Genomic DNA, 72,089 nt, shown 5'->3' with positions numbered 1-72,089 from the left:
AAGAACATGTATAATGCTTTTTAAAAACAAATTATTTTGTTACTGTGCAGTTCATAAGTGACAATCGTAATCTAGCACTGTGACCCATAAACTGTCAAGGAGCTGCTTGCAAACTGCAAGGTAAAAGTTAGTGACATGTTTTTCCCATTATCCTGATGCTGCTAAAAAGGTTTATTTGGGTGGAAATACATTTTTATTGTTAAAGTCAATGCTAACCACTGTGTTATGTTCTGAATCCTGAGTTTGTTCTTTTCCAGACCACGCACTATTTAAAAATGCCTAACAGTATGAATGACGCAAATTCTACACCTTGTAGTCCTCTTTGCCATATATGACTTTTTCTATACACTGATTTGCATGATTCGCTGTCTCTATATGTGTGTGATGTAAAGTGCTTGACATTCTACAATGGTATGAAAGATGCTTTAAAAAATGTAATACATGTGACAGAAAGGCTATGGAGAGATGAGAAGGACTGTTGGAGGGTGATAGTGGGGGTTTCATTGAAGAGCCCCAAAAAAGATTGTCGTATTCTGGTGCATAGTAAGGACTTATTTTACTATTCTTTAAAGCTAATACAATTCCATATGTAATGACAGCTGTGTTGTAGACTGGGCCATTGTTTCCTAAATGTTTTTTTTTGGGGGGGGGAGCATCCCAAAGCCCCCTTTGTAGTGGCCAGGCTCACTCAGTGCACTTGGTCTGCACCACATGGGGCCTGGTCTGAAAACATTTGCCAGGGCTGCTTTGGGTTTCCAGTCCGGCCCTGGCAGGAGCAGGAGCCTCGTACTGCGAAATAAAACCAACTATTTAAAAGTTAGTCACGGAGCTGCAGCACAAAACTTCCAATTAATTTTCTACATTTTTTGCAAATTCTTTCAATATAAAATACAACAGAAATAGCAGGGAGTGTCGTTAGCCTCCTTATCTTAACGACATGCTCCGCCACTTCAGAAACCCAGGGCTGCACTTATATTTTCAAGAATATGGTGCAGCCCTGTGTTTCCCCTGCGCTCGTTCTACACTTAAGTTTGTGGGGCCAACGCAGGCACCCTTGCACCATGGTGCAAGGAAGTCTGCGTGCAGGGGAAGAATGTTTATGAACAGTAAGGTCCGCCCTCCTGCACATAAACAATTTTGAAATGCCGTTTTGTCACTTCTATATGTGCTGCTTAATGCAGCACACATGGAAGTTACAAAATGTCAATTTTTAAAAAGATTGTTGTGTGCAGGAAGGGTCACCTTCCTGAACATAAACAATCGAAGGCGTTTCGCAAAAACAAGGAGAATTAAAGCATTCTCCTTGTTTCGCCAAGTTAAGACCAGGTTTTCCCTGGCCTTAATTCCTATTTAAGCTGCCCTTGTTAATAGGGGGGCAGTGTCAAAATCAATGGGTGTTGCGGTGGATCGCCCACCGCAACACCCACTGCCCATCCCTTTCAAGCTAAGCATAGGGTGAAAGGGGGTGTTATTTACAAGCCAGCATTAAGCCATGTTAAGTGGCTAAATGCTGCCTTGTAAATAAAGCGGAGCGCCTGACGCCATGGGAACGTCCCAAAAAGTGATTTTCTCATGGTGATAGGGGCTTGTAAATATGCCCCTAAAATACTTACTAATTCGAGCATATGTTTTGTGTGCACACGTGTTTATTTGGGGGAATTACTGTTTTAATGTTTGAATTTTAAATCCTACAAATTGCTTTGAGGTCCCCGGCTTCCAGTGGTGACTCAATGAAACCACTGGTCGACATGAGTCAAACGTTTGGGAACCACTGTTCTAGAGAAATTAGCGCTGCTCCAACCTCCAAAAACACTGAAAAACGTACAGTTGATTCTAGATTTCCTGAATTTCGGAAGAACTTACATTCTAAACTGTCCAGAAAGGGTTAAACCTCTCTACGAATTAATCAAACCTGATTTCAAAACAGTTAATTGGACTCAAAAACACACGGAAATTTTGCGTTCATTGCAAACAGACATGTTAGCAACAACACATTTACAAACACGCATCAACGTACGCAACTTAGTGATCCAAATCATTCCAGGACAAAGCGGATTCACCTACTTAACCTTTAATGAAGGAGAAAAAATACCAATAGCTTACAAATCACATTTGTACACACAAGCAGAAATGAAATCACTTCAACAGAAAACATTCTGACAGAGGTTCTAACTGCAGTAGCAAAAGAGAGTGCCCTCGCGCAGGGTAAGTGCATAATGGTCGTTACTCCTGTACCTTCCTTAGAGGCAGTGACGAAAGTGAGCATTCCGAATGCTAAAGCTTTACATCCGGGATGGATACAATGGGTTAATTCTCTTGCTGCAACAGTTGAATACATTTTTGACCCTTATTTGAAAACACAAGCTTTTCTACAATATGAACAAGAATGTCCTCTGCCTACTGAGATTCTGCCTCTAGAGCAGTATGAATGTATAATTTATACTGACGGATCAACCCAACCCGCTACGGGGGTAAACAAGCTTATAGTGCTGGGTGCGCGATCGTTAAAGGTCGCTGGCAAGATGGCAAATTCCGACCTATGGTCACTAAAACACAATCTCTAGGAGATTGTAAAGCTCAGAGAGCTGAACAAAAAGCATTCAAGATTGCACTTGAAAATACTGATCGCAAATTCCCCACACTCACAGTGTGCGATTTGTGTTATTGTGTTCAATCTTACAATGAATACTTGCAAAACTGGATTCAAAACGGTTACAAAAGATGCAAAAGGTGGCACAATCAAGCATAAGTTGCTTTGGGAACAAGTAGTTCAGTTACGATAAGAACTACAAAAGGCTCACGTGGTTCATACAATGAGTCTTCAACGTGATGGCGTTCACGTTGCAGGGAATTGATGAAGCCGCAAAGGCAGCTGTGCAAACGGCTTCCGTAGCTGCATCACTCGTTCAAAAATGAAAATAGACGGCGAAATAATGCTAGCTGTCAATGCTTCAAGCAAAGACAGTGGTAAAACATTACCAAAAGGCTTTCCACTCAAATACTCATGCATAACTGATGTGAATAATGTTCCGTTTGCTCGAATCCCTGGAGTGGGGAATAGAGTAATTCCAAACATGGAACATAGATTAGGACTAATTTTAGCAGCACATGAAGGGCTTGCCTCGGCACACGCAGGTGTTTCGGCTACAGTGTCATTATTAAAACAGAGATACTGGTGGCCGCGCATGAGGAACCAGACCAGAATCTATGTTTTGGAATGTGAAATCTTCCAAAAGATGAAAGTGTCTACAGTGAAACATCTTACGCAGACGCCCCTATTAATTTTAGACAAATCATTAGCTTGCGTCTACCTGGATCACTGCGGTCCCTTGCAGAGGAATGGTAACTTTAAATATATCATGGTCACAGTGGATTCGTGCTCAAGATTCATTGGGATGTGGCCTCAGCGCTCGGCTGACGCTCGAACTGTTATAAAAGATTTGCGAGTCTTTATCGGCACATACGCAGTCGGCACGCTACATTCTGACCAGGGCCCTGCGTTTAGCTCTCGAGCTTACAAGGAGGCCATGGCCAAATTGGGCGTTGCATTGCGGTACTCTAGTCCTTTCCATCCTGAGGGAAATTCGGTAGTGGAGAGAAAAAAACGGGGCATAAAGCAATCTATAAAAGCTAGGGTATTAGGCTCGGTGATCGGTGGGTCAAACATCTAATAAGTGTGCAACGTAGTCTTAATAATCTGCCAAGAAGTTCTCTAGGGGGTATCACTCCATATGAAATCCTTTTTGTAACAAGAATGATTATTTCAGATCTCGATTGTCAGACTTCAGTGGTACAACAAAAACCCTTTGATATCAAAGTCTGTGTGGCTGTTTTGCAGGACTTAAATGAAATAAGAAAAAGCCAAAGTAACATGTTCCTGAAGCCAACGACCACTGAAGAAAAACCAACCGTCCCAGCAAGACCTGTCTGGATTCCAAAGATTGGAGATCTGGTCAGAGAAAAGATCGCAGACAAGAAGGAATTTGGGCTTTCTTACAGACAACCAGTACCTGTCCTAGCAATCCACGGATCAAGAACAGTATTACTGCCGACCCTTGCTGGTAAAAAGGAGAACAGGTTCATGCCCATCGACCTGGTCAAACCACATAATGTGGCTGATCATAAGCAGTAGGCCAAGTGGACTCCAAAGATATAGCAGATGCCCTAATCTGGCTACTATCCAAGAGGTTCAAACTAAGAGACTCATCACCTTTGAAGAATCTGCAGTGCGAAAAGAAGAACTATGCAACAAAGCCATGGAACTTATACCTCTTGAAACCCAAATAACAGTTTGTCAAGAAACGCCTGTCTAAAATGAAATAGCATCATAGCATCTGACTATACAAATGTAACAAGTGATCAACGATCCTGATGCAATCCCTACAATTGACTGAACTGCCTCTGGCTATTTCAATAACTTTGATACGTTTATCGAGGATACCAGCGAACCTGAAACAATGCCAGTAAAAAGAACTTTAAAAAAACAAGCAACAGAACTTTTTCATCACCTGGAAATGACTTCTCTGGTTTCACCTTGGATTGAACTTTGGATTGTGTTGGGTGTATTTTTTCTTCTACTTTGGATGACTCTTGTAATAACTTTGGGAATGCTGATAAATGGAAGATATGTTAAAAAGGACACAGCAAGTAAGAACATCAACTTACTCCTCAAGCCACACAAATCATCTTATCGTGAACAAAGAGACTGTCATTAGTGAACATCACAGCCATTCCTATACTTGGTGGTATAGTTTGGGACAGAACTGATTATGACATTTTCGGTCTGGCAGAGCTGTTGAAGATTCCACACCAGTTCAAGATTTCCTTGAATGACTTTGCTTCATCTAGTACCTTTTTTGATGATTGGGACTTCGAGACTATTAATAATATGATGTCAGACTTAGAAATGTCTGCTGTATTTACAAATCATGAATAATTAGAAGGTTCATCAGATTATGAACAAATGTATTGTTATAATCATTATGGCCATCATTTCTTGCACAGATCTGCAAATCCTAGAAATGTACTTAGGTATAACCAATGGGAACACTGTCCTACGAAAGAATAGCTCAAAAACATTTTATGGCAAATTTCCATAATTTTCAGGTTTTAATGTTTCAAATCCAGAATCATTTTACTTTGAAAATGTTAATAGGACAGGAATGAAAAGTATGTTGACAAATACCAAGCAAATTTATTCTGCTGCCTTTTATGCTCAAATGTCTTCGTTAGGTTTCGGCTTTTGGAAAGACAATATTGAGACAAAAACTGTCTGGGGCACAAAAGACTGGCAGGTGCAGGGGTTAGAAGCTTTATTTAGAGCCTGTATCATCCCAGAGCAAATAATGTTTTTGAATGACACTGTCCAACAGACATCTTGTCTTGGGCTAGCCAAGATCAAGGAGTTAAACAAACCGTCCATACCTACACCTACACCTGATATCAATAACACTTCAGATTGGGAGGTCGACGTACATACTATTTTTCTTCACAACAGAACAGAACCAGATTAGAAAAAATGGTTAATCTGGCCCACAGACACAAACCACTGTCAAGATAGATTCCTGAAGGAGAAACAAGGGTTCACATTCACTAGGTCAGGTCCAAGATATGTTCAAAGACAGCATCCAGGAATAGTAACAACATACAGTGGAAGGAAACTGTGTCTTGAATGGCTACACAAGTCTACACTAAAGGAAGTAAAACAACACTTATCTTTACTTAAAGATGGCGCTGATCTGAAGGACTCTTACAAGGACCTACTAATCCGCGTCATAAACGTTTTACATACGCCAGTATCTATGCTGCCTATAATGAGGCATGGAAGATTACGCAAGCAGAGACCGCAGAACGAATACGAGAAATTGGTCGTATTCATTTAGAGAAATCTCTCTCTGTAGTTGACAATGGGTTAACGACTCTGTCGTCCAGGATATATTTTTTACACAGCATAGTATCCTCTGCCATGGACATAATGGAACAGCACTTGGTCATGTTGCAACATGGTCAGTCGCAATTACGTTCTATAATGCTATTAGGCTGGACGTTATAAAACCTTTGATCAGGCTATGTGCCTTGGCATTTAATCAACACTACGTCACTGTTTTCAGAATTCAATCTCACTGATAAACATATCAAACTAGCACAGAGGGGAGCAGACTATACGGTGCTGAGCACTGAAAAAACGGGAAAGATTGCCATTTACAGTCGCTGAAAAAACAGCCATTGAATGGATAATACACGGTACAATCACTCTGCCTGTTACAATTTTCCATTTTCAGTATTGCTTAAAACATATACCAGCAGGCATATATGAAAAATTGGGTAAAGAATACATCAAGACATCCTGGGAATTACCATACACACAAATGTTGGAGTGGGGGGAAAGAAGTGTTTCTTAGTGGTAAAAATTGTGAAAACGCACTAAGCAGTTCTCTCCTTTGTCAGGGTATTAATTTACACAGACCTGCGATGGTTCCTCTAACAATTTATCCTGCCACCTGCAAGGTTCACCAGCTGCAGTGATTGATCCAATTTTTAGGCAACTTTCTAATGGGAGTTACATTATGTTGAACGATCGCAGCTCCTGTGGCATGTTGCCAAGTTTAGCCTATCTGGTAACTGGGTCAGCCAGACAGACCAGGAGTCGCCTTTATGGCTTTCACTGAACATCTCTTCTATACAAATTGATATTTTAAGCAGAATAAAAGCCGTTCTTTTACAGAAAACTGTGCCACTGAACTCGGCCAAGGAGACCTATGATCTGCAAGTCGCAAGGCTTCTGCAGAGATACACACCCTATTAACTACAAATTGCCCTGTACATTTCTCAGAAATGTTAAGTCGTATTTTAAACATGTCTGATACGAGCAGTATTGTACATGTATTTAGGACAGTTTTTTCGGGACTGTTAGTACCTTTTGAAGCAGTCCTAGGCATATTTCCAAACTTTGTGCACTCTGTGTTTGGCGGACTGCCTCTCGTTTTGGGACTCGCTGCAGGGATACTATTTTTGCTCCTACTGCTCCGATACGGCAAGCCAAGTCACCAGCGATACCCAGTGCACAGTGGAGAATACTCTACTGGCGATGAAGTGTCGTGAGCGCATAGTCCAAATTTTGGGATTAACTCGATTAAGAGAATTTAATAACACATGGTTTATGTCATTCAGACCAATCTGGCAAGATTGCATCTTACATGTTCTACAATGCCTGCTATGTGGAGAGAATGCGTGCTAGACATCTGTCTGACACTTGCATCAGTCATGCCAACGGATGTTGATACCTTGCTTGGACCAGTGACAGCTTATTCACTCTGTTGTTCCCAGTGGCTACCAACTCTGATTACATCATTCATTGAGGTCTCACAGACGCAAAATGCTGACATTGAGGTACAAGAGGAAACAGTCACACAGGTACCTTCCAATTCGAACATTGGTAATGCGACCAACGCTGACGGGTATGCTTCACATCTATGTGCGATTAATCTTCTTAATGAGGTAATCCAACTTTCACCTACAATGGTAGAATAATTCTTTACAGACTCAGAAGATTTAATGTTTTCTCCAAACAATAACACTGACTTTTGATTTGGCACGCAGTTTTCTGAGAGACTCTGAATTTGACCTTCATTTTTTCAAAACAAAGTTTCTAACTTTGGAATTCTATTTTTTCTATGAACAAACTTTTGTTTTTCCAAATTTGTATTTTTTCATTTTTTGGCATAAAATAATCTGCTTAAAGTAGAACTATTCATAGAGAACTAGAATTCTTTGAAAACTTCCAAGATACAATATTTGACCTTGCCCACAATCAACCAGTTTATATAATCTGCCATGAAATGGTCGACTTTTTCTTCTGTAATTAAGAGCCATTTCATAAATGTATTTTTCATGATTCATTCAGATAGCATTTTCAAATGTCATCTATATGCTTTGAATGAAATATTGCTCTTAACGTGTACAGCACAAATGCTTTTCGTGTACAACCAGTACCAATGCATTTTTTATGTATTTTGGGTGGGTTTTAACACATGATGTTTAAATATGTTTTAATGTGTTTAGAACTTAGTAATGTCGTACATAAGAAAGTGGAGTGGGTGTTGTGTGGCGTTTTAAGCTCTGAGTGAATTTTCGCGATTCATATCCTTATAAAGGTACAATTCACATTGCCCTTATATAGGCATAGAAATCAAGCCCTTATTTAGGCATAGCCCATGCTACCCAAATACAGGCATGGCTACTTCTACCCGTACCAAACATCACAACGATTTCTTGGAAAACCAGCTCAGGCAGTTAGGGAACTTCCCCTTGCTTAAATATTGATTTGTCCAATAACTCAGTTACTTTACAAAGAACAACTATTCCCTAGGGGTTCTATCCTGATGTTCGACTTTATGTCAAACTATGGCATTCCTAAACACCTTCAAGGTATAAATATACCTTCACCTACTTTCGCAAGATATGGTGGTTCGGAGCAGTTCGAAGACCTACTTGCCCGAAGCAGCTTGCTAAAGCAAGTGCAGAAGGAAGCCGACTCTCCAGCGGACGTACTGATGAGGAAGCTGCCTTTCTCCAGCCGAGAATCCAGCTCCAGTGTTTCCAGCTACCTGTGCAGGGTGTTGGGAAATTGAATCCCGAGACAGAGATACCAGACCTCCTTCATTCTAACCAAGGTATGGAGCTGATTAGAACCTGGAGAAACCTTTGGTAGATTCTTGGCGAAAACTAAACCTATGCTACACAATACTTACTTCTTCCCGCGTACCAGACTTAGGTTAGGTACATAGGGGTAGGCATATTTTAGAAGCACCAGTATTTTAGTCAATGTTATTTATGTATGTATGTATTTTTATGTGGCTTAGAAACCATACAATGCTGTACGCATTATACTTTGCAGTCTGCATAACGATTGTAGCAGTTCACCTCTCATGCATGAGAAAGAAGACTGTTCAATAAACCCTTTTATTGAAAACGCCTGTCTCACTATTTCTCAGCAACTCTGTAGTAACGAAGCATGCATGACTGACTGAGTGAAATACTTATCCATTGTTTCTGCGACTCCGAGAGATATATTCTTATTCTTGGGAAACAAAGTTCTCATGTTTATACAGTTGTCAGAAACTAATCCTTTCATGTGTATTCGGGAAAGTTTCTAGTGACCTTTAAGTTAACTGGCACACACAAAATTAAGTTTATTATATTCAATAGAGACCTAGTTGACCCCAGTCCTATGTCTAATCTATAGGATATATTATTCCAATGCGCAGAGCCTATTGGGAATATAGGAACTACACTACACCCTGATGGCAGGTGCGCCCTGGTTGTGGTGGTTGTGGGAGCAACAGAGCCCGGGCCTTGTAAGTGCAACTCAGCCTGTTGCGGTGTGCCTCCCTGGACCCTGGCTGCTGTAGTGGTAAGAATCAGCTGACCCTGGCCCTGACAGAGGGGCCGGCACTCATGACAGATGCGCCGGAGAGGCGCTCCCCTTAAGTTTGCTGGCGCTGGGTGTCAGCAGCCTCGGGTCATGGTCTACAAGATGAGAGGGGGCCCCACCTATACTGGTCCTCATGCCAGGGGCATCGGTCACAGCAGCAAACTGCAGGGGGAAAAGAGGAAGCTAGAAACAAGTGTACAGTAATAAAAAATTCCAGAAAAACATAATCATAATTATACGAAAAACTTTGTATTATTGTAAGTTAATGACCATAACTATATTTAGTTGTTTTTTATCAAAAGTTTATTTTTAATTTTGTTTATTGTATCTAAGTATTAAAACATTATTTTCAATTTATGATAAATAGCTAAAATCATTAATGCATAAAAAGACAATACAATTGGTTTATGCAAATGATTAGACAATTTGTTTCAATGCACTTTTATGTACAGAAGAAAGTTCCAGATAGTTAATGGACAAATGAAAGGCTGGCGGTAGATGGAAGCTTAATTCACTGCAGCAGGCCACTTTAATGGAGCAGAAGACTGAGAGCTGCATGTGACAGGTAGGACGGAGAACTACCTGTAGAGAGACTGGTGATTCTTCTCTAACCCCCCTATAGGCCAATACACCGGCCCACATTAACGCTTGGGGCCAGCATGGCAAGTGGCCTTTGTGGCCTGCACGGGGAACTTTACTTACAGAACAGTCCTTTGGTGATTCCCTCCGGTGAGGGCCGAAGAAGGAGGACACTGGAGATGGGTGATGGTGTGGGCCTTGACCACCAGCCCTGTCATGGAAAAAGCTCTTTAAGACAGCCCCCACACTTCTTTCTAGACTCAATCCTCTGGGAGTCTGACGGCCGACAGGGGCTCCGGATCTTGGCAGTGCCAGCGGTAGGCCCTGCAACCTTTGCTGCGGGGGCTGCGGCCAACACCCCGGGAGGATTTACTTTGGAGCTGCTGTGAGGAGAGACAGGTCAGAGGGTTGGGATATCCTTCCATCATGGGCTGACTGAGGTCCCCTGCCACAACCCAGTTGTCGACCCAGCGCGCTGTAAGGGGAAGACGAGATGGCCCCTTCTATATCTGACAAGCTGGAAAGAGTCTTAGCAGCCACTGAACAATCGTGGGTCACTATGGAAGCTAGATTTGGCTCCTTAGCTACTGCCCTCAATCCCCTGCACGATGACCACCGCAAGCTTATTGATAAAGTCACAGTCGGCAAAAAGGGCACTGTTTTTTCTGTCCTCGCAAAGGACAAAAACAATGCAATTTGAGATCTACAAAGCCAGGTTGCACATCTGCAAAGTAGAGCACATGATCTAGAGGGGGCCTTCTGAAGAAGTAACATCAGCATACTGAGTCCGCGGTAGGGGATTGAGGGCTCCTAACCCCTGCCTACCTAGAAGACTGGATCAAGACCTTCACGCCAAGCATGAGTTCACCTCCTTCTTCTCCATGGAGAGAGCGCACCGTGTTCTGGACAGATGCCCCCCCTGGTGCTTCCCACCCCTCCCAATGCTTGCAAAGTAACTCCACTATAAAGACAAGGATGTAATACTATGTGCCACGCAGCGGGCAACCAATGTAATGTTGTTCCCTGATTGCACTGCAATGTCCAACGCCAGAGGCCCTCCTTCCTGGAGGTCAAGAGAGAAACTACAACAACAGGGAGTTTGGCACGCCTTACGATTCTCACCAGGCTCAAGATCATCGACAATAATACCACACTGTTCTTCACAGATGCCGAAGAGGCCTGGGACTGGCAGGAACATCATGGAGGCGAATCCGCAACTAAATGTATCAGCCTCCCGCTTAACACTCGAAACACCCAAAGCACCCAGCGAAACAGAAAGTGAGGCAGAGCACGACCGGCCTTTCAAGGATTCTCCTCAATCTCGAACAAAATATTGTGGACTGCAAAAAAAGCCCTGCAAGCAGCAGCCAGCCTTAGCCCCACACCAGCAGCTGCTGAGGATGAGTGCATTCACCTCGGTAAATGACACTCTACCATCTGACGACTTCTGCATGGGGTTGTTGACCTCCCCCCTTTGGTGACCCTGAAGACGGCAGACACTCTCATCTGACCCTCTTGCTGTTACCAACAATGCCACAGAACTGGCAGCTGCCCTCGTTCATGCGTTCATGGCATCCTCTGCATGGTCCCCCTTTGTTGGTGGCATGAATGGACCATTATATTAAGAGGCACCTGAGCTGCATCTCTTGGTAACTTTTGCCAGCCTTGCCCCACAAGATTCCCTAGAGAAAGACGAATATGCTTCATTTGGGTGTACGGCCAGTTGCGATATTCTCCCTGTATTGAAATGTGTGTTCACCCAAGTTTTTAACAATCCCTACTATTGTCTTACTCCACACCACAGATATCCGGGTGGGCGGATACTATTACTCACTTTTTGCGCAGGTTGAGCCTACACTTCACTCATGCACTACACCTACACAGTTTACTCCTACATGAAGTGACAGCGAACACAGATAGTCTTTCTACAAGAGACCAACATCGATGCAGAAGAGTCTAACCACTTGTGAGATGTTAGAAAGGCATAGTATGCACCACAATGTACTCCCCTTTCAAGAAACCAACAGGATGATAGACAAAGAGGGCCTCTACGCTATTCTCAAGGGCTCCTTGGATGAACTCCCGTTCCTCCTTGATGGCAGCCATAACCCTAACACTGACCAGGGGACCTTCTGGGAAACTCTCTTCAAAGTCCTTGCCCCTGCCATAACAATGCCCTGGATGCTCAGTGGAGACTTCATTTGTGTGTTAGACATCACACTAGATAGATCCCATCCCCCACTGCATCGCTCCTCCTCAGCATACAGGCTGATCGTTTTCGCACATGGGTCAACCACTCGGCGCTCACAGCTGCATTGTTCTCCCGTCACCCCACAGTGCATCTCCACTCTTTCCAAAGACCTAGAGAAGGCCGAACACACTCTCTCGGCTCTTGGTCAGGCCACGGATGAAAACCTCTTGCTTGCGCCGCAACTGGTGGATGCAAAGACCACATACCCATCTTACCTGTTGAGCCCGCAATGCTATAACTTCACCGCCCATACACCAGTGCCCACCGAGAGGGGGACAGGCCCGGCAGGCTCCTGGCATGGCTAGTCCACCAGGATTCGGTGGCCTGAATCAGTCACCTGGAAGTATGCCCCGAAGAAGGAGGCCCCAAACTTCCTCAGTCTGGCAGCAGTAGTAGTTTGGCCAAGGCCACTCGCCAATGCCTTGATCTTCAGCTAAGCATGCAAAGGAAGGCGTTAAGCTGCTTGAAAAGGGCGCAAGGTGGTATGACTGGGAGATTTGCAAAATAGTATAAAAGGCAAAGCAAAACAATCTTCTTCGAAAGGGCAACCTTGTGAGTATGTTACGTTATGTTAATGGATACTTGGTATAGAACAACGACTCAAACCTGGAGGGGCATCTCAGCTCTAAAACAATAGTCCAGCCGGTGAAGTTGTTTCTTTTAAAGCTATCCTGGTGAGTTCTGGTAACTTCATGGTTTGATTTGAAACAACTAAAGTGTCAAGGGTCAATAGAAAGGCAGGCTTGGAATAAGTTCCAATCCTCGTTTACATCGCTCATTAGATATTGTTACCTTTTGGTAAATATGGTGAGTGTGAGAAAAAGGGTTGTTGGTTGACTGGCATGTGAGCCCTGGTAAAGCAACAGCCACAATCCCTTGCTGTATGAACCAAAAAAGTCACAAAAATTAACCTGTGCTTTCCCTGGGTAGCTTGGTGAAAAAAGCAGTCAGGCTAAACTTAGAGGAAACTTTTTAAGTATTTATGAAGCACACAATCCTTAATGAAGGGAAAACACAACACAAGGATAATACCAAACCAATTTAGGAAAATAGAATACATTTTAATTAATTATTTGACACCATATTGGCAAAAGTCCAATTAGTAGAACCGGAGTTATGAATTTATTAAGTTTTTAGTAAAAACGAGCACCTAAAAGATCAAAGCACCAACCACGTGCATTTAGTTGTGAGAGACCGGGTCAAACTGGGTTCCAAATGAGAACAAAGGCTCCCATTGAAGAAAGGGGTGGCTGGGGAAAACCTTGCACCCTGTGGAGGGCACCCATGGTGCATGCCACATTGTGCATGTTCGGAAAGAGGGGTCCCTTGGGTACCCCTATGGGCCCGATCTGGAAGGCCCTGGTTGAAGGGGGGCCTGCAATGGGCCCCTAAAGACCGACTCTGATAGTCTTTTCGGAATCAGAAAAACCAAATCGCAAAGGCTGTCCGAATCGTTCATCGTATTTGCACGCTCGGAAAGCAAGTCCAGAGAGCTGTACGCATCTACTCTGGAAAGGCTCAATCTCTCCGAATATCTTTTGGAACCGATTTGGTCAGCGCTAAGGGTTTCTAGGCATTGTACTTGGTTGTTAGGAACTGGGAACGATTAGGTCAGAAACAAGGGCTCCAGATCGGTTTAGGCAAAGCCAAATCTGACTTGGAACCCTTCTTGACCGAGTTTGGAATCGAGCCCCTAGTGTCTGGAAAGGAAGTTGAAAATCTTAAGCGGGACAAGGCAGAGGGCTGTAGCTGAAGATAATTCAATGAGGCTGCATATTCATTTGGTGAAGAACCTCTGAAATGGGTATGCTGCTGTGGAGAGGAACGTAGCTCGAAAAGCTGCAAAGTTAATCCAACCCGCGATGTACTTCGGGCTTTAAGCGTGCAGGTTGGTTCCAATATTCTGGTTCTCAGAGCTCTTCAAATACAAAAAGAAGAATTGATGGACAAAATGCTAAACAATTCAAACATTTATCCTAGTACAGGGATCTGGGCCTAAATCCATTGTTTATTTGCTCCCCATGCCATTCCAATTAAACCCAGCCATATGCAAATCATTATTGACCCTGCTGACCATGGGAAAAATTCAGCCCAAACTGCACGGTCAGGTCTGCCCTGAACCAGAAAAAAGCATCCTGGGGCCGGTTTCGAGGTATCATCGCCTCATTAGCCAGGCTAGCTTGACTCCAGTGGCATGGAGAGCATTAGACCCACGTCTGGGCACATCCGCCCCACTCGGTGCCAAATGCAAAAGCGCAATTGATTGACAGGATGCTGAACCATGCCAAATATTGACCCCAATACAGAGATCTGCGCCTAAATACGTGGGATTTTTTTGCTCCTCATGCCATTCCTGTTTAAACCCAGCCATATGCAAATCAGTCTGGACCCTGCGCCCCATGGGAACAGTCCAGCCTGAACCTCAATACTAAGTCCTCCCTGGACCAGAAGCAAACATCCTTGGACTGGTTTCCTGGTATCACCCCTCATCAGCCAGGCTAGCTTGACTCCAGTGGCATCGAGAGCACGAGACCCACGTTTGGGCATACCTGCTCCACTCGGCTTGACAAATGCAAAAAGAACGACTTCTAAGGGTCCAGGACTCGTGGGGAACCATTTGGAGGGTCATTACTCAGTCAAGCTGGAGTTAGTTGTGATCCAAGGCGAGGGGAGATTTTTGGATCCCTGAGGCTCAGATCAGGATGCCAGCAAACTAGCCCTTAGGAGATACTCTGGTGGTCCTGGATTCAAGTTGCAAATCTTGTCTTTTTGCTTCAGGCAAAAGGCAACAGGGCAGAAAGGTAACAATTCACCAAGGCAGCAACTGGTCAGCAGTCCAGTAGAGTGGCAATCCTTTTAGCAGCACAGAAGTCCTTCTTCCTGGCAGAGTATCCACAAGTCCAGAAGTGTACTGAAGAGTTGGGGTCTGAGGTCCCCTTATTAAACCTTGGTGCCATCCTTCTGGAAGGTGGGAGAAGCTTCTAGACCGTGGATTGAAGTGTATGAAATTTCACAAATCCCCTGCCCTGGCCCCAAGCTATCTACAGTGACAATTTCATGAATCCCCTGTCCTGGCTACAATCTGTCTACAGTGACAATGTGTAGGTGTTAGGTCCTTTGTGTGAGGGCAGAGCACTCCCTGTTTATTTGGAAGTAGGGCTGTGCTAAGCTCCTACCCCATCATGCCTGCCAGCATATGGCCCATCAAGGCACATCTAAACCCTCTATTGCATGATGGTCTTGGAGAAAGTCACAAAGTCTGTCAGTTGCACCTGGTCATATGACCCAGACAGGCTAGAGGCAAAAAGGGCTTCGGTCATGTTAGACATGGCATCCTTGTCCTGTTTTCCCGTGACTTTTTTCCTTCTTGCCCCTTGTTTTGCTGACTTCATTTTTCTGGCTTCAGGACTCTCAACACTTTACCACTGCGAACCTCTGCTAAAGTGCATGTGCACTGTACTTAAAACATGGTAACATTGGCTTATACACAATTGGCATATTTACTGCACTTATAAGTCCCTAGTAAAGTGCACTGCATGTGCCCCGGGCCTGTAAATTAAATGAACTTTAGTAGCCCTTTAAACATGTCTCAGGCCTGCCACAGCAGAGCGTGTATGTACAGTTTTAAACTGTCATGTCAACCTCATAAGTTAAACGTCTTGCCAGGCCCAAACCTTCCTTTTTAATACATATAAGTCACTTCTAAAGTAGGCCCTAGACAGCTCCAAAGGCAGGGTGCAGTTTAATAAAAAAGTTGGACATGTACTTTTAAGTTTTACATGTCCAGGGAGTGAAAAATTCTTACATTAGGGTTTTCACCACTGCCCTGCCCATCTCACCCATAGGTTAATATTGGGATTTCCTTAGTATACCTTATGAGTATAATTTCCAATTGGGCAGAGATGGAAGCCACACGTTTGGTATCTCCGGGATCATAATTTAAAATCCTAACTGATGGTGATATTAGATTTTAAATTGTCATTCTTAAAATGTTACTTTTAGAAAGGTAGCATGTTCTTACTTTAACCATTTGATACCTTCTGCTTCTAACTACACATCTAGGGTGGGTGACAGCTGGATTTTGTGCTTTCCTTCCAGACAGCAACACACAAATGGAGCTTAGGTTCTGTGTTGCTTTAAAGAATTAAGTCAGAGGCACAACTGCTTCAAAAGCTTCACAAATATGCAGACCATAACTCTCACATTTAATGCAATTCTTATGACCTCAATGTTGAACATGTGAGCTTTAGGGTAGTCTTCCTCCAAAACATTTGCCACTCCTCTATTTTGCGGAATTTATTTTTGATTGTCTTGGGACTCTGTGCACTTTATTACTGCTAACCAATGCTTGTTCTCACTTCTCTAAAACATGGTTGGATTGGCTTACACCCAATTGAGATTTAAATTACATACAAGTCCCTTGTAGAGTGGTATGTAATATCAAGGGTCTGTATGAAATGCTGCCAGTGGGCCTGCAGCACTTTGCCAGGTTGCAAACTCCCTTTTGTTACATATAAGTCACCCCAAAGGTATGGGGAGGGTGCTGTGTTCTTAAAAGGTTTGACATGTACTTTTAAGTTTTACATACCTGGTAAAGAAAAACTCCTAAATTAGTTTTTCACTACTATGAGGCCTAACCCTCCCATAGGAGAACATCAAGGTTTCCTTATTACATATACTACGCTATAACTTACAAATGGAACTAAGTCTTTGGAATTGTAATGAAAACCCCTATTTAACGAGAAAGACCGGTTTTGGATTTCTATTTTGAAAATGTCACTTTTAGAAAGGTGCAAAAATCACAGTTGATGGACAGAATGCAGAACAATGTCATACATTCACCCCAGTACAGAGATCTGGGCCTAAATCCATCGTTTTTTTGTACTCCACACCACCCCAGTTCAGACATGGCCATATGCAAATCAGTCTGACCCTGTGCCTTATGGGAACAGTCCAGCCCGGACTGCCAAGCCATGCCTTCCCTGGACCGGAAACAAGCTTCCGAGGATCGGTTTCTGGCATTCCAGCCGTCTTGCTTGAATCCAGTGGTGTGGAGAGCATGGGACTCACGTCTGAGCATACCCATACCACTCGGGGTGACAAATGCAAAAACCACAGTTGATGGACAGAATGCAGAACAATGTCATAGAAAGGTGGCATTTTTCTGCCCTGTTAGAAATTAGATTTTTGCTTAGCGGAGGTACGCACCCTGTCCAAGCAGGAACCACAATCCTAATCAAGGTAAGTCAGATACACACCCTAAATTAACCTGTGTTCCCCCTTTGGTAGCTTGGCACTGAGCAGTCCAACTTAATGTCAGAGGGAATGTGTGAAGTTTTTGTGCACAACTTAAAACAGTGAAAACACCTCACAAAAATATACCACACCTGGGGTGGTATTATGGAAAGGGCACCATGGGCGCAATGGGCATGTGCACCCACTTGGCACACCCACGTGACACTTTGGTATTACAGAAAAGGCCGCAGACGCTAGTGCGGCCATTTCTGTAATACAAATAGCACTGGTGCACATATAGCACCAGTGCTATCACCAGAGGGTGTACCTTCATTTGCATGAGGGTGTGGCCCCATGCAAATGAGGGAATCCCTTTGCCTCTGCACCCGTGCCATATTATAGACATGAAAGTAGAGGCAAAGAAGCTGTCCGGCGGCACACTGAGAGTGTGCAAGCTTAAAGGTGGCACACTGTCAATGTACTCCTTGATAGCAGCCTTCTGGAGGAGGGGAAGGGTGTCCTGTGGACCCCCCCCCAAATAGCCCCTTGCAGGCAGGTGTTGTCACTCACTGCAGCTGCCTGCACAGATCAGCACAGCAGAGCAGGAGTTTAGAAGAATGACTGTCCTTCCAGCAGTACAGCAAGTTTTCTTTCTGGCAGAGTATCCACAGGTCCATATACTCAGTTGGTGGTGTCAGAGGTCAAGTACTTATACCCGGTAGTGTAGTTCCTACTCATCAGTAGGATCTGCACGCTTATTTGGACAACATAAACTTTGGGTTAGGTGCCCAGACTGATTCAAAGCAACCCCGCAGGATACGTTGGCCTAAAGACCAGCTATCTCACAGTGCCACATAAGCCCCCCTAACCCGAAAACCTCGTTATTCCCTCAGTAAGCTTGCCTCTAGTGTTCTTGTTGCTGTCCGTATCGCTGTTTTTTGTTGCTAGTGCCATGAGACCTCACGGTGATATGTGCCCTCTACAAGAACATTTGACATTGACATTAACACCTTACCAGGGAGTGAATACTTTCTGGCAACCACTGAACATGACAACCCTGACCCCTCAGGGATTGTGGTAACAGATCAGAATATTTAGCTCAGTCACTCATGCTTACTTGTGCTCTGAGAAATATACAGAGAATGCATAGTGAGACGTTTTCAATATGTTTATTGAAGCAACATTATTCTTATATAGAATACATGTGCTCCTTTTATCATTAAACAGAAGCAGATGAAAGTGATTACAAGCACCAAAAGAGTGGTTAGTAGATATAGTTCTACCATAGGGCTAAAACAGTGTATAAATTCAGGCAGTAATCAGGCGTACTCTTACAATGCAAACTACTCTGCGCGTTCCTTAGACTGTGTGTAGGTGTGAAGCCAAGAATCTCCCCAAGGGACAATCCAAACCCAGTACCTGGTGGCACAGAATGAAGGACCCTGTCTTAGTCCCGAACTAGACGCCCCTCACAGAGATGTCAAACTGCTGCATGGTGAAGTCTCACCATGCAGGGACCTTCGGTGTCAGCTGAAATGCTTCCTTGCTAATCTTTTGGGATGCTTATTATTTATAAAATAAAGCATCCTTGTGATAAACGAGCAGATTAGCAGTGTTATGGATATGTAGATAGTGAAAAGCTATTTCCTTACTACGGGTACGGAGGTTACGCCGCCAGGCTTAATACACTTGTCAGAAGTGATCGTGAATGTTGGTGGCGTATCAGAGCCACTTTCATTAACTTGTTTGCTACAGTTGGAAGTTGGGTAGTCTATACGAATGATCATTGTGTCTAACAGGATTGCAGAACCAATTTTGCTTCGAACTGAAATGGACAACTAAAAACACATTGTATTTCCTGGTTATACATCCATGTCATTGCTTTAATCTCTGGGCAAATCTGGGTCTGGAGTCTTGAACTTATTGGCTTTATACATATATCGAGGTGACATATCACTGCCATTGAAAATGTGTTCTCTGTTGGCTTTGACTATATGGACTTTCCGAAATATTGATTATTCTGTACTCTTGTACTGACTTGGATTTGAGTAAACCGGAAACTTCCATCGACAGGCTGTATAACACATGGACAGCAACTGTGCTTAAATACCGTTCCGAATTGGACTTGATTAGGCGCCATCTGATCCGATTGCCTATCGCTTGGAATCCTATGTGGTCCACTCATTAACCCCTTCCATGCTCATGACGAGCTAAGCTCGTCATGCAGCACATTGCTCGTGTGCTGATGACGAGCTGATCTCGTCATGACCACTCCGCAGCCAAGAGGTTATACTATCTGCCCTGACGAAGTTCCTATAACAGGAATGAAACGCTTTGGCTGGTGTCCTATCTTCAAAATAAGAAGAAGAATAAAAGAATATTGATAAAGTTTACATTTGGCTCTTCTGTGACTGCAGTCTTGGTGCTGCCTCCACGCTTCTTGAAGCCCTGTGTATTGAGATAGTGATATTTGTACATTGTGCATAAAAAGGCCTTGTACATAGTGTTGGAGGCATTGTGATAATGTCATGCGAAGCTACATGTATAAACAGACGTAGTTTCAGAGAAACTGATCCAACATTGTTCCGCACATGAATATGTGTAAAAGGTCACAGCAGAAATGTTATTGTGCAAACTTAGGACAATGTGCAAAAATGTCCAGCTTCATTACTTGGGCCTAACCCGGGCACATGACAACCCAGTTAGACCTTTGAAGTGGGAAGACTTCAAAGAGAGGCCTTTCAAATGCACAGAATCCCTGCCCTTCCTGCCCTGGCTTCAAACTCACTACAGAGGAGTATGCAGCCCTTTGTCTGGGGAGAGACCCCAGCCCATTCAGGTGTAAGTGTCAGCTCCTCCCTCACATCCAGCCCAGGATGGCCTATCAGGATGTGGATGGCTTATCAGCAGAGAAACTGCCTGCGAGGGATGCCAGGTATTTGACTGTTTTTGAAGCAATCTGTGAGCAATGTATAGTTGGCGAGAGCCATAGCAGGTTACATGAAATAGAAATTCCTGAGTGGGATCCAATGGCAAGTCAGTAAATAGAGCATCTTGGTAGGTAAGATGAGTGATAGATCTGTAGGTTGTGTATCTGTGTCATGGAGATTGAAGACATACAGAATATATATGCAAGTGGAGTACAAAAACAAAAACTTGATTGGTGGCGTGGGTGCCAGGTTATGAGTGGGGGTGCTGTGAATGTGGCACTTTGTGTATATATGAGTGAATCTGTGGACCCGTTAATCCTTGCCAGAAGCCGTCGGGGAGACCTGAGCCAGTCCGGCTAGTGGGTGCGGGACTGCGAGTCCCAGCAGGCTGAGAATGTGAGTCACCAGCGCTCCTGCGACTCTTCCCGCCCCACCCCTCCCCCTGCTGCTGATAACGGCTCTGGCCCCCGCTTTGCGGGAGCCGCTCGTAGCCGTCCTTGGAGCCTCATTTACCTGCCCAGACCGTGGAGCATCTTGTGAATCTGTGGACCCGTTAATCCTTGCCAGAAGCCGTCGGGGGGCGACCTGAGCCAGTCCGGCTAGTGGGTGCGGGACTGCGAGTCCCAGCAGGCTGAGCACGTGAGTCACCAGCGCACCTGCGACTCTTCCCGCCCCACCCCCTCCCCTGTATATAGACCAATCTACTTCCGCGCATGTGGGACGCACGCGGGACGAAGCCCGGGCCAAGGGCAGGCCCGTTTGTGCCCGTTCGTGTCCGGTCTTGACCGGACCGGGCCCCCTCTCTTGCATTTGTTTCTATCCCCTGCCAGCTTCTCCGGGTTCATATGGCTGGACGTGAAACGAGGAGCAAGTCATTGCTAGCCGGAGGATCTACAGCCGGAGGTATGGAAAAATTTCTCATTAGAGCCAATACCATCATAGACACTAAAATTAATGTCCTTGAAAAACGCCTGTCCAAAGAACTGTTGGCTATCAAGAGATCCTCCCTGGGAACAATAGATAATGCTAAAACTCCTGAAAGGCCCGTCGATACTGTTACCAACGACGTGGCTGGCCAAGCACCCATATCCGAGGCTGACAAACAGGCTTCATTGGACCTGGACATTTTGGTTAATTAAATACTTCCCGAAATTGATTTAGTTCTTGATAATAATGTATCCATTTCTTCTGAACCTGATGATACCATTAATAATACCTTGTCACAGGGGGTTAAAGAAGGGGCTACCTCAAAACGTAAGAGGTCTTACAATAAGAAAGCTGGAAGAAAATCTAAATCTGCAAAGTTACAACATGACTCCATCCCCCACTCCTACTAATTCAACCAAACCCCTGGTTAGTAATTGAAAGATTGGGTGCCCTATTTAAATCGATTCTATTCCCCCTAGAGGCCAAAATGGAGCGGATAGAACTCAGACTGTCAAATATAGAGAAAGCCACAGCTGCTATATTAGTTAATTCCAACAAGCCCAGTAACCCGAGTACCTCGCCAACTACTCTTACTATCTCTGGTCCCCCACTAGTTAAAGAGGCCTTACATCTAACCCGCCCTCCCATAGGCCTTCCCTTAGTCCCTCAGGACTCCAACCAGGTCAATAATGTACCCCCGCAACATATATCTGGGCCGCAACCAAGTAATATTAACACAAATGGGTTAACGGCTGATGATCAAAAAGGTTCCCCAGCCAAAGAACTTAGAGCCCCTAGACCACGTTTGCCAGACCTACCACCTGAAACAAACCGTTTTATGGTAGTTCTAGCAGGAGCCCCTACCTTGGAAGCAGGAGAAACCGAAACCTTTAGCTCCCTAAAAAGCAAAGTTGTTAAGTGGTTCAACTGGAATCGACCTCTCCCGGCCCACCTTCACAACTAAATCATTATGGTAAGGAGGGTGCCTTGGCTGGGAAAGACCGTTAAGACCGGTCAGTTTCAGAGACCCCAGAACTGTCTCACATATTTGTGCGGGTTTTAATAGATCCTTTGACTCCACCATCCAGACCCTCCCAGAGTCCTTTTTCTTTCCACCTAATTTTATGAGCCATGGTAGAGGTAGAGATGACTGAACCAGGGTTGAGCGGAGGGGTAGGCAAAGAAGATACAATGTAAGACCAGTTATGCTGCCCCAGTATGCTCCCTTCTGTGATTTTAATCGGTTCAGTTGTCTAGATGGTCTAGATGGAGTTGACTGACTATCCCCAGCCCATGACTCAAGTTTTTCCCCACCAGTCATTGTTAATGGTTTATTGGCTTAAGAGGTTGTGACAAATGAAACGCCCCCGCAGAGTGCTTGTTAATTACTGCAGCCCCTATGAGGTTGCCCCTGGAGCCAACCTTGGAAGATGATATAGCGGACACCCACCACCCACCAATCTCTTTGGATATATCAGAGGAGCCGCTACAAACCTCAGTGCTCCAAAGTGACCCTGGGTTCGCAGAGCCTGTCTCTTGTCCTCCTGGTTTTAAAATTGCGAGTTGAAATATTGCCGGTTGGCGACAGAGGATGTCGTCCCTGGGCTGGAGGGAATCCATCTCCAGGTTTGACATCCTCTGTCTACAGTCGACCTGGTCTACGACAGATATCCATCTTGACGGCTCTGTGTCATACAATTGTCTAGCTCGAGAATCCACCATGGGTAGGGCAAAAGGTGGGCTCGTAATCTTACTGTCTGTGAACTTCCCAGTATGTGTGAGATCCCATTCTACTGTAGGATCAAATTCACAAATTCTTAGGCTGGAACAAAGAGGGGACCGGGATACCTTGTTAATCAACCACTATAACAATATGTTTGGCCCTACGAGTACCTGTGTTGTAGATGAACTTGAGTTAGCTGTAATGAAAATTTGTAGAGACACCCACAAGCCATGTGATATCATCTGGGGAGGGGATTGTAATATCCGGACTTGTCAACAAAAAGAAATACAGAGTTCCCCGGTTGCAGTCAGCTAAAGGACTGTCATTGGTCTCTCTCTTGTCAGGTCAAAAAGAGAAAAAAGTGAGTGTAGTGAACCCTCTCTCGGAATTTTAGGGGTACCTCACACAAGTCGCCGGTTGGACTACATTTGTAATCCCACCCGGTGATCGTCCAGCGTCATCATCGGTACCCTGCCCCTGCGCCAGGCTGGCAGTGCAATGCCTGTCGGGCAACAATAAATGTTGCTCTTTGGCGGGGATCTTCTATTCCTTCGCCAAAGGGTGTGTGGATGTAAGGGGACTCCGCAAGGAGGTAATATGTGATTGTGCAAAAGTGAGCGTGGGTGAATAAAAAGAGTCAGTGGAGTCCAAAAAATTAGGATTTTAATGGTATGGCTCACTGCTCTATTAAAAATACAAGGGGTATAGAGGCAGAACAATCAAGGTAGTAAGCCTCATTCGACCCTTGGTGAGTGGATGGTCAACATGTTTCTTGCTTTAGAAGCAATTCGTCAGGACCAAGAAGTGCTCATATGATTTGCAAGGGCACCCCCGTGATCAGGGGGCCCAGTATACGACCTGGTAGGTATCGTATGGCAGTCCTTCCTCAGGACCCTTCCCAGAACTACATGGGAAAGAGAAGAGAGAAGTGTGCTGTCAAGGAGAGACCAGAAAGTCATTATGGACAAACGTGGAAACACTCGCGTTTTGTGACTGTTATAATATACAGTAAGTGGGCATGCCTATGGTCTGCCTAGGGAGGTAGCATGCTTAGTGGTATCCAACAAAGTGGCTGGAAAGTTGTCATGCAGCAAAAACCTGGAAACATCAAGGGCTATTACTGTGCTGTAAGCATGCGCGATTGCTAGTGGTAATTGAGACAACATTTGTGGGGAGAAAAACAGTCTATAACAATTCTTTGTGAAGTTTCAGAAAAGAACACTAGATGGAGTCAGTGTATGGATAACTAACCCTTAGCGTGAACTATAACACAAGCCGGAGTACTATGGTGCTGGCGAATTTTAGAGCAACCTTACCCGTATGTTATACTCGGGAGGCTTCCTCGAGCTGACCGGGTGGGGCCAGGACTTGGTGGAGACCACCTGTTAGGAGGAAGTACCCCCGCCATGTTAACGATTGGCGGTCAATGCGTAACCCCATTCATCTGCTTAAAGCTCGGTCCCGCCGCGGCGCTCAGATAGAGGCGCACGCGGAGGCGCAGAATGAAGCATATGTGCCTTACCTCGGAGTTCCTGGCGTAGGGCGTCTAGTCACCTACCCTTCCCACTGCGGACGATACCGCAGGTCAGCCGGTATAACTTGAGCGTCCCGGGCGCACTACTTATGACCAGTGTGTGTGGCCAGTGTGATGGGCGTGGCCCGGGCGTGTTACCAGGCAACGAGAGGTCAATAATGGACATAGAAAATTCACTCGCTCCGTGATCAAGGAGGCGGCGAGGTAGCCGACTAGTGCATGTTGCCAGGCACTGTGATGCCGATAGTAAACAACAAAGACGGCTTCGCGTACTAGCGAGGAGGGAGGGAATCGTAAGTGCCATCTTGAGAGGGGGTGGGAATCGGCAACATGGTGATAGTCATGCTGGGGTGCTAGTAATGTTCCCCCGCGAATCTGTACAAGGGGGCACTGGGTATTAGGATCATTCTGCTTGATGGTTATGGGCAGTGTTCGGCATAGTACGGACAATTCAGTCCATCGGTCAGCTATCTAGTGAGCATCGTCCAGGGCACCGCATCGTTGAGCCCGTTTTCATCTGTGTGTAGACGGTGTACCCATCTCTGCTCCAATCTGAAGAGCGATTGCTGATTCATACCGGGTTGGCATTCTAGAACTGTCCACTGTATGTCCTCAGTGGTATGTTTATGTTCCTTACAATGTTCATAGAGCCCGGTGTGTGTTTTGGAGCATCGAATATTGCTGTTGTGCTCCATTATACGTTGTTTCACCGGGCGCATTGTCATTCCGATATAAAGCATTCTGCATGGGCACACCAAGATATCCGGACTTGTCCCTATTCATATACTAATGTATGTGGGTTTGACGGGGACATCGGGGAGAATCGGGCCCATTTTACCCACACTCCGTATGGTGACTCCCTTAACACCCTCCTGTTGAATTTTGACCTGGTCATCCACCAACCCGCAGCGGATAAAGAGGGTAATATTGCCCCGACGTTCGTCGGGAGGAATTCAGCCTCCGTCATCGACCACTTGCTGATATCGGTACATATTGCCCCACTCTGTACGGTCCCTATCATTGTTGATTTTGGTATTAGTGATCACAATGCCATTACTATGTCGACTTCCATCTGGGGGTCTATGTCCAGTTTTAAACGCAGGATTGTTGATGAGATCACCCCTTGTAGACAAAATGGCATTCGGATTAAATGGTGTGGGAACAATTCTGATAAACTGTTGCAGAAAATAGTGGGAGCAGGTTCCGAAGAGTTACTCCGCTGTCTTGACGATGATGCCGCCCCTTGGTGCATTATTGCCGATTTTGAGAAACTCAGTGATATCATCAAAAGGTCCCTCACTATCACTAAGGGTATATCCAAGAGGGCCGCTATAGGTTGGTTTGACAGAGCCTGCACGAATTTGTTACAAGATCTAAAGAGGACACTGTCTAGCCACCCTAGAGATAGGGATGCTGTTACACTCCTCAGGGCAACATATTAACACAAGTTGACCCGTAGAAAACAAGAGCTGAGGGAGCAAGCTTCGGATAACTTGACCAAAGCGGCAGAGTTGCATGACAGTAAGTTATTTTGGAGTACTGTCAACAGCCCTTTCCTACAAAAGGAGGAATTCCCAGTTTTAACTGCCCAGGTTAGTGAGGATAGCTGGGTTCAATATTGTACAGGAATTTTTGACCCAGTCAGGGAGGAACAGTATAGTTTTTGTGCTGATACTACAGGATTTAAACAACCCCTGGGGATTACACTTCAAGAAGTAGATAATGCCATCCGTAACAGCAAGGGGGGAAGGCTCCTGGACCGGACGGAGTCTCGGTCGACCTGTACAAAACTGACCTGGCACTTTGAGCCCCCTCTTGACCCAGGTGTTTAATGCCTCCGTTAACGATACTACTCCCTCTACCTGGAGCGAATCCATAATCTTGCAGATTTACAAGAAGGGAGATAGAGGAGAGGCCAAGAACTACCGCCCTATCTCCCTTCTGGATTCCTCGTTAAAAATTATGAGCAGGGTCCTACTGTTACGTCTGGAGGACTGGGCCAAAGCCAATAATATCCTTGCGGCCTCCCAATATGGTTTCTGGAAGGGTCTCGGAACTATTGAGCAGTGTATTAATTTAGATCTTATTATAGAGAAATACATCAAAGCTAAACAGGGCTCTTTATTTCTTTGCTTTGCAGACCTCTCTAGTGCCTTCGATCTGGTGGATCATACTCTGTTGTGGTCCTCCTTACTCGAAATGGGAGCCCCGGCAGCGATAATTTATTTCTTGGCTAGACTCTACAGCAAGTTGTCAGCTCAGATCCGCTTTGGGCAAGCGGGGGAATGCACATAGAAGAGCAGGGTTAAATCTGGCATTAGGCAAGGTTGCGTCTTGGCCCCGCTACTTTTCTCCCTTTTTATAAATTCCATGGAGTCCGACCTGAAGAGTGTCCAAGCTGACGCTCCTCAAGTTGAGGGGCAACCAATTCCGATACTGCTTTATGCAGACGATACTGTCTTACTCTCAAGAACTCCTATAGGTCTTCAAAAACTCATTAATCACTTTTATGATTTTATTCAGGGGAAGAAATGAAAAATCAATAATTCTAAAACTTTTATCATGGCTTGCGGGAAAAAGGTGAACCAACTTAAATCTTTCCAGTTCAAGGAACATCGAATTGAGGTTGTGGACAAATTTTGTTATCTGGGTATACCTTTTAGTAACAGTTGGTCTTGGGCCCCGGAGGTACTCAATGTCAAGGTCAAGATGGGCAAGGGATCCTCAGGAGTATTTCGTTTTGCTGCTAAACTAGGCAGTCGTCGCATCCCTGATATGCTGAATGTCTATCGGCACAGGTGTGCTTCAATTGCCCTCTATGGCCAGGAGTGTGGGGACACTGGAACCAAGGGGATCTGTAAGTAACTGAAAACTTATTTCTTAATAGACTTTTCTGCCTCTCTCCCTCGGCATCCACCGAACTGATCCATAAAGAGGTGGGGTTGGAATACCTGACTGACCTAACAGGATTGAGACCCCTTATGGCATGGAGGTCAATCTGGGCCAAAAACGAAACTGGATTTACCAGGCGAATAATTCAAGACTATCTTCGCCTGGACAAAGCGCGCCAGATCCCCTGGTTAAACTATGTTTTAACATCCTTTAAGGAATTTTTTGATCTGGATGTCCACAGTGACCCCTTATGTGCCATTAACATATCTAAACAGGAGGTCAAAAGAGTTTTCTTGGGGCATAAATCTAATAGGCGTAAAGATCAATGTAGCCACTTTTCAACCCATGTTTTCTATTTTTCCAACAAAGAGGAAGGTTATGGCATGCCTAAGTATTTAAAAGTAATCACCAGACAGTCTCATCAGTTTGTTTTTGCAAGGCTGAGATTAGGCATTGTTCATAACCTGGTGGCATTCCCAAGGATGAAAACTTACACTTCAACTCCATGCCCATGTGATGGTACCACCAAACAGAGCACGTTGCACTTTATGCTAATTTGCCCACTGTATATGCACCTTCGTACTTGTTATCTCAAACCTCTTTTTAAGAAATACTCTGTGTTTACAACTGCTAACGCCTTGAGATTACTTTTTGCACTTGCTACCCCAGATATCTGTTTTTTTACTGCAACCTTTATTTTAAAATCAGTGTCCATTAGAAAAAGTCTGGTATTTTGATAATGTGTCCTGTATAACTTAGTTGCTGCTATGTCCATGGTATAGCCCCTATTCGAGTTGTTCCAATTCTTGTAATTTATTGTAATCCTTTTGTCTTGTAACAACTTTTTATGTGTCACTTTTATTCTGTGTGCTTTTATTATTGTTTCTTAGAATAATCGAATACAGCTTATGAACTGAACTGAACTGAGTGCAGAGCTAAAAGGATAGTGTCTATAGATGGGGCATCTAAAGGAGGGATATTTGGTGTAGATCTGAATACTAAAATGTAGTAATGAGTTTGAAAGCAGTATTCCTAGAAAAATAATCTGTGGAAATCTCACCAGCAAGAGAAGTTGGTAGTGAAGATAGCTCAGTGAGGGACTAATGAGCAATGGCAAGCAAGGGGGATATGAGTGAGTTGTACCTTAGAGATCATTGTTTGTGCTTTCAAGAGAAGGGCATGCTGTTATGAAACATATAATGAAAATGTGTACCTTGAAGTATGTGTCTGAGGCATTCATGTTAGTTGGAAATTCACAATGATCCTTATTGTAAAGTGATACGGACCTATTGATAAAGGTACATGTGTCCATGTATATTTATACAAGGGTAAGCCCACTCCTGTGTCTAATTCTATATCTACACTTTTGTGCTTTTCTCTATTTTGTTGTGTAGACTGACACCTAAATGTAGATTTACTTATCTCCAGCCCCTCATTTCAGGAGGTGGCAACATCTAAGACTGAATTGAGGGTAACATTACTATTAGTAACTTTTCACATGCAGTAGGGGATCACTACCGCCATGAAGAGTATCTTACTACAAAAAATATAAGGGACATTTTTAAAGTTGACTATTTTTAGAAAAATATACAAATATTTTAGTAAGAAACTCTGTTATTGGTTGTGGGGGTTGAAACCCCTTCTCGAGCAACAACCACAATCCTTTTCAGGGTGAAGCCCAAAAGTTACTAAATTAACCTGTAGTCAACCCTCTGGTAGCTCGGCACAAAAGCAGTGAGGCTTACCTTAGAGACACTGTTACATATTTATGCAGCACACAAACACAAGAAAAATCCTAAACCAATTTTGAGAAATAGAGTACATTTTCATAACTAAAATGACACAAACGCAAATTAAATCCATTCAGTAAAAGTAAAAGTTATCACTTTTTAAAGGTTTTTAGTGAAAATACCTAAAAACGATCAACTTGTCAATCTGGTCATGCAAGACCTGGGCAAAGTCAAAAGTTAAGGGTAACTGTAATGGGCCACAGTTCAGATACACAAGGTGGATTGGGCTCGTATCAGCTTACCTTCGGAAAGAGAAGAAGTTCTTAGAAAAAGTCTAGGAAAAGGTGTAGTTCAGTGGGGCAAGGCAGCAGGTATGAGGAGGACGTTGCCAGTGAAGGTATCAACGATGGTGGAAAAAAGATCCAAGCAGAAGAAGCTGGATCACCGTCAATTTGGAACCTGTCGCCATCGAGCCAGATGAAATTTTTTACCTTCGGACCCAGACAGCGTTTTAGAAGTCGAAAACGTCTAGCAGGACAAAGCTTCAAGCCATAGCTGAAGAAGGCTCCAATGAGGCCAAATACTGTCGCTCGGAGGCCCCGCTGTACAGGATTTGCTGCTGCCGAGAAAGAATGTAGTGGGAGCTACCATGAAGTCAGGCCGACTGACAATACACAGTGGGCGTGTCAGCTGGCAGGTTGATCTTGGTCTTCTGATGGTTCTTCTGCCACTTTTGCTGGAAATGTTTCTAAGGTCCAAAATTTAAGGTTAGGTAGGGGCAGTACCTCTACTACCACTTCCAAGGGTCCCGGACCTGGGGGCAGCACTTGAGGGATTAGGACTCATTTCAGCAGATGCTAGGTATAGGGTTCAACATCTCTGAAGCTTATATCCTTCCTTGTAGCTTACACAGAAGGCCAATAAACAAGCCCTAGGAGTCACTCTAGTAGCCCTGGGTTCAAGAAAATGTCCCTCTCTCCCTCAAGCTGCAGGGCAGTACTTTTGGTTGCAGCAGGGCATTCCTCTGGTAGCAGCAGGACAGTCTTCAGAGGGACCAGGCAGGCCTCAAGCGGCAGGAGTTTTCTGGAGTGCAAAGCAGTCCTTCTGAAGTATTTTACAGTTCTAGGAGTGCACTGAAGAGGTGGTTTAGGAGAGCCAATATTTATACCTGATGCCAGCCTATGAAGTGGAGCTGACATCCTGGCTACCCCTGCCAAAGCTCCATGAAGTGTGGGGTGACAAAAGAATGGTGGCAGTTTCCTTTATGTGTGTGCTATAGGCAGCCCTTTGAAATGTAAATGGTTAGGGAATAGCTCCATCCCATCCATCCTGGCAGGGGGCCCCATCCTTCCAATATCTAGTCCTCCTTTGTCTCACTAACTGTGAGAAATAATGGTTAGGACAATAAAATGACAACGTTTTAAAAGTGATTTTTTTTAGAATTGTAACTTAAATTCTGTATTCAAAATTAAGGAGGTTTTTAAATTACAATTAATTTGAGTCCACACGTGACACCCCATCTATCCCCATTCAAATGTTAACTCTTAATAAATGTAATATTGTTATCCAATGGTAAAGATAGGCCTTACAGTAGTAACACATTTTTTTGGGGGAGTTTTCACTATCTGGACATGTAAAACCTAGAAACACATGTATTTTTTTTATTAACCTTCAATATAACGCACACTGCCCTGTGGGCTGTTTAGGGCCTACCTCAAGGGCGACATATATTCTAAAAAAGAAAGTTTAGGCCTAGCAAAATGTTTATATTGGCAGGTCTACTTGGCAGTTTTTAAAACTGCACCACAGGCTTCAATGGCAGGCCTGAACCTTTAAAAGGCTACATAAGTAGGTGGCACAAGAAGTGCTGCTGGTTCACTAGCATCATTTAATTCATAGACCCTCAGTACATATAGTACCATATATTAGGGACTTCTAACTAAATTAAATATGCCAATCGGGTGTAAGCTAATAATACCATGCATTAAGAAGATAGCATAAGAACTTTAAGCATTGGTTAGCAGTGGTAAAGAGCAAAGCGTCCTAATGCCAACAAAAACAAAATCCAGAAAACAGGAGGGGTGGATGCAAAAGGTTTGGGGGAACACCACACCAAGGATGACAGGTGTAATAATTTTAATTTAAAATATCAGTGTAAAATAATTGAACATATTTTTTAATAAAATAGAAGTAATACAATTAAATGTTTCAGCACAATAACTCATTAAGTTAAATGTGTAATAAATGATGAACCTACATATCTTTCTTGAAGAATATTTTAAAATAATTTTCACACTAGCATTTTCATTTTTGTTTAAGTTGTATTAAAATATTTTTTTTAGCAATAGTTTAAAAGTTTAATTTGAGTTAATTTTTAAAATAAGGTTATTACTAAAATGTAAAGTAATAAAATTCATGTGTAATAATTATATATAATCAAATAAAAAAACTGTTTATTTTAAAAGTCAAAATAATTGTATTTATTTAACATTATGCCACATTATGTTTTTTTATTAGCTCCCTACCTCCATTATTTTCTGTGAAATATATCGCAGAACTTGTCCACGTGTGGTGCTTGACTTATTCATGGCGGGGTTAGAGTACGTTGACTGTGTTGTAACCTTTAATGCTAGTTTAACTTTGCAGGTGGCTCATTGTCGGAGGGAAGGTCGGAAACAGAAGCGAGGAGGCCGTATGGGTTGAATAGTGTACGTTTATTTAGGTTGTTATGACAGTTGTTAGTGAATGGGGTAGTTAAAAAGGTGATTGTCTTTGGGCAGAAAAAGGACAAAAATGGTTCCAGTGTTCTCTTCGAAGTGTCTTCTTCTGTTATAGTGTCAGGTGGTCCTAGGAGTCCTGGCCCGTCTCTCCCTGGTTGGGTTTCCACTGGGTACCCAGCCACTCGAAAGAAGAGAGAAGAGCACTCACTGTTTAGCCCTATTTTAATGAGGCTTTGATAGTCCGTCACCACACCGTGTATAAATAGGGATGCTATCAAGTGTGAAGGAGGGGTTGCCTTATGAAAGTGATGATTTATCTTTTAGAATTGCTGACAAAGCTAGGGAGCTTAAACCGGGGTCATGTTTATGCTGACGGGAAGATATAAAGGAATGGTTTTAAGAAAGGTGCCAGGGAATAAACCAAACAGTGCCCGCTATACCTCCCTGCCTCCCAACCTCCCAGCCTCCCACCCCTCACTCCCTGCCTTTTGAGCCCGTGGTAACCGCTATGTACCTCTGTCTGCCACAACTCTCCTGAGTTGTGGCGCCTCGTGCGTGTCCCCCGGGATCCACCAGTCTCCAGTCCAGACATCAGGATCCTCGAGCTCCTCCACTGTAGTCTCCTCCTTGTCCTCCCGGGTGACGTCAGTGTACTTGGCTCCTTCTGCAGGGTCCTCGATGATGTCGACGGTGTCCGTTGTGAGGTCGGCGTCTCCTCCCGGCGTTGCATGGCCAGGTTTAGCGAGCACGTCGACTGTGTTTTCTTCCGGCTTTTTCTGCGTCCCTTGACCTTGCTACGATGTTCCCGATTGGCCCGTTCGCTGAGGCCCGCCTCCTGGGAGAATCTGTGGGGCAGGGAAAAGAGGCTTGGTTATTGTGCAAGCCAAGGCGGGAAAGGCGGGAAAGAAAGCCTTTGAAGGGATGGGGGAATTGCCGTCTTCACTTTCATCAGGGTGGTAAGGGATCCACTTTCCTTTGTACTTATTACTCCACCCCTCCTCGAACTCATATGGAAATTAGTTTAACGTCGCACATTATAACCTTTTGTGCCTTTACTTGTATGTCACTCTTTAGGACCACTGTGTAATGATGGGTGCACTTTAGAGGCACTGAAGTTTTTTATTAGCAACAGTGCGTTCTAAAGATAATTGATTACTATTTTAAAAATGAACTTTTTAAATTACTGTGTGGCATCCCTCTCCCTGCGATGGGTATTTTGGCATATGGAGATATTGGTTAATCAAGTTTTTCTTGATTATATATAATCAATTTGTCACAGTTTGGGTGTTGCCATTGCTGAGGCATTTCCTTCAAAGGGGACTAAGTGTGTCACAATACGTCACAATACTTTGTGAGGTGTGGGAGTATGGGGTTGGGTGTATAAATGCCATAGATGATTGATCATAGTATAAATATGTAAGCCGTTCCTTTTCTCTTACACATCGAAATGGATTTTTCTTAGTTATCTGGGGTGGGGCAATAATCCGACCCCACCTCCATAGAGGATTGAGCTGCTGCAATAAGTAATTGAAATAGCATCAAGTGAAAGGACTGTATGTTAGGAATGTACGGAGGAGCACAAATAATAGAAAGGTTTATGTTGTTTAAATAATTATGTGAATTTGTGTATTGTGTAGTGAGATAAGAGGATGTTAATTTGATTGAATATATGTATATTAGGCGATCTCTTTAGATAAGATAAGAGGACGTGGGTGTAATTTTTGGTCATCAGTGCAATGTGTTTTTGAAAGTGATACCCAGGAAATGTTGTTTCAAATGGTCTAAATGCATGCTAGGTTTAGTCAGGTGGAAGCTACACCTATTGTTTAGCTTACTGTCAAATAGGATTAAATCTTGGGAATTATAGATCTTAAACCTTCTCTAACTTGCTAATGTCATATTAGGTATCAAAAACAAATTCAGCCATGATATGTTGAATGCTGATTTGGCCTCTGCGATAGAAAAGATCAATTATCAAGATATTACTTTGATTGATTACTCTCTGTCACTGTTTTGTGTTGCACTATTAATACATGGACCTATTTCTCCCCTGGGTCGCCCATATATATGTTTTGTAGGGTGTTGCTTTAATGTTCAATGGATTGGTCAAAATTATTCTATCGATCCTTTTTGTTTTGTGTTATAGTTTGTAATTTTAGATGTCATTTGGTATATAGCGTATGTCTCATACATGTTTTTATATGTTATTCACAGTCCTGATGAAAACCTGCATAGTCTCAATGAAATGTGTTGGGTGTCATCCTTGGCTGTTTTTATCGAAATTAAATACACAATTTGGAAAAAAAATACGAATATTCATCCATAACAAAGACCTACAAACTTATTTCTTTGGGTGCACCTTCCAGTGTTTTGTTCTTAACTTTGCAAGTGTAGTTTGTGGGTAGAAAGGTAATTACTCTTTTGTGATTGTGTGTTTTAAGTAGCCTGTGTTTTCTTAAACCCCTCCTTTCCCCATACACCTTCCCTTTTTTAGTAGATAGTCCTGTTTTTCCTTCCCACATTTATGAAGTACTAAAACTACATGTGTGGAGAACTTATCATTGAAACGATGGGAGAGATGTAGATTCCTACTTGTAGGTTTGTGAATTGCATTTTATAGTAAGGAATACTACTGAATTTACCACTTGTGCTCATTCTTGTATTACATCATTCCTCAATATGTGAAACACTCCTACCGTACATACAGTTTTACCATCTAAGTCACATAAAACCCCTTTCTTTCTCATTAAAGTCAAATAATAATGCTATTTATTGACTAGAAGAAAAAAATCATATTACATATTAAAAAACGTGTTCACAATGATACAAAGATCTTCATATAATCTAATATTCCAAAACACAACTTTTTGCATATTCATATTCAACACAAAATCATTCAAAAGAAATGCTGTTGACATGGTGTTTCGATGGGTTTAGATATGGTTCACACCACCTTCATCAGGACATATCGTTACAAACAATAACTATAAGAAACAGAAAAACATAGGGCCTGATTAGGATGGCGTGCAAACTCTCACAAACAGGACTACCCAACAGGCTGTTGGTGGTCCTGTAGTAGGGATTACAATGGGATCGCTACCACAGCTGTTGCAATGCCTTTATTATGCAATGCGGTGTGTGCTGCTGGCTGCAGTACCTACGGCAATGCCAAAAAGGGACACTGTACATATCCCTGCATGACGTGGCAGGCATTATGCCTAGGACCAGGAAAGAAGGTGGGATGCTACAGACCCCCAAAGTCCCTTTCTGCCTGTCTGTTCATGGCAGGTTAACTGCCATGAACAGGCGGGCGTAAAAGGACACCATAATCCAACCTGGTAGGCACTGCCACCATTGTAGGGAATATGAAGACCTCCACTGCCTCAGCAGGCTCAAAGAGCCAGTCGGATGTGTGGTGGTCGGTCTTTCCGACCACAAACAAACCAACTGCCATCCTAATGTGGCGGGCGGGAAACTTGCTTAGGATGGCAGTGAGACAGCCATCAACAGGCTGTCATTGGCGGTTTCACCGCCATCCTAATCAAGCCCATAATTACTATTCATTATATTTGATAATTAATCACCCATTCACTGAAATCCATTGGCAATCCATAACTGCTAAATATAGATAGGGTGTCACTATACATGTTTTTACTAAGCACATTCATTCTTTGTGGCGATCATTATTATCCACCCTTTGGATACATATTGTCACTGGGTATCTAACCTTACAAACAATTGTAGACCAGGTGTATCCACCCTAATGATGTTGGTCAGAGTCTTTTTGGCCAGGGTTGGGAGTTGTTTCTTACTTACTGTATGTAGTAAAAGGAATATCTTCCTATTAGTTTTGTGGAGCTTTGTGGGAAATACTGAATATTGTCTAAGTGTGTATTTTACAAGGTATGTTGTATGAGTCTGACACCTAATTAGAGTAGGGCTGGTTATAACATTTAGCTATGAAGGAGGTTATCAAAACATATGGAATATCCTTGTTTCTTTCGCCTTCATTCAGTCTACATTTGATTCTGTCATTACCGCTCAGAAGTACTGGCAGGTAATATCATTGTTGTGAACAAACATACTGTGTTCTAGTCCGTAGATTCCTGATAGAATTCGGTTTGACGAAGTACTGTTTGTATCCTCTATGCACCGTAACACTAATTGCTGCTTTACAGTAATTACACCTCCATTTGTCTTAGTTCCGCACCGTAAAGTACTCAAGAGGTAGATCAGTTACAACAAATCTGAATACCCACTCTCATCTGTCTCAGAGTTAGCCGCTGTTGGAATTACTTCTGTGCCTAGTTTTAGGGCACAAGTCAAGGAGTAATGGCAAGAGCCAACATTCTTCATTCATAACCTTAAACTGCATGTTTCAAACACATATGTGAATATATTTGACTGACCATTCATGTCATACATCTCACCAACCACTACAAGACACATACTTCTAGCTCACTCACCAATGAGAACTGGGCAAAGTAAACCGCATCATCCATTCTAACTTCATCAGTCACAAAGCACATTCAAAATACAGGTATGTTGTCCCGCTCTTGTTTTCGTGAGCCTCTGATGTGACTCATTATATAGTTCACACCTGTTCTTCACTCTCTGCTTGCCATTGAGACTTATGAAAAGGAGGCAGAAGCATCTCTTAAGGCTCTAGTTCCTCAGACTCCAGATCAGCTGATCCCAGCTCTTCACTCACCCGCCGATCCCTGCCCACCTGACATCCTTCGGCTGGCAATACCGATTTTGGAAGACCAAATTTTAGATCTTCTAAACACCTCATTAGCCACTGGAATATTACCATCTATTTTCAAAGAGGCACGCGTCAGACCTTTGATAAAAAAGCCTGGAGCAGATCCAGCCAACCTGAAGAACTATAGGCCAATCTCCCAGCTGCCATTTCTGTCAAAGGTACTAGAACAGCATGTGCTAAAATCATTATCATCCCTCCTGGAATCTCACCATCTTCTCCAGGAGCGACAAGCTGGTTTTCGTGCCCACCATAGCACAGAACTAGTAATGCTGTCGGTACTAGATGAGTTGAGATGCATGGCTGACGGTAAAAAGCCAAGCGCCCTGATTTTGTTAGATCTTTCAGCGGCGTTTGATACCGTCAGCCATGCATTTCTACTGGACAGATTGGCTGGGTTTGGGATAGGAGAGCAAGCCCTCAAATGGCTAACAGCTTTTTTGACAGGAAGGACGCAGAAGATCCAGTTGGCAGACCAGGTCTCAGATGTGGGCATGTTAGCTTGTGGAGTCCCGCAGGGATCAGCACTTTCTCCGCTTTTATTTAATTTGTACCTACAACCATTGATAGAGTCCCTGGCAAACATGAATTGCAAAGTCTTTAACTATGCCGACGATACTCAGCTGTTGCTGAGGATCGATAACACACCATCGGCCCAATCCTTGGCCCAAGACATTCTACGATTTACAGTTAATTGGATGTCGTCCAATTTGCTGAAAATCAATCCAGATAAAACGGAAGTGCTCGTAGTTTCAACCTCTACTTCCCCCTGGAACGATTTGTTTTGGCCACAAGAACTAGGACCTACTCCAAAACCGTGCCCTAGTGTTAAGAGTCTTGGCATGAAAATTGACCAGGAACTCTCAATGGTCAATCAAGTATCCGCTGTAGTTGGCTCCTGCACCAACTTGATCAGGCAACTACGTAAACTCGCCCCCTTGCTCTCGAGAAACATGCTGCGAACCATTGTTTCAGCCACCATAGTGTCTAGAATAGACTATGGCAACGCACTGTACCTCGGCCTTCCAAAAAACTCCATCAACCGTCTTCAGGTTATCCTGAATGATGCAGCACGCTTGATCTTTGGATTGCCGAGGAGGACTCATGCCTCCCCTCTGCTCTATAGGCTACATTGGTTGCCTATAGCGCAGAGAGTCGAATTCAAGAGTATGTGTATCTGTCACAAAGCAGTCCACGGACAGGCGCCAGCCTACATAAAAGAAAGGCTTAAAATATATGAACCCAAGCGCGCCCTGCGATCATCCGGATCATTTCTGTTATCATGTCCACGCTTCAAGTTAACAACAAAAGGAGGCAGATCTTTTTCAGTTCAGGCCCCTACTATCTGGAATAAGTTACCGGAGGCGCTTCGCAGAGAACCTAATCTTCTTCACTTTAGGAAGTCCCTGAAAACTTTACTCTTTAAAGACGCTTTTCCATCTCAATAGTCGGATACTAGATCAGACACCTTACACCTTTATTCCATCTTTGTTGCTGTACATGGTCAGTAGCGCTTTGAGACCTGTCGGTGAGTTGGCGCGATACAAAACACAGTTACAAATTACAAATTACAAATTACATTCATGTGGCACTCAAATGTGCTCCCCAGTGTTGAGGTGCTAGTATTTATCAAACCCATATTTCTAGTTCTAGCATCTGCTTCACAGTTCTTTGTTCCAAAGATAAAGATGTGTTTAAACAGAGAGAGACCCCTTTGTCAGCAACCAAGGGAGGAGAGTACTATCAGTACAACAAACAAAGTAGTCCTTGATTCACTCAATCAACAAAAACCCCCTATCAAAAGTGGAATTCTTAATTCATATAAAACACATAGATAAAATAAAAAAAGATCTCACTCAAAGTTCCTGAAACACTCTAACAATGATACTACTATAACATGAAGTGCAAACAAGTCAATTTATTTCTTTAGTGCATGTGAATATTATTAAAACACAAATATTATAAAAATACCTATAATAAAACACAGTGCATCATTTCAGCATAATTAAAAACAATACAATTCCTCAAATTAGGACATAACATAACATCTTATGATACTTTTATCACAGAGAACCCTACAAAATAGGGAGGACGAACATTGATAGGCAGTTTACTTTATCTTTTAACTCAACAATTCCCTGGGAATAATTTTAGCAAGGTTAGCCTGAATACATATACTCCATTTTGTATCTACAGGTCCAACTTGTCCTCGGGATAATGTATAGAAATGCGTTGATGCATTTCGATGGGTATTTGGTTATTCCATCTTTATCAAGACAGTCATTATGTTGACTTTTCTTTGTGGTATATTTGATTGTTATACCCTTTGTAAACAAGTATGCAAAGAAATATGTATTTAAAAACCTTAAAATAATTCTACTATACATAAAATTTACAATGATATTCTACTAGCACAACTCATAATTCTATGATTCGTTTTATACATGCTCACATGTGTTACAGCTCATTTTAATCTCCTTATATGATATGCCCATGTCAGCATGTATAAAACGAATCATAGAGTTATTAGTTATGAGTTTCGTGAGGTTCTCAGTTTTACGCCCACTTCTTTATCTGCCGAGGGGTGACTCCCTGTATTGTACCTCAGTGTTGCATGACCTGCGTTTCCATTATGTTGTTAAGGAGGTTCTGGCTGTCACATGGCTTGAGGTCGACATGCGGGGGAATCCTCGTTTTCTGGGAAGTGGTGCTCATTTTCCTCTGGTTTCTTGGGTCTATCTATTTTGACCTCCATGTCATTTTCCTCATCTTTGCCTTCGGAGGAGTCTGCTCTCATGCGTTCTTCTGCTGCTTCTTGTTTTAAGGTTTGTGCTTGCACTTCCTCAGCCTCTGCTTCGCAGGTCCATTCTAGGGGTTTTGGTACATATATGTCTGCCTTCCGCATTGGGGGATCTCAATCCTACCTTGGCGCAGATGGAGGTGTTGGCTCAGTTTCTGTCTGCTGTGTTTTGTTGCCCTGAGGGTCCTCTCCTCGGCTGCTGGGGCGGTGGTGGCTGGTAGGAGGTCTTTCTGGAACGGGCTTTGGTGCCTTGATGCTGCGCAGATGCCTTGGTCTGTTACCTGCCTTTTGTGGTTCTTCCGCCTTTTGGCTTACTCCAAAGGCTGCCTGTGCGGAGAGGCTTGTCTTTTTTCCTTCTTCTGGAGTTTCTGGATTCTCTGTCTTCTTATCGGCCTTTTCGTGGTCAGACCTGTGGTCGGGAGGCTGCATCCATTTGGTTCCCAGCCTCTGCAGCACCTGCCCCTGGGTGTTGGTCAGATGTTGTTATGCCCAGGAGGACTCATCGTGGCCTGTTGGTTCTGGTTGCGGTCCCTTCCTCAAAAGGTTATGTGTTCAACTCCTGGTGTTTCACTGGTTGTGAGTTCCCTGTCTACATTGTTTGCGATGTTGCAATTTTGTAGACACAGATCGGTTGTCGTGGATCCTTGTCCAGTCTGATTTTCGCTTGGTGGATCTTGTCGGTCATTGATCTTGGTTATCGGCTTCCGTTCCATGGTCGTCCCCCTTTTGGACTGTTTTCGAGGTTAGCCCGTTATCCATAGTCCCCGTGATGCTCTCTGCCTTCTTCTCTGGCGGCAGCCTGTTTTTGTCCTGGGGCACTGTTGTGCTGGTTCTGATGACGGAGATGGGCCTGGGGTTCTATTTCTCTCTGTTCCTGGTGCCGGTGCCCGATGGTTCCTTCCACTCGGTTTCTGAATCCCCGGGCTTTGTACAGTTTGGTGTGGCTGGGTCATTTTTGGATGATCCCCTTGCTGTCCTTCGTTCCCCTCATCCTAGTAGACATTTTTTTTGGCTTCCCTGGGTATGGAAGTTGCCTGTTTTCACATTCCCGTCTATCCGGCAGGTCAGCTGGTCCTGCAGTTTGCTGTGGACGGGTTCCATTACCTGTTTTAGGTGTTGCCTTTCAGCCTCTCTACTGCTCCCCGGGTTTTTCCACAGTGTTGACTCCTGCTGTGGGGGTTTTCCTGAGTCTGTATTTCTCTGTGTTTCCTATATTGCTTTTGTCTGGTTTCTGCTTCCACCCTCCTTGTGGTTCTTCTGCTGGTGGTGGCGATGATGGCCTTGTTCCAGGATCTGGGAGTTCATGTTGGATCTGGCCTTTTCTCATCTGGTTCCTGTTCTGGGACTTCAGATTCTCTCAGGCCTGTTCGACGCTTTGCTGGGGGCTGTTTTCTCCCTCTGGCTCAATTCTCTGCCATTTTGACTCTACTGTGGGTCCTGCTGGGTTGCCCTTCTGCCCCTGCTTGGGGATGGTTGCAGGTCCGGGGGTTGACGGCTGCCTCCATGGCTGTAGTTCATTGAGCTCACCTGCGCCCTAGGCCCTTGGTGATACTTCTGTTGGCTTGTTAGGACCCTTCCCATACAGGTTGTGTGGCTCTGGTTCCTCTCTCCCATCTTCTGGTTCCTGATTTGGTGTGGTGGCTTTGCTCTCCCACCCTGGTGTGGGCGTGCGTTTTCTGCTTCCTTCTCTCCTGTTGTTGACCTCGGACTCCTGTCCATGGGGCTTGGGGGAGCGCGTTGGGGGTCCTTGGTGGCTGAGGATGATCAGGTGGCTTGTTGTTACTTGCGCCTTCTTGGGGGGGGGGGTCTCTGTACATGTTGCCTTTCGTGATTTGTGTCTGGGTAAAACCTCATCTGTTGGTATTGAGGGCTGTTTACATTCAGAGGCATCTGAATTTCGTGAGGACGCTTAGGCTGCTTCCTCCCGTCCTCTGTTTTGTGCCATTTGTCTGCTCCTCTGTTCCGGGACCTTTGTCTTCAGATCGGGACTCTCTGGATCTGTCTTTGTGCTTCCCCTGACGACGCTCTTCTCCCCCTGTTTTGTTCTGCGGTGGTCTGTCCTCAGGCTTGGGGGTTGCTCTCTTGTTTCCTTGGCCTTCGGGCATTCTGTATGCCTTCCCTCCTATTTCCTTCATCCCGGGAGTGCTGCAGAGGATTCAGGGGTGAAGGTGTCTGTGCTGTTTGTTGCTCCTTTTTGACCTCGCTGCCTTTGGCTTCCGTTTCTGCTGGAGGGGGGCGGGTTTGGCCATTTTTCCTTGACTCCGGCACCCCTTCTGTGTCCACAGCTGTATTTGCCCTTTGTTGCCTGTATCTTTCGGCCTGGCTCTTGAGGGGCTGTTGTTGGCGTCTTTGGACTCTTCCTCTGTGGTGGCCTATGGCATTCTGTTGTCCCATCGGCCTTCAACACTTAAGGACTGTGGTGGGCATTGAGGCTCCTTTGTCTCTTGGTGCTCTTCTCTTGGTCTGGATCCATGGTTGGTTGTCCGGCTTCTATTCTTGTCTTTCTCTAAGATGAGTTTTGATGGACCTTTCCCCTTCCTCTTTGTTTGCTCGTTGGGCTGTGGTTCAGGCTTGTCAGGGTCTCGGGTGTCTTTGGAGGATGTTGTTCCTTGGGTGATTCAAAATCTGTGTTGTTTTCGGCTTACACATCCGATCTCTCCTGTGAGTGCCTTCTTGGGTTTGCCTACTGTTTTGCGGGGTCTGCAGTTGCACCCTTTTGTGCCTTTTTTGGAGACTGTTTGTTGTGGTTGTCCGCAACTGTGGCGTTTTTGTTGTCCATCTCCTCCACACGGCGGTCGGGTGAGTTGGGTGCTTTGCTTCTCTCCTTCCCTTATTTGCAGTTTCTGCTGGACGGTGGTTGTTTTGTGGCTGGGCCCGTTTTTTTTCCCCGAGTTTCCTCCAGATTCCTTGTACCTTTATCCTTGGTTCTTCACACACTTAATTTTTTCTTCCTCTGTACCTTGGGGTTTCATCTTTCACCTGCCTGTTTTTCTCATGTGGGGGTGTGGCTCAGGGATTGTTGGTTTCTCCTTCCACCTTCACTTGCTATGTGCGTTTGGTGGTCTGCCTATCCTGTGGGTCTGCTTCTTATGTCTCTGGTGCTGGGTCATCCGACATGTTCTGTGTCCGCTTCCTGGGCTGAGGAGGCGGGGTCTATGTCCAGGTGTTTTGTGGAGCGGCCACTTGGCTTTACCTTCACACATTTGTTCGGCATTATCGCTTTGCTTTGCTGTTTTCCATGCCTCTGCTGTTCCTTAATCCTTTGTTTGATTAAGTTGTGTACTTTTGCAAGGATCCTTGGTGTCCTGTATTTTTTCTACTGGGGTCTCTGCTCACTATGGGGCAGATTATGATTGCGGATAATCTGCATCCTCCGGGCCGGCGGAAGCCACCGCCGGCCCTGAGGATGCGGATTATCCGCTGCGGACTGGAAAAAGACCCCCACCAGATTAGGATGGCTGGGGGATCTATTTTCTGTCCGCCGCTTTTCCGCCACCGTCGCCTTCCGACCGCGGCTATCAGACACCGCCAGCCATATTTGGATAGCTGCGGTCATATGCCTTTCCACTGCGGCATTTCCGCCGTGAAAAGGCATACAGTGTTGTCTTCGGAGGCCCGTTGCGGGCCCCCAGGGGTTAAGGGGGAGTGGGGGGTGCACATGGGGGGTGCCTTTGCGTGCACGAAGTGGCAGGCACCATGCGGTGCCTGCAGCTTCGTGCATGCAAAGGTAAACATGCATTTTTTTAACATTGAGGAGTGTGCTGCTTCAAGCAGCACCTGCCGCAATGTTAAAAATACAGGATGTGACCGCCAGGGTGGCGGTCACATCCTAATCAGCACGGAGGGACCGCCGCTGCCCCTGCGGACGGTCCCTCCTCCTCTGGGGTGGAACGGACGCAGGTCCTTCCGCCATCCTAATAGGCCCCTTAGTTTAGACTGGGATGAGGAGGACCCTAATCAGGGTAATGAAGATTACCGGTAAGTAACAAGACCTTTACTAGTATGGTCAATGCTTCTATATAATGTTATTGAAAATCTGTAGATTAGTTTTGTGCACCATGTATTACAGACAGTAAAGGACAAGTCTCTTTTTTAAGATTTTTTGTTTGATTGATTTATTAAGTTTACATTATAACTCAAACATATGTTTATGTTCTCTTAGTGACTGCAATATTGTATGTGTATAAATCAATCATATCATATATTCAAGAAATAATAGCATTACAAGCTTTCTTAATGATACTTCTTTTATTTGTCTGCTTTATATCTTCAGTTTCTTGTTGACTTCTCTTTTGTATTTATTTACATCTAATATATTATGATGATTTATTTTATTCTACTTCATTTCTAAATCATCTACTGTGGTATTTCCCTGCGATGTGTTTCTGTTCCTGGCCTTACTTCGTTGTCTTCTTTGTTATTTGTTTGTGTAATGTTTCTATTCATCTCATATTTATTCAATTTCCCTATCTTTTCAAATCTCAAAGTCCTGGCAATGAAGGGTCCATTTGTTTCTGTAATACTGGTTCCCATTTAGCGAAGTCTTCCAGGAGTTTATCATTAATTTTAATTCTTTTTATTAGTATTTCTTATGCTCGCCCATTCCTTAACATCTTTAAGCCATTTATCCACTTTGCGTGGCCTACAACCTTTCCTGTGTGTGGCAAAACAACTTTTAACAAGTACTGAAGAACAAGTTATTTTCACAGGTATCCAGAATAGGATTTCTGCAGTTATTAGTCCAATGTAGACTGATGCTAAAGTAATTAAAGCTGTTTGGAATTGGGTTTCTGGTTGGTAGACGTATACACTCTGTCCAAGCAGGAACCACAATCCCAGTCAGGGTAAGTCACAACACACTCTAAATTATCCTGTGTTCACCCTCTGGTAGCTTGGCACAGAGTAGTCAGGCTTAACTTAAGAGGCAATGCATGAATTATTTGTGCAACACTTCAAACAGTAAGAGACACCACACCATATTAGAAAAATAGAGCATAATTGTGTGGCCAACCATCATGGCCGCGAAGACGTGACTTCACTCGGCTTCGTGAAAGAGCCCTGTGAGAGAGTGACTTGAAGTGTCCTGTTCCGGGCAGATGGCGAAAGAAGAGCCTGGACTGGACTTTTAAACAGTAGAGACCTCCCCGAACAACTATTGTGGGTGAGCAGGAGCCCAAAATGACTCTTTGAAAGACTATCAGGATCGCGGTCGCATAGCCAAAATGGCAGACGGATCCCGTTGCGGCAAAGGCTCCTCAATAATCTGTGGCAAGAGGGGGCGCGGATGAGAAGGCAGCATACCCGGGACTCCGGGGACACTATGAGTGGAGACGGGACACCAGTATGACAGCAGTATGACAGCGGCAGTCTATACGAGATACTGAGCCGCGATGTTGAACTTCTGAAATGGCGGCCTCGCACAGCATAAGCAGCCGGCAGCAATAGAGTTTCCCTGGAGGCACGGATCACATTGGAACCCAGGAGGGGGCCCACACACATGAAGGTGAGAGAGGCCCCTACCCTGAGGCGTGATTGACTGCTAAAGTTGCAGGCAACGAGCTAAATAGGCTGAAGACAGGCAGAGGAGAGGGCGGTCTGCACAGGCCGGTCCCGCTGGGCAACAATGCACACCAGGAGAGATGAGAACACCCGAAGAAGATGCCTGGCCTTTTGCCTGACCGTAAGATGGCACCCATTGTCCTCCAAGTCAGATCACAATGACTCCAGCACAGAGAGCGACAACAGAACCCACGCACCACGTGTGCTAGGGGAAGCCATACTCTAGCAGGCTCAAAAGAAATGCGTGGCCTGTTGCAGGGATTCTGCTCAGTAACAGAACTTCGCACAGAGACTCAGGACCTCAGTGAATTAGGGTGTGCCAAAACTCACCTTAGTACCCAAAATCCCCTACCAGACTAGCATCACTGTCACATTAGCTCTTCATCCTATAGCAAAGTCACCAATGATTAGACAACCCAGAACATGCGACTTAGGATACCTCAGGTAAGGTAGGAAACATGAGCACTCTTTCGTTATACTCTCATACCAGTCCAGAACAGGGAGTAAAGGGAGACACAAGCAAGTTTAAAATATGTATTTCAAAGCTGTGATCTCAGGTGCAGCATCTTAGCTAATACAAGCAGACATATGATAAGAAATAAGATTGTCAGCATAGTTACTATTCCATAAAATACAAAGGGAGAAAGCATGTTATAATGCTAAATGTAAACAGGTTAAATATATACCTATATTTCACCCTCCCTTGCTAGTAGATTATTTTATAACTACAGAAGGTCTCTTAGGCTTGCATAGGCCACCCCATACCTCAGAGTTTAGCAGGAGTGAATCACATCGAGTTCAGGACAAGCTCTCAGAATACGAATGTTCTCCAAGAGTTTTCAATCATGCCTTCACAGTGCATTATTAAAGGCGCCAGTATCTGAGCTGTCCACAGCTGCATATATGTTATGTCTAGAACGTGCGCTGATCAATTTGTACAAAAGCAACAGTGTTGATAACCTTGAAGGCCTCAGCACTCACTGTTCAGACTATGCTTACGAGGCAAGTCTAGCAATGTGGAAAAACAAGTTATTCTCATGTGAAGCAAAACTCTCAGCCTAGCCTGAAACAATAACTAACATGTGTGTTGTGTGCAAAAGAAAGCAAAAAGGTAAAATGGCGTTTGAAATTCTAATAAGCTCATGTCAACTTAACACTGTATGAATTCAAGGCTCAGCCCCACTATAGGCCCACCTGGAGGTGGGGGTGTGCCTGGACCCTGGTGCATCCCAGATTCCTCACAACGGTGCTGCTCTCTCTCCTCTGACCCTGTCTCTCTAGGGCAGAGGGGTGTGGGGTGTGACACAGAGCTGCCCCTATGCCACCCAAAAAAGGGCAGCCTAACAAGGTCTCCAGCTACTTCGGGGGGCCCAAAGCAGGAGAGGTGCAGGAGGAGGAGGGCATCCAGTGGACAGGAGGAATGGCACTCACCTGGGAGGACCTCCTTGCAACTCTGAAGGACTTCAAAAGGGAGCTCAGAGAAGACATAAAGACGGATATAAGGGCCTGCCTCCTTTGACTCCTTTAAATCAGAAATGGGCACAACCTTATTGAGCTCCAGGCGGACGTGGACTCAATTGGGACACGCACCCTCAACTTAAAAGTGAAGTTCCAGGATCTGGAAGGTTGACTCCAACTGTTAGAGGTGCATGCAGAATCCCTCACTGCCCAGTTGAACTCCGCACTTCTCAAGTGTGAGGACCTGGAGAACCGCTCCCGAAGGAATGACATAAGGGTGCGGGGCTTAGAGGAAGGGAAAGGAGGAACAGACCTAGAGGCATTCATGGTGGTCCTGTTCACTAGCATTATAGGCAAGGGGGCATGTGAAGTACTTCTAGAACGTGTCCCTTTGTAAGGGAGAAATCAATGCCTGAGAGACTTCCTGGCCAAATTCGCCTTCTTTACGGTCAAGGAATAGGTGCTCCGTAAAGCTCGAGACAGAGTTTTGGCGGACTATCAAGGAGCGACCTGTGCTCTCTTCCAGGATGTTGCCTAGGCCACGCTGGTGAGGCGCCAACAATTTTGGCTGATCGCATCTGCCTTGAGGGAGCGCCACATTAAATACAGGTGAAGTGAATGAAAACTACCCAATATACAATCTGTCAAAATACACTTTACAATCGGATGAAATTAAAGTACTACAAAAGGGCCTCTTCTTTATACCAACAGTAAAGCCGAACATTCGACAAACCAAGCTCGAAATGATCCAAATATTCCGCAAAAATAGGCTTAAGGCATTCTTTGCTGAAAAATTGGACCCCATGCAGCAGAACTACTCAGGGTTAAAACATCCATCAACTTTTTTTCCAGCTTCTACAAACATGCCCATGGAACTCTTAACGTTTGAAAAGAATATAATGAAGGACCTGGACATACTGGATAAAAAGAAAACTTTCACCAAATGTAATCTAACAAAAAATGAAAAAGAGGCACTGGATAATTTGATGAAGAACCAGAAAATTATAATAAGGCCCGCGGTAAGGGCAAGACGATTGGAATCATGCAACGAGAAATATATGAAGCCGAAATTTCCAGCCAATTATACAATGAACAGCATTACCGAAGAACAGACGAGTACTGGACAAGATTGGTAAAGTCTAAGCTAACCAATTTAATAGCAATTGGAGAAGTACAAGAGTGGCTAGCAAAAAAAGCAGCCACATACCTTTTAAATGACAACCCTAGGACACCAATTCTGTATGTTCTTCCAAAAATCCACAAGGACGCAGAAAACCCGCCAGAGAGACCAATAATATCTGGGGTAAACCCCATTCTCGAGAGACCAGCCAAATATTTCGATACCTTTCTCAAGCCTCTGGTGAGTGAAACTGCCAGTTATATAAGAGATTCCGTACAAGCCATCACATTCTTGGAAGGTCAACCTTTTGAGACCGAACATGAGATTATGGTAACTCTGGACATGGTTAGTCTATACACAAACATTCCACAAGAAGCGGGACTCAAAGTCCTCCACTTTTTCCTGGAAAAACGGGTAAGACTCCATAAGGTTCCCACTTTCTTTCTCATAGAACTGGCTGAGATATGTCTCAAACACAACTTTTTCACTTTCAATAGCTTCCAATGTTTACAAATTAAGGGCACCACGATGAGGTGTATCTTTGCCCCATAAATGGCTGTGACGTTTATGGCTCTGTTTGAAGATAAATGGGTATACAATAACAACCCTTATGATGGACACATAAAAATGTGTCGTTGCTACATCAACGACGTGTTCATGCTCTGGAGAGGAACACTAGAACATCTCAAAAAATTTCTCACCTGGCTCAATCAAAGGAATCCAAACATTCAATTTACCCTTAACTTCAGTTAAACATAGATGAATTTCCTAGATCTCTTGGTACAACATGAAAAGGGAGTTCTGTATACCACTCTGTACACAAAACTAACAGACAGGAACACACTCCTGCATTATTCCAGCTTCCACCAACGAAAATTGTGCAAGAACTTGCCTTATAGCCAGTTCTTAAAGAATTAGGCACAATTGCACTAAGAAAAATGATTACTTCAGCAGCGCTAAAATTCTCATGAGTAAACTGGCAGATAGAAACTACCCCAGAAAACTGCTAAAGCGCGCAATGAAGAGGGCATGGTATACCCCAAGAGACACCCTGTTGATACCAAAAGAGAAGTCAAATGAACTGCCACTGGTTTGTGTCACCACATTTTCTGGTCTAACAAATGAAGTGAAAAAAATTGTGAAAAAAAATTGGAACATAGTAAAGGGACTGGACACATTTGTGAATACACCAGTATTTGCCCTGAAGAAAAATAAAAGTATAAAAGACAAACTGGTACGAGCGAACACTTCAGTAAAGAAATGCTGGCCCTGACCCAAATCAAAGGCCATAGGCGGTGTGGGAATTGTGGGTCTTGCAGCGGCACCATAAGGTACACAACTTACATATGGGAACAAATTTGTGAAGCATGAAGTGTTCACCAATTGCAATTAGCAAAACATCCTATATTGCGTACTTCGTCCGTGTCCAAAAGCATACATTGGAAAAACCACCCAACAAATTAAGAAAAGGATAACTCAACATCGCTCAACAATAAGATGTAAAGTACTGAATGCACAGATGGTTCTACACTGTATTGATAAAGGGCATGGCCCTAATGACATGAAATGAACAGTATTAAAGCATGTAACGGGCAGCAATATCGACAACGGACAAAATCCATAATGTATTTGGGAACTATTGAAAATGGCCTCAATGAAATGAATGAGATTACCCACTGTGGGTAACTTCGGAAGAGGAGACGCACTAGGAGAGATTATGTGAGGCGGATGCGCTTGTGGTTAAACCTCAGTGGAAAAGTAACCAAAACAAAAAACAACTCACTTCACTACGATCAAGGGACCCCACATCCTCATGACAACTTGCGAGCCCTCAGCAAACAGGAAGCCAGGCATCGTCAGGCAGAGATTACCCACAGTAGAAAATTCTAAAGAGGAGCTACATTAGAAGAGATCATGTGAGGCGGAGGCATTCATGGCTAAACCTCAGTGTAAAAGAAACCTGAACAAAACAACTGGCTTCACTGCTTTCAATGGCCCCCACATCACTATGACAACATGCGAGCACTCAGTAAACAGGAAGCCAGGCATTGTCAGGCACTGGAAATGCGTCAGATACACACAGACCCACGTCGACATTAAGAAGAAAAGAACTGGCTTTTAAATAGAAACGCCACCAAAAACTTGAGCTACGCTGCACACAAGATGAACTGGCTTGCCTGGAAAGGACGGACATCCATGCCTGCCTTAAGATAAAACAAGACAAGTGAGACATACGGCATGACCAGTGCGTGCCCAAAAATGTACAGCACTTATGGGTCTGGGGTGCACATCAATATCCGTTCACTTAAGGCTGCGCAAAAAGCACATATCTGATAGGGTTTGGGTGACATACCTTTTAACACCCAATACGCCTCCACTGGCCCACCTCGCCACAATAGATTCCTTCATGGTCAAAAAGAGGAATAAGGGATCACAGATACCGCATAATAATCGTGTGCTACACCCAATGCCTCAATACTAATGCAGGTTTCTCTCCTCCCCCCTCCGTTGGCAACAACAGAAAATGTAAAGGCTGATGGAAGCTCAGCCACAAGAGACACCTTGAACTGCTGAGCCACAGTTCTCCCTAACATCTGCACAGATGTCACTGCTTGTACACTAAGAAATAACACAATTGGTATATAAGGTACAAACTTTTTTAATATTGTAAATTGTATGTGTTGCAAATAAGTTAGGAACAAAACCAAGTTCACCACATTCTACCTATCACTGTTCTCCCCAGATATAGGAAACACGTGTTCTACGTGAACCCTGGCCTGACTTGATGAAGACCATCTCTCAACATAATGGTTTGGTCCCAATTTGAAGGTCGAAATGCGTTTGCTTTACTTTTTTGAGGCCAAGAGCAACTACAACAAGAAGAATAATTTACTGAATATCAGACGATCTGAGTTTCAATGTATAAGCTCAGTTATAGAGTTATAGAGAGGTGTACAAATTACCCTCAAACTGAGCGATTTATATAGGGCCAATTTCCCCACGTTGCTTAGACAGCTAAAAAATGGAGCACAGCCTAAATCTCCTGGATAGGTTGAATTAACACAGTAAAGATGACCATGCTTCCTGCCTCCTCCATCTCTTCCAGGGGCTACCTATCCTGACTGAGAAGGGTTATTCAAAGAACTGAGATCCATGATTATCAATTTCATATTGCAGGGACAGAGAGCACTCCTTGATGAAGCCCCGACTCAAGGGGGGGCCATGCTCTCCCAAATTTTTAATATAGTACAGAGCGGCTCAACTGTGGGTCCTGGGTGAATGGTCACTGAGAGAATCAGAGAAACTGTGGCTCCTCATAAACAGGCAGGTGACTGGTAGAACCATCTGGGACTTGCCATGGAGACAGAGAGCTGACAGTTCAGCCAATGCCTATCTGAGCATACCCACAGCAACAACCCTCTAGTTATGGGATACAGTGACCAAAACCCTACCATTGACCACATTTCCATCCCCCTACCCCCCATTCATTTTAGCACTGCCTTTGCCCAGCGCTTCGAGAAGGGCCCTTTGATCAGTGGAGGAAGGGAGGTTGCCTCATGATTTCGGACCTGATCACCGGAGGGAAGATACACTCCTTCGCAGACTGCACAACCCGTTTCCAGCTTCCCAAACTGAAGGATTCCATTATGCACAGTTAGTACACTGGGGCCAGCAGCGGTAGATCCGACAGGCCGCCACTAGGGAACTGCTCCAGTTGGAAAAATTCACCCAAACTGGCAACTCAGGAAGGGGATGCATCTCCTTCCTCTATACACTCTTGCTTGCACTGGGCCCACAGCGATCACTGCGCAACAAAACATTTTGGGAGGGCATTCTACCGACCCCACCTTCAGAAAAGCAATGGGAATCCCTGTATAAAGATATTGCAAAAAACAATCGATCCATCTTCCTGAGAGAAGCCCACTATAAAACTTTATATGACTGGTACCTCTTCCCACAAAAACTACATTCAAGTTTTCCCGGCACGCCCGATCAATGTTGGCAAGGTTACGGCCTCCTGGTGGACTTTAAGCCTATATGGTAGGATTGCCCTGCTATGCAGCCCTTCTGGAAGGAAATACTGTTCCAGATCAGGCTAATACTGGGGTACCTAATTGGGGACTCCATCGAACATATACTCCTTTGAGTTTGCAACCCAATTCTCAAGTATCAGACTCAAGGGGGCCGGTCCTTTAAGTGGCTGTGTCTAGGAGTGGCCAAGATGGCTCAGGCAGCAGCCTGGAAGAAACTGAAGGCTCCCTCACTTACACAATGGCCCTCCCACTTATGGTGCGCAGTGGCCCTGGAACGATTGTTGGATATTGTCGAGGACTCCCGTAAGGGCTTCGACTATGTCTGGAGTAGTGTAGTTCCTATTTTCCCTATAGGCCCTGCGCATTGGAATAACATAAACAGCAGTTTAGATGTAGGACTGAGGTCTTCTAGGTCTCTACTGACTATGTTAGACTTAATTTAGGTTTGCGCCAGCTAGCTCAGAGGTCACTGGAAACTTTATTGACTGAATAGGAAGTGATCAGCTTCCCTGGCTCAGACAAGAAGGGATTCAGCTTCCGACAACCGCATAAACATGACAACTTTGCTCCCTCAGAATAAGAGTCAATCTCTAGAGTCGTGTGAAGCAATAGACAGCTATTTCACTCAGTCAGTTGTGCATATTTAATTTCACCAGGGTGCAGAGAATAGAGAGACGGGCGTTTTCAATAAAAGTTATTATTTATTGAGCAGTCTTCCTTCTCATGCAAGAGAAATGAATTGCCACAATTGCAATACTTAATGTAAAGTAAAGTACGTACAGTAAAAGGAGTATTATGAAATAATACTGTAAAAGCATTGATATGGTTTCTTAGCCATAAGACACTTTAAAATGGATAAAACATATATACATATATATACATAGGCTAACGTGCTCAACTGGTGCTTCTAAAATACGCCTACCCCGGTGTACCTGACCTAAGCCTAATACGTGGGAAGGAGTAAGTAAGTAGCAGTTTAAGTTAAGTAGGTTTGTTGCCAAGGATCTGTTCAAGAATTCTCTCTAAGGGTTTAGTCAGCACTGTACCTTGGGAATAGAATGTAGGAGGTCTGGTATCTCCCTCTCAGGACCCGATATCCCAGTCACCCGCAAGGGTAGGCTGGAAACGCCGGAGCTGGATTTTCTCGGCAGGAAAAAAGATAGCGTCTTTCTCAGCGCGTCAAAGAGGAGGGGCAGCGTACGTGGGCTTCTCGCTTCTGCTGGGCTCTCGGAAAGTAGATTAGCTGCTTTGCTCCGGAATCACCACCGTGTGTTTGCTTAAGGCAATGTTGATATATTTATACCTGAAAGGTGCAGAGTTTGACGTAAGGTTTGGACATAAGACGTCAATAAAGATGTCACTAAGAACTGGCCGTTCTTACAGTGCTCGCAGGAGTTCTATTACAAATCAAAACAAAGCAAGCGGGGCTTTCCCAGGTTGCTGGAGGTTTGGTGTGTCGAAAGAACTCGGTGTGCTCTCTAGAAATCCAAGGAAGTAGCTTTTGCCGAGCCTTGGACTGCAAGGGCGATTTACTGAACTATGGATCTGATTATTATGCCATTATAGGGATATTATTGATTATAGCCGTGTAGGGGCATAAAGTCACAATATTGAATCGGGTTCCTAGATAAAACACATCAGTAAGCTATCTTTCGGAGGGGATTCCTCTATTCGCATGCAGTCCAATACTGAGGGCACTACATCACTTCCTGATTTAATAGGGGACTCCTTTCACTCGAGGGTGGGTCCCCGGGTTTCTCCCCCCACATGTGAGCCCTCCTGCGCAGGGCGCGGTGGGCTTTCTTCGCGACCCCTCTCCACAAATCAGAATATAAGCTTATGTGTCTCCCTGGATTTGGTTTTTTTTTTAAACTATTTCTCTTCAATTAACCAATGTTTTTTGTTCTTCTACCTATGATGGTGTTCAAATATTTCAGAGTTCAGCTTTGGGGACCTGGCTTCACCTGTATGGAGGTTAATATGATCGCATTCGGAATCTGGACAAGGTTCTCCTCTCAGATTTTGCTCACAGGGGCAGTCCGAAACATGTCACTAAACTGTGCTGATACTATAGCTATCTAATGCATGGATTATGCTCCTGTGATGAAGGATTGAATGCAATATGGTTTTTATAAAATGTTTTTAACCTTTGAATAAAATTCAAAAAAGGTATTTTGACAAAAACAAGATTAAAGCAATAAAAATCCAACACATAGAAGTCGAGATACGAATTTTTTAAGAATAAATGTAAAATAGCGCTTTGAAGCAATAAACGCTTAAATGGGTTATTTGGCAGCACTGGACTGGGGCAAAGTTAAAAGTTCAGGCCGACCGTGACGGAGCATTGGCCCGCTGAACCAAAGTACTTTGATCTGGGCTTGTGTTGATGTTGAAAAAGATTCAAGGTGCAGCCGAGGCGATGCTTCGGTGATAAGCCACGCAGTGGGCAAAATGCATCGAGAGTCTCCGTGCAATGGCAGCAATATGTTGGTTACGAGTGTGAGGTGCCGGTTCTGAAGGTGATGCGTGGCTACTGCTCCCCCAGCAGGCGTTGCGTCGATTCTGAAGGCGAAGTGGTGGTTTAGAGAGCAATGCGCCGGCTCTGTTACATGCTTCAATATGGATGTGCTGCCTCCGATCTACACAAAAGCAAAGATGCACTGGGCTCGACCGACACAGAGGTGAAGATGTGCCTGTTCGTCTGCCCGGAAAGTAGTAAAGCAATGGAGCCGGGCTGTTTACATCCTTGTTAGTGGATGTCACGTGACCAGCGTGAAGCGACGCTGGTAACGTCAATGACATGACATGGGGGCTCGAACCCTGCTGGTTGGTTTGTAAGACACTGTCCCTTTAAATCCCTAACACTCGCAAACGGGCTTGACGTTACCAGCGTCGCTTCACACTGGTCACGTGACATCCACTAACAAGGATGTAAACAGCCCGGCTCCATTGCTTTACTACTTTCCGGGCAGACGGTGTCCCTCGAAGTAGGTGCTGGGCGGGGAGTCGCAGGCGTGAAAGTAAGTGGCTGATCAGTTTTCAATTGAGTCTCGCTATCGTTGCCTTAGGCAGCGGCTGCACGGAAATGCTGCAGGGTGATTACCTTTGTTTTTCATCCTTCAGAACGCGGCGTGAACATTGCCCAAACGCCGTCCTGACCCAGGAAGCCTACGAGTATTTTGTAATTCGCAAGTCCGTTTTTTGAGGCCCGGTATGAGTGATTAATCTTCTTACTTGGCATGAATGAATATACTTGGGTGACAATACTTGCCATACGCATTTCTTTGGCCGCGTGGGCTTCATCGCTTTTACCACACGCGATGAAAACCATTTAGCGCTTCTTCTTTGTATTTACAAATTGAGTCACATTTACATAATCCTCCTCAATGGGTTCCTTCATTTGATCTTTAGCGTGAGTCTTGATAAATTACCTTCTTTGGTCACCTGGAAGTTTTCCAATATGAGTATTTGTTTGGTTTCTAGCAGGCTGTCCAGATTACAATATTAGATGTGAAAGTGTTTTTGCAGATTTTACCACTATATCTGCACCCTCAGGGAACGCAAGGTTTGTCCCTGCCTGTGTGTAACAAATCAGTTTTGGCATGGGCATTATGGATTTCCTCCAAAAAAAAGGTGGGATCATGAGCCTCTTTATCATATTATGGGGTCTGTGACATGGGGGCATAAGATAGCCTTGGTATAGTCACAAAAACGAGTGACTAAGCTGAATTACATGTCTGTTTGTTGTTTATGTTTTAAGTGTCAGTTTGTTTCTTGTGTCCTTTTTTCTTCACAGGTATCTTTAGGCAACTGTACTTCACGGTGCGCCGCCACGGTTAATAACCATGAGTATTTTCCTCTTTTAAAAAAATTATTTTTGTATTTTTCACATAAGTGCCTCACGGGAGGGTGGACCTTAGAGCGTGCATACCCCCGGAGTGCCATTAGTGTGGTCCTGACGAATGCTGCGCGATTTTGCTCTTATGACAGCAGAAACATGTTGACCAGTTGTTGTAACTAAGGACACAGGTCACCTAATATAGTACCAGTAGTTGTCCGAAATTCACGTTTTTAATTCTAATACAGGTTGGCCTGCATTAAATATTTTTTAGGTTTCAACCCTGTATTTTTTAATTTTGCACTCACTCTTTTTGCACACACATATGAGTTGAATCACTAGTACACTCACCACCAAACCCGCTCCGCTGTAACTCAGGCGTCGTAGCACGCTGGGGCGACATTCGGTCACCCCAGCAGGGACCCGATGATGAAGCATGTCACCAACTAGTGGTGAGTGAGGGTCCTTCTAAACAAAAGGCTGTTTGCCTTTCCCTGTTGGACATAGTCATCCCTAGCCTCAGGGTGGACGCCTCCTGACTAGTAGGACCAGGCATGCTTAATATATATAAAAAATAAAGGACTACCTGAGCAAGGTTGGGGTCCAGGAATAAACTGTCACTGACATTGTCACACTTTTTTCATTTTGTTTTTGGGTTTATGGTTTTTTAAGTTACACTCATACACTCCTTTGTTGTTTAAGATATAATTTCAGGGGCACAGGAGTGTTGACTCGAGCCCTATCTCTCCCGTTGATACATTGACCTTCCTCCTATCTCCCAGGAAGGCCCATCAAGACACACCTCAGCTCCCTTTGTGTATGGCTGCCTAGAGATAATACAAAAAGCCCAGCTGTCATCCTACCCAGACTAACCAGACACTGGCAGCTGGGCTCAAATGGCTAACACAAGTAAATGCCAACTGTCTAAAAGTGGTATTTGCTAAACCTTCATTTAAAATTCAACTTCACCTTAAGTTGCGATTTTAAATTGTGAGCCCAGTAATACCAAACTTGAAAAGTCTATCTCTTCACAATTGGGAATTACACTTAAAAGATGTAATAAGGTAATCCCAGTGTTAATCTATGGCACAGATAGGCCTTGCAATAGTGAAAAATGAAATTGGAAGTTTTCCACTACTAAGACATTTAAGACTTAAAAGTACAGGTCCTGCCTTTTAAAATACATTGCACCATGCCCTGTGGGTCATATGTGGGCTACCTAAGGGTTGACGTACATTTATACAAAGGTAAGGATCTTGCCAGATAAAGAGGTTTATCTTGCCAGGTTGAAGTGGCACTGTAAACTGCACATTCAGGGTCTGCAATTGCAGGCCTGAGCCATGGTTAGAGGGCTACTAAAGTGGGTGGCACATGAGGACTGCAGGCTTACTTGTTGAATTTAACTTACAGGCCCTGGGGACATGTAGCGAACTTTACTAGGAACCTATGAGTGAACTAAATATGCCAATTGGGGTTAGGTCAATGTTACCAAGTTTAGGGGGAGAGCACAGGCCCTTTAGCACTGGTCAACAGGGGTAAAGTTTGCAGAATCCTCAAACCAGCAAAAACAAGGTCTGAAAATCGATGGCGCAGACAACGATTTGAGGGAAGACCATCCTAAGGCTGTAGCAATAGCAGTATAACCTGTTGCATTTTCCTCCATAGAGATGTTACAGACAAAATATCACAAGACAAGATCATACTATGGATACATACTAACACCACTGGTGTGTACCAAGGAGCACAAAAGGCATGATCGCTACCTTCAATACGTTTTTTCTCCACTAATACTTCATGGCAGTTCAAACTGAGTGAGAGAATGGTGGTCCATGTTGCTCCTGCAGGAATGATGGCACTATACTGGTTAGAGCATATTGTCCTCCGTCATACAACAGATCTATAACACTTCAAAGTGCAACAGGTTGATGCATTGTGTCACCCTTTCTGTGGCATGCGATTTTATCTAGTTAAAGAGTGAGTTTATCATGATTGGGTGATGTAATGTTAGAGCTTTTTGAAATAATTAGAAAAATATTGTTTATATTGATGTGTTTGAGTTATCAGTAGGCTACAAGTATAATACTAGGCATCACATTGGCATTACCAGTACTCGGCCTGTTTGCACTGACAACCATTTTAAAACTGCTGAAGATCAATCCACAACGTATTGTTTTGTGAAAGAAGCTTTTCTACGTGCATGTTTCTTTCCTGTGTTTTCCCTTTACAGAAAAAAGGCATAATAGAATTCACTTTATGGTGATGTTTATTTTGCTGTGCTGAAATGTAATGATTCAGGTTTCTCAAGAAGGAAGCCATGTGCAGAGTTTTCACGTATATGCAACATATTCAAGTCCCTTTGTCCTGGTCTGCTCTAAGCGGTGTACTGTGTATTGTTTTCTCTCTCATACAAATGTCACATTATTATTTTTCGTTTCATATATTAATTATGCATGCAAAGTAGATGTTCCTAAATATTTCTTATTTAATGTATCGCATTTGCCTAATGGTGATTTGTTTTTAGGCCTTTGATACCACTTCACACAATGTCATGGGTGTACCGTTAACTGTCTGTAAACATAAAATGTGCCCTTTCTGTGAGTTGTACCAGATTTTTCTTCCTCTCTAGACCATGCAAAGTCCATGATACACTATCTATTTGATTTATACTTCGACTTTTCTTGACTTTAAATTGAGCAGATGTATGCTAATCCTCTGCTGAACTATATTTGTGTTCTATTTACTTGCTTTGGAGTGTGACCTGTTATTATTACATGTTGCAATTGGCTTTATTTGCCGCATATGTATGCTGATTATGAATCTTACCATGTTTGCCTTCTGTAATGACTCTTAAGTTTGACTAAATCTTTATGGTTTTGACTTTGAATTTTGGCCTGTGAAGATTTTCTTTATTGGTGTATGGATGCATCTTTTGATAACTCACATTACCTATGCTGAATCCCAAACCGTTGAACAGAAGAAGAAAAGTCTTTAGCTGCAGTTTAAAATTATTGAGGTCTAAACGTAGGACGAGATTTCGAGTTTAGGTGTGTAGAGTCCTCCTATTTCTCATTTGTGCTAACTTGAAAGGAGAATCCATCAAAGTGCTTTCGCCTGAAATGGGAGGTAAGGATTAGCCTTTACCAACTCTAAATCCACCCTTCTTGTTGCAGTCAGAGAAGGTCTGTGGTAATACATGACAAATGCCCAATATTGACAGAAAACTGTTCAAAGTTGTGAAAGAACTTTCTGCATCTAGCACTTTTCTGCCGTCTCCTTCACTCTCGTTACACGAATGCAACAAACTTGCATCGTTTTTCCCCAATAAAGTGGAGTCTAGTCACTGTCAGCTTGACTCTGACCTTTCCATTCAAGACAGCTTTACCTTCTCTACTTCTCTTTCTTCTGATCAGGCCAACACATTTTCCCAGGCCTCCTCATCTGATGAGTCCCTTCAAATTAAGACCTGGCTCCCACTGGACTTGGTCTCTCTTCAATTTGTGTTGGGAACCATCAAGTCCTGCTCTCCACTTGATCATCTTCCCCATCCAAGCTTAGACTTTTGGAAGAGTCAGCCCTTAGCATGATTCTTAATCTGCCTAATATCTCTTTAAGCTCAGGTCACGTGCCTCTGAATTTGAAACACGCTGTTGTGCTCCCTTTCTTGAAAAAGACTGGCCTCGATCCTCTTTGCTGGTCAAATTGCCACCATTTATCCCTCCTTTCTGCCTTCATCTAAAGTCTTGGAAAGACAAATCAACTCCCAACTCTCCTTGCATGTGGCGTTGCACAATTTCTTTCATCCGTCACAGTTGGGTTTTCGTTCTAGGTACAGTACCAAATTAGCTTTACGTCATGGAATATCTTAGGCAGCAGCTTGTCTGCGAAGGTACAGAAGCTCTCATCTTACTGGACTTCAGTGCCGCTTTTGACACTGTCTCACAGCCCATCTTGGAGATCGTCTTGAAAGCTTAGGTATTGTAGGTGTGGCCTTGAAGTGGCTGATTTATTTTTTAAAGGATCGCTTGTTTCAATTCTTCTTGCATACTACTAAATTGAATTCAGTAGCTTTAAAGTCAGGAGTACTGCAGGGATCAATTTTGAGCACTTTGCTTTTTAATTGTTTATACTCACCCTCTGGCGGACATTGCAGAAAAGTCAGGACTGACTATGTTTTCCCTACGCAGATGATACCCAGATCATCTTTTCTCTTTCATCTGCTCAGCATCAGGACCTTTCCTTGCTCCAGCTTGGACTGCGTAATATCTCCTTGTGGATGTCCAGTAACTCTTTGAAGCTGAACGGTTCTAAACCAGATGTCCTCATTCTGGGTAACAATCCTGAACTCTGGGGAGTTGACCATTGGCCTGATACTTTGAGACCTTTACCGTCTCCAGTTCTTAAAGTTAAGAACTTGGGTTTTACTACTTGACAACATCCTCTCCCTCAGAGCCCAAGTGTCAGGAGTCACTGCAACTTGCTTTGTGGTTCTCAAGTGGCTAAAAAGAAATCCTTTGGTTGATTCCACATAATTCCAGCCCAGCGAACATTAATGAAGGCTTTGGTGATTTTCAGACTTGACTATGGCAATGTATTGTACCTGGGCACTGATAAAGCCTTCATCTACCGTTTCAGCCCATTCAAAATGCATCCGCCCGCCTTCTTTTTCGGTTACCTTGACACTCCTCGCTTTCACTTCATCAACTCCACTGGCTCAAGGTGAACAATCGCATTGAGTTTCAGGCTTTATGTTACATGTTTTGAGCTAAGCATGGCTTGGCACCCCCTTATATACAAAGTCTGGTCATACCTTCCATACCCACTCGTCAGTTGAGAACAGACAGCCTCTTTCTTTTTTCTGTTTCCAAAGTCCGGCATACTCGTATGAGAGGCAGCACGTTTTCCTACCTTGGACCTAAAATGTGGAACTCCCTTCCTCTGGAACTTAGGATCTGTCAGTCACTTTTAGCCTTCCGTAAGAAGCTGAAGACCTTTCGTTACAATCAAGTGTAATCCTCTCTGTTCTACTATCTGAAACCTCGGCTTGCGCATTGTCCTGATCAGTGCCGGGAAACCCTGTTGGGTAGCTGTACGCTTTATAAATCTTTTAAATAAATAAAATAACCAATACATAGCCTGTATCACTATGATAAACATCCCCACAATGCTACTTCTAGAAATTGTTTTTATTATAACACCATCTTTTTCTACAAATTTGCCTCTTTCAGCCACATGGCCTGGTTATGGGACCTTGGTAGAAATATGTACTGGATCTTCAACCCGCTGCAGGCCATTATTATAGAGGATCTGCATGTCACTTCTAATAGCAATGTAACATATGATAGGGTAAAAAATGTATATAACACTGTCAAATTTTGATATAAGATTCTATTTGGTACCTCACTACTTACCTGTAATAAGAACATTACATTGGTACCGTCCTCCAATAACGTATTACAGTTGAATTGTCTCAGAAAAATAACTCCTGCCAGAGCCAGCAGATATTGTAGAAAGGAGGTGGAGGTACCCCTTAAACAAATAAAGTAACAATTAGATTTTAACTCTATTTCTTCTGTACTACTTTCCCGGGAATTTCACAGTGTTTAAATGCATTTATGACTGTATGTTTATTTGTTGCACTTTGAAACCTCATTTTACAATACCATGTATTTATCTGATAGGACCACATATTCTGAACTGCAGTTAGTTTTGAAAGTGGCATACTTTAAACTGCTTAAATATGTTTTTGCAACACATTTCAAATTGCAAATTGATGTATTTGTTTTCACAGTGCCAATTCCACACTTAATCGACTGATCCTTAACCACAGTATCTGTTTTGTAAAAAGAACCATGTACCCAAAGATTTAAAAGAGGGTTGGGGGTAACAGTGATAGCGTGTTTGTGTATTTATCATTAATACCCATACTGTGAGCTCTATGGGTATTGCAAGTTACCTCACAATCTTGCGAACTTATAACTGTCTTTGGACTCAGCCCTCTACATGGTCACATACCTAATTGTTGACTTGCAATGCCCTTATGACATACTTTAGCCCAGATGTAGGTAAATCTGATTTACCGACTCTAGAATACCGAATTTTACCGATTCGGTATTCTAGATTCAGTAAAGCAGATGTAGGTAAAAAATCGGTAATTTTTACCGAATCTGTATGATTCTGTAATTACCGAATCGGTATTTACCGATTCGGTAATTGCCATTGATTCCTATGGGCCTGTAGGCCCATAGGAATCAATGGATTCGGTAAAATTACCGATTTTGCAAGGGTGACAGGGTGTCACTGTGACACTCTGTTGCATCCCTGATTTGGACTTGTGTGCCATGTGACACACATACATGCCCTTAGGGCATGTCTGTGTGCCACATGGCACAGGTGTACATGCACAGATGTGCATGTACACAGGTATTCGTTATTTACCATGCAATAGAATTGCATGGTAAATAACAAATCGGTAAGGGCCTGTGGCACTGTTTTCTGTGACTTCTACATATTGATTTACCGATTCGGTAAATTTACAGAATCGGTATTTTACCGAATCAGTATCTTTACCGATTCGGTAAATATACCGATTCTGTACATTTTAAGGCCCCTACATCTCCATTCGTAAATACCAGTCGGTAACGGCCGAAATCGGCCGTTACCGACCAGTATTTGCCGACCTACATCTGGCCCTGTATCTCTTACATCAATCATTGTGAAACACGCAAACTTTACATTCTGTGCTTTGCCTGGATAGACTCATGCGGGCAGAACTGAATCAAGGCATAAGAATAAGTGTTGCAAAATAGCAAAGATTCATTCTGAACCCTTATCAAATACTCTGTACATATGTCAATAGGCACAGAGCCGTTGCGGTTAGATGCAGGCATTGCATCATAAGCCATGACTCATATATTACTATTGAGAAAAAATTGTCTACTCGGAACACATTTCTGTTGGAAATCTGCCCTTTCTGCTGGGTCACCCTTGATTTTGTCACCTTTTTGGTGAGCCCTATCAGCAGAGTTCCCCAAAGGACCTCCAAAAGAGTATGGAAGGAAAGTATTCCCATACCCCTTCTGAGTGCAGGGAGGGATGTTCTGAAGGGCAGGGCACCCTTTTACTTGCCCAGGTGTAATGACTGTCACCAGTCCGGATACAAAGAGGTAAAGATGCCTTCAAGGGAATTTGTTTACAAAACAATTAGTAATTCAAGATAATTTTGGAGGATAAATTAATGATCCTTACAAGTAATCAATTCAACAAAATAATTATTTGATTGAATATAAAGCCTCTATTCGGTCAAGACATATAAACAACATGTAAACAACAAACACAAAGGTGTATTATAAAAATAGAATTTTATCAAGAAATCAACAAAATGAATAATTTCATATACAGATGAGAAAAAATACAGAATTTACAAAAAAGTAAATTAACGAGTGACTCAACAGAACCTTAAAGCGGAAGCTTCCAGTTTGCTGCACGCCGCGTTGCACTTGGATCAATTTCGTGATACTAGAGAAGTTACCCCTGCCTACTTGAAGATTTCTCTGAGTCTACTCAACTATGAAATTTAATTAGACTCATCCTTATGTCCGTACATAACCCCACGATTTACGAAGAATACACCACTCGGTTTTGGAATTAATCCGCCTTATTTCTGATTGATAGATTACCGGTTTGTGGCACGAATTCAACAATCTGCCTTGAATAATTTACACAGGAGTGGGCAGGACATACAATTAGGAGCAGCGCCAGTATCCTTACCATACACGATAGTGTGATCGAGTCACCACATCTCAAAACCTGCAGTACCACAATCGAGATTACAATTGCCTCTATACAGATCATAATTGACGTCAGTCCTGAAGATGGTTTCTGAAATTGCTATTTAGGAAACCGAAACGTCGACCTTCATCTTATCCCTGCCTTGTTTCACTCATTCTGATTTGGGATAGGTGCTTTTAGGTTCTGTTGAGTCACTCGTTAATTTACTTTTTTGTGTACCTACAGTCCTAATCATTTCTGTATTTTTTCTCATCTGTATATGAAATTATTCATTTTGTTGATTTCTTGATAAAATTCTATTTTTATGATACACCTTTACAGTGGCGGTTTCTCGTACAGGGCGTCGGGGCTCCGCCCCCTTTACTTTTGTCCCCATCACACCATCTCCTCAATAAAAACAAAGGTTCCAGTTCATGTTTCTAAAAATCAAGGCTGAACTCAGTGACTCACCTAAATTCATTAAATAGTTGTTTCCTGTGTTGGGGCCATAAGCAATGCACAATGCCAGCCTGAGTCACTGACGCTGAGTGACGCTGGGCAAACTATTTGCCGGGCTGACGAGCTCACCGACCTGTGGTCTGTGATGTCATCAGCTCGGCAAACACATTGCCCAAAGGATCAGTCTACACCCCCTGATGACATGGGGGTAAGATTAGCCCCGGGCGCTTCAGGCTGAAGCCCTGTAGTGCCGGGGCTTCACGTCAATCAGGGAGTGGAGATCATGGCTACCCCACCCATTTCCAACTTATCACGGGGGGTTGGTTCCACCCTGTGACGAGTTGGAAAGGGGTGGGGTAGAGGTTCTAGGCAGGCGGGAAGATTAGAAATTGAATCTGCGCAGTTTGTCCACAGGATTCCTCAAGACACACTGTGCAGACTCGAGTTTTCTGTTTGTCTGGTGTTGCGCTGTATTGTAGGTGATTTACACATGTACAGCAGTACACAGTGATGGACTGTTTGGCAGCCAGCAGCAGACCCCTGGACCCGGTGGCGGCGTGGAGGGAAGGTTGCGAAGGGGCCGCTTCAGTTGTCTCAGACTCGTGGCTGCGTCACTGCTTGCAGAGTCCAGATGGTGCCCTGCAGACTCCCAACCCTGTCTCACAAGGTGAGTGATTTGTTTTTACTGCTCTATCTGTCCCTGAAAATGCGTGTGCTTTTGTTTTTGAACTCTTAGTATTTTGTGCATATCTCAGTTAATTAATCAGCAGCTATGTGCGTGATTTAACACAGATGCGCTTCTGATTCAGTTGTTGTACTGCCCTATATATTAGTATGCCAATAGTAATACCTAATAGGCTTTGAGTGACCAGCCACAGTGTACCCGGAGGGTATGGACAATATTTGGTGTCTGAACAATCAATAATGTTTTTTGAAGAACTAGCATTCTAAACACATATATTTTAAAGTAATTTCAATGTACACACAGTAATGGTTTGTGTACTCTGAAGAGTTGTGGTAACATGAAATGTGACTAAAGTTCATTCATTTTAGGTTAGGAAGCCACGATTTATCCACAGGCTTTCAGGTTTAACTTTACAAATATCTAGTAATTGAGAGTCTATTAATCTTTGGCTTTGGTTTTTACCTCTTTGTGCATGTTTCCATACTTTTTAATGACTGTGACCTGCCCTTGAAATGAAGTCAGGCCTAATGTTTTCTGTACAACTGGTATGCTAAAAAGGTGCTCTCATACCTAAAAATGAAGGAAAAGAGATTTTGTGAGACAAAATGTTTGCCTGAGATCGCATAATGTTTCTGGTTAAGCCCTGCTTTATCCATGTTGTCTAGTTTCACTTTGTACAAATCAGCTAGTAATTGCGACCTGAAGGTATTTCTAATGTTGCTCACATCTTGCTCTATAATAATCTGGGCCACTTGCAGGGTCTGCATGACAACTGTCTTGCCGTTTAGCTGTGTTTTTACATATGAATGTCATTGGGCCTAATGACACCTAGAAACTTTGAATCTTGCTATTCCTTGGGCAGTAGAATAGAGCCATAACTGTGGCACAGTTAATCCTACATATTTTTATTGCAATTGCACAGAAAATGGTGATTGGACTCCCAAAAATACACTGCCGTGCTGCCATAACGTGCCCAGAAGCCAAGCTCAGCCCTACCACTCGCAAACTTCACCAGCCGCCACTGCACCTTTATCTAATCACCCAAGCCCTCAAGGGTATTTTGGGTTGCTCACTTTTTGTTGATCATCAGGATACAAAGAGGGCAGACTCTAGCTTTCCAAGGAAACCACTCATAGGTTAAACCAGACCCCTGTGCAGGACTTTTTCCGCCCTATGAATCTTATGTCCCTGTAATGGAGGAAGGGCCATGAGGAGGGTGAATGCCAGTCCCCAAATGCCCATTGACTGCATCATTGCAATGCACGTCCACCAGTGAAGAGCTGGATGGGGCGACAATGTCTGAGTGTCCGAACCCCTCATACTTTGGGTGTTACATTTCTCTGACAAAGAGTACAGAGGCCCAGATGGAGAGTTAGGGGTAGGACATGCACAGTGAGGGTTACACAGGTTACTTACTCCGAGAGAACAGCCCCCCAAGATGACCCTGGTGAGGCCACTTCTGTCCTGAAGGTGCTGCCTGTGATATCACAGAGACAGAGGACAGGAGACCTGCCCCAGGTAGACCCCTGCATGACACAAACAGTGTGTATTACCCTTGAGCGGAATTTGGCCCCCCCCATAGAAGTCCTGAAATGCCACGCATCTGTTCAGTTTCAGTGTACAACCTCTGGACTGACAGACTAGCCTCAGGATGTCACTCCTGATTTGGTTTGGGCGAGAGCGGAAGGAAGGTGTCTATCACCTGAGGGTGTACCCCCCACACTGAGAAACCTAAAAGGCCAGAGAGACCTCAGATCAAGTGACCCTTTAGCAGCCCCAAGCCTAAACATGAGGTCTGCTCCTTGTCCCAGATTGGAGCTTCCACCTCTTATACATATATATATGAACTGCATTCTGGGACCTGTGGGCGATAACAATTTAGCGCCAAACGGGAGGCATATGCAGATGGACTGTACCTGGAAGGGGCGGAGCAAGCACACAACAGCAAGGGGGAGGCGGGTATTTATACCGACATATGAACGCCTTCTCTGTTGCAGAATACCCCAGACGCTGAAGAAGGCTGTGATGATGCCGAAATGCATTTGTCTGTACGGAGGTGTTCCTTTATAAAAGCTGGCTCCAAACGGTTCCCCTGCTGTGGTCTCGTCTTTCTCTTTGGAGGGAGGTTGTGTTGGATTCATTACACGATGTCCAATGTCACGTCTACGAGGCCCCCGCAGCATCAAGATGGTCCGGGTTTCACTGGTCTCTGCTTCGGCGGAATCTTCGTTGTCTCCAGGTTACTGGATTTACCATGGACCCACCCGCGAGCCGTGGATAATGTGGTGCGGTGTAGCAGCCATTCGACTGCTCTCTGGACGGGGCGGATTTTCCGCTTTGCCCCCGCTACAAGAACCCCATTGGCTTGAGGGGCGCTGCGATTTAGGGGACCAGAGGAGCCTGCTGAATCTTGGGACACTCGTACTTTGGGGTATACTTTATTACATCAAAGACCGTACTTGCTCCTATCCCCGCAATGCCTACCCACTTTTGAACTGCATTCTGGTACCTGTGGGCAATAACAATTTAGCGCCAAACGGGAGGCATATGCAGATGGACTGTACCTGGAAGGGGTGGAGCAAGCACACAACAGCAAGGGGGAGGCGGGTATTTATACCGACATATGAATGCCTTCTCTGTTGCAGAATACCTCAGACGCTGAAGAAGGTTGTGATGATGCCGAAATGCATTTGTCTGTACGGAGGTGTTCCTTAATAAAAGCTGGCTCCAAACAGTTCCCCTGCTGTGGTCTCGTCTTTCTCTTTGGAGGGAGGTCGTGTTGGATATATATATATGTATACACCTTGAACTCAAAACAGTCAAGTCAAAAAGTATTTTTACCACATTGCCCAACGTGACATTTCTTGTTATTTCACAGAAGTACTGTGGTGCTGCAAAAATTAAATAAGACAGGGGCCTTAGGCCGTTGCAAAATCTTTGGGGGCTGGCCGGAAAAGGGATGTTGGCTGCCAGTGGAGAGGTTATGGAGAGGTTATATATATGTGTATGTGTATATATATATATATATATATGTATATTCACTGAAAAAAACACAGGTTTCAGGGACGTTATAGTTAGAAATTAGCATTAAAAAACCTTTGAAATTCACTGAAAAAACCATAGTTGGACATTTCACTTGTACAAAACCAGTGAAATTCGGCCATTAAAGTTAAATCAGCTAACTATAACCTGCGCCCCCACAATGCACTGCCGATGATGTCACATATTACATCATTCATGACATGGTCATGACAAGCTGCCAAGAAAGAGGACCCGGGTCACGGGCACCGATGGCATAAACACAAAAAGGCTGGACATGCAAAAATTCCCTCCACAAAACCACAAGGGAGCTGGCCCCACGAAGCAGGGCTGGGTGCGGAGGGACGCCACCCTAGCATGGAGGGAGGGCAGGAGGTTGCTGATCAAACTCAGGTCGTTAACATGCACACATTCTGGGCTCCAGGGGCAGCAGATTCAACATTCTGCATGCTGCAAAGTCAGCTCGTGCGCCCAGGCAGTAACCCTGGAAAAAGGGGTGGGCAGCAGCGGGGACCAAGAGGGTGCTCCTCTCCCGAACTCAAAAGGTGAAAACAAGCTCGGGGCACTGGATCGCAGTGCCGTGGTACTTCCTCAGCTGCACCCATGCTGGGGGAAACAACACTTGCGCATCCCAGTCGCCATTCCGGAAGGCAAAGCAGGGGGACAGGCAACTGCAGTTTAACCCAGGAAAGGCAGGAGACAGCCAGAAGATTGATCTCCAGCCCATCCCCTCCATAGCCACCCAGGCATCTCCACCAGGCGTCGGCCACTCTGAATTGACTCCGTCATCGGCAGATCCTCGATGAGTATCAGCAGGCTGGGGCAGAAGGAACCAGATCAGAGAGACAAATGAGAAGTATGCCCAATGTTTGGCTGGGTATGTGACAGCCAAGGGGGTGATCCACAGCCAGTCTCCTCTATAGCTACCTAGGTAGCTCCACCGGGCACCGGCCACGATGCTAGGTCTTTGAGGTTGGTGGCACGCACACGAAGTTGCAGAGGCAAATCTCGAAATTCAAACACGAGAAATAGGAGAATCTGAGGAACGCAGTCAATAGAAGCCCAGGTGAGTAAAAAGATCCAAAGAGGGGAAAGATTCCACGTGGTAACTGTCTTTAAATTACCAGGCCTAGAGCCAGTGCTATGCTAAAAGACACTTAGAATACAGTGAAAACACCTACATACACTAGAGTACACTATGGGTTGGGGCACCCCTGTGATTGGCATCACCTCCCCTATAAGGCCCTAGTACATAATAGGGCAGGGGGATTAAAACTACCTCTAAGTCAGAGGTGCAGAAACATGCTTCTTTAACTAGTAATCATATTTGCAGTGTGGGAGAGAAAGGGTGCTGGGCCTCTGACCAGCGCTCAGGAATTTCACTGCGTACGACTTACAGGAGGTACCAGGAGGGCTTCTTGGCCACCTAAGTCCCTCTGAAGGAATGTGGACTTCATCCCGCATCCCGAAGTCTGCCAGGAGGCGTGTTTGCAGAGTGGGGGAGAAAGGGGGCATGGCCACTGAAGATGTCTTAGCAATCCTACTGTGTGGGACTTACTGGAGGTACCAAGAGGGGTACTTGGCAACTACCCCCTCCAACTACCTCCAGTAAGTACCACAAAGCAAGATTGCTAAGTTCTCATTGCAGGCAATGCCCCAATTGCCCACTACTTTGCAAACACACTCTGTGGCACATTTTTTAATGGGGATTGAAGTCTCTGTCACTGCTGGGGGTCCTCATGGGCCAACTAGCCTACCTCTTACTTCCAGTAAGCCACAAACAGTGGGATTACTGAGAGATGGACACAGGCTACGCCTCCTCTCTCCACTACTCCGCAAACACGCCTCCTAGCGCCCTCTTGGTTGGGGGATGAAGCCCCCTTTCCTCATGTGGGTCCCTGGGGGCCAGCTAGCCCACCAGGTACCTCCAGTAAGTGCCACACAGCTGGATTGCTTAGAGTGGTCTGAGGCTCCTGGCACACCACTGCTCGGGGGATGAGGTCCATGTGTGTCCTGAGGTCCTCAGGATACAAGAGGACTTCATCGCCCCACCAACAGTGCACCAAGAGGTGCATTTGCAGAGTGGTGTAAAAAGAGCCATGCCCTCAGACCACCTCTCAGCAATTCCTCTGTATGGGGCTTACTGGAGGTACCTGGTGGGCTTGTTGGCCCACAGGGACCCTCAGGATTCAAGGGGACTAAATCCCCCCAAAATTTGCAGAGATGCCGGCTTTTATTTGAGTTTTTTTTTTTAGAAGGGGGCTGTGTGGCACCCCGTCTTTTAATATTTTTAGGGCCCCAGGGCCTGACCCATTTAAAAAAAAAAAATCAACGGGAAGAGGCCGCACGGCCCCCCTTTCTTGGCCGATTTAAGCCATAGAGACACCATTTAACATTTATAGGGAAGGGGGGCCGAGTGGCCACTTTTGGCTCCGGGGTCCCCATCCCCCAGGGCCTGGCCTCATTTAAAAAATTAAAAATTATACCGGAGGGGGGCTGCGTGGCCCCCATCCCCCGGCCACTATTGGCCCCGGGCACCCCATCCCCCGGGGCTTGGCCATTTAATTTTTTTTTTTTATAGTGAGTAGGGGGGCCTCCCCAGGCCAATTTCCTCCCCTGGGACCCCATCCCCTGGCTGTTCTTTTTCTTTAAATGAAGGGGAGGGGAGCCGCGTAGCATATATATATATATATATATATATATATATGCTACGCGGCTAGATATGTAATTATGTGTATATACATACATATGTATATATTAAATATATAATATGCTTATAGTTAACTTTTTTGGGGGCAAATTCTTTTTATTAGTGTTTGATCAATCCGATTACAACATAGTGAAGCATACCGGTCCAGATACCTTGGACACAGTCTCAGAACCCCCATCTTGTACCCCTTGGGGCCAGTTAATCCAATGTCTATACATGAGAAAACATAGTGATATTTTCTATTTCATGATAACATGTCCTGTTATGTCCCCCCACTTCCCAGGCTCCCTCCTATGCTGCCGCTCAGAGATCTGGTTCCTCAGCGTTCCTCCACAGGCCCATACTTTCTTGAACTTCTGTGAACAACCTCTGGCTTGGTACTCTCATTTTTTTGCCCCTCTTGCACCACTCTAGGTTGGACTCCCATGCTCGTAGTTGCATGGGTTTTCCTGTTCCCATTGCCTAATGATGTCTTGCCACCATCAGGTCCAAATTGCAAAAGTGGAGAGAATAGTGGTCTAGGGTGGGTGTCTACATATTCCATACTGAACAACCTGGTCCTAATGAAGTAGGCTCTGTCGAGTATCATTAGTTGAATTAATTGAAACCAAGCCCATATGGCCACTTCTTGGGGGTAACTGCAGGCAGCCTTCCAGTCATCATCTTTCAGATTATCTGGGTCTCTTTCCCATTTTTACCGGAGCCTGTGTAGGTGGGGGGAAGTGTCTGTTATTTAGGAGAGTGGAACAGAGGTAGGACACTGCATGACTAGTCAGAGGGGCTCCCAGAACCCTGTACTCCAGAGGTGATTCATCTGGAGACTCTGGAGGAATCTCATCTACCGTTATCTGAGATACTGACCCCCAACATTTCACATTCCCTCGTGGTTGTTCGAACTGTGTTATTTCATGTGCGTGCCAGATGTCGCCCACTTTGAAGATTTCCAGTAGATCCCATTTTCTATTTCCCTCTATTGCCCTCAGTTCCTTCAGGACCTCAGAGTCCAGAAGCGAAGTTTCTAGAGTCAGCTTGCTCTTCCATCCTAGGGCTTTGGCTGCTGTGCGCTATATCTTAATTGCAACAGCTGTGATGACTGGGAGAGTTTTCATTGCTTTCTCCCATACAGTCTTTTGACATATCCTTCCAGTTCCATGGCCCACCTGTCTGCCATCACTGAGGGTTCCTTCTGGGACTTGAAGGCCCATTCTTTAACCTCTTGTAGCTGCATCGCCCAGTGGTAGAGGCGCAAGTCAGGGAGAGTGAATCAGCACTCCAGATGTGTTCTAGTGAGGGCTGTCCATGTAATCCACGGAGGCCCCCCTCCCATAATAGGCCTCTTGTGACATCTGTCACTGCCTGAAGAATCCATCTGGGATTTCGAACGGGGTATTCTGCAAGATGTACAGGAATTTCGGGATGTATATAATCTTATATAGAGTGACCCTTCCCATCAGTGACAATGGTAGTTTCTTCGATTGTTCCGTATCAGCCTTGAAGGAGTTGAGAATTTTTCTGAAGTTCTCTGTATAAATAGCTCCTGGCTAACTTTGATTAATAAAACACCATTAAATACAACAAAAGTGGTCACCGTTGTTGACTTAGCAAGATGAAATAGTAATGCTACAAATTTACATAAAAAATGTTGGACCGGATATACACAGCTATGTGTTTGCAACGACCTAATAACTACTTTTTGCGATTGGGCAATTGCAAACATTGATGTAGGACAGTGCATTTTACACTGTTTGCAATTCCCAGTGGCCCACAAATAGACCTACCTCATTAAAATTCATGAGGTAGGTCGCAGTTTGCAACCCATATGGAATCGCTAAAACCATAGGGATGGTCGCCTGCTGGCGCAAGCAGACGACCATGTCTGTGATTGCTTTTCAATAAATAAATAA

This window comes from Lissotriton vulgaris, chromosome 4_1 (genome assembly GCF_964263255.1).
Source record: "Lissotriton vulgaris chromosome 4_1, aLisVul1.2, whole genome shotgun sequence".
Classification (NCBI taxonomy): Eukaryota; Metazoa; Chordata; class Amphibia; order Caudata; family Salamandridae; genus Lissotriton; species Lissotriton vulgaris.
The sequence above is the reverse complement of the archived record's forward strand: the minus strand, read 5'-3'. Positions refer to the sequence as shown.